The sequence below is a fragment of the Lithobates pipiens genome, unplaced genomic scaffold, assembly GCF_037356315.1.
Source record: "Lithobates pipiens isolate NorthernLeopardFrog02 unplaced genomic scaffold, aLitPip1_a1.2 Scaffold_28, whole genome shotgun sequence".
Taxonomy (NCBI): Eukaryota; Metazoa; Chordata; class Amphibia; order Anura; family Ranidae; genus Lithobates; species Lithobates pipiens.
The window spans coordinates 52,659,155-52,720,102 of NW_027507789.1; the positions used below are offsets into that span (position 1 = coordinate 52,659,155).

At 44.3% G+C, this 60,948-nt stretch overlaps 1 protein-coding gene across 1 annotated transcript; it reads left to right on the forward strand.

The window, feature by feature from the left end:
• Window positions 1–54,303: 54,303 nt before the first annotated feature.
• On the forward strand, window positions 54,304–58,084 carry LOC143935401 (E3 ubiquitin-protein ligase RNF182-like). Its single transcript, XM_077459236.1, has 2 exons — window positions 54,304–54,439; window positions 55,039–58,084. Exon 2 carries the CDS (start codon window positions 55,040–55,042, stop codon window positions 55,739–55,741), a length of 702 nt encoding a protein of 233 aa, XP_077315362.1. The 5' UTR covers window positions 54,304–54,439; window position 55,039; the 3' UTR covers window positions 55,742–58,084.
• Window positions 58,085–60,948: the final 2,864 nt, after the last annotated feature.

Below are 60,948 nucleotides of genomic sequence, written 5' to 3' on the forward strand. Positions count from 1 at the left end.
TTCTCCCTTCAGTTGATCGTGAAGGTCACTGCTGGACTCATTCATCTTGAAAAATAATCTGTGGCTGCTGCCCCTTTTTGCCAATCCATCAACTGCTTCCGCTGGTCCAAAGTATAATATGTAAAATCCTGACAACATACAATGCCAAAATTATTCACCAACCTACATCACCAACCTCATCTCATGAAATATCTCCCAAACTATCCACTCTACTGTTCTTTAACTGCAACCATGCTCACCTCCCAGGACTTCTCCAGAGCCTCTCTGTCTCTAGAACTCCCTACCCACATTTGCCCAGCTCCTATTCTGTCCACCTTTAGGTGATCCCTGAAAACTCAACTCTTCAAGGAAGCCTATTTTGCCTCCACCTAAAAACTGTACTTCTATCTTCTCCATCAGTTTGTCCCTCGAAGTTATTACCTTTTGTACCTCCTGTTAAACATATACGCTCTCATGAGCAGGCCCCTTCATCTTGTATCAAATTATATTGTAATTGTACCATCTCCCTTTATGTTGTGTAGCCAGGTGCTGGGTTACAGAAATATAGAGGAGACTTGAGGGTTGATTTACTAATGGCAATTTCACTATGCACTGCAAGTGCATTTGGAAGTGCAGTCGCTGTAGATCTGCTGATTTCTACCATCCAATCATGTGCAAGCAAAAATGCTGGTTTTTATTTTCCTTGCATGTCCCCTTCAGATCTACAGCGACTGGACTTCAGTGGATTTGCCTTTAGTAAATAAACCCTATTGGCTTTTATTCTTTTCTCCCTCTACTAAGATACATTTTTTTTTTTTTTTTTGCTGCAGCATTACTCTTCAGCCAGTAGGGGGACAGCTAAAGCCAAGAAAACCTCATAGACTTCTATGCAGAGCCCTGAGAATCCTGGGAGTTGTAGTTTGAGATGGCAGCAATAGAATGGGATGAATACACTCCTTAGACTACAGATCGCTATAGGCACTGTGGAGTAGGTAGGGTTGCCACCTTTTCTTCAAGTCAAACCCGAACAGTTTTGCGGCGCACAGCAATTTTTTTTTATAGTATAAAGTATACATATATTTTGCTACTAAATAACATTTCTAATCATATGAACTTAATAACAAGAGTCCCCCTTTACATCAGAGTTCACAGAGTTCCTCCTTTACATCTGAACTCGCAGAGTTCTCTTTCACTGTAAGGGGGGACCCTGATGTAAGGGAGAACTCTGGCGACTCTGACATAAGGGATGCTCTGGGAACCCTGATTTATGGGGGAACACTGAGAACTCTGAATTACGGAGAGGACTCTGCTGTAAGGGGAAACACTGTGGCCTCTGCTGTAAAGGGTAACTCTGATGTAAGGGATACTCTGAGAACCCTGATTTGCCTTAGTGTACTCACTCAGAGGCATGAGGGGGAAGGGGGGAGACTTCAGTCAGAAATAGGGATGGATGGTGAGCTCACTCATCCCTTGGCAGTCAGCACCTCTCATTCAGATGGATCTGAGGCTTCAAATTTCCGGCCCCCACTTTCCTTTTCTGAGGCACAGCGCCAGGGATTGGAGCGTGGGCAGAAACAGAGGGGTAGGGATGAGGGGAAGAGGTGCAGATCAGGCCCTCTCTCCTCTCTCACCTGTATGTGTTTGGGGGGGGGGGGGGGGGTATGGCTTGTTAGTGCTGGCTTTGGGAAGTGTGAAAGAGAGTGTAAAGCCCCATACACACTATCAGATTTTGCTGATGTTTCCTTCAGATTTACCAAAACCATATAATATGAGGTTAAACTTTAGGAGTTTCAATTTGTATGCAATGAGGCAGGCCCTTCTACTACATGGTTTTGGTAAATCTGAAGGAAAAAATCTGCAGAAAATCTGATAGTGTGTATGGGGCTTTACAGACACTCTCAGCTGCAACAACTGCAGCCAGCAACCCTGCTGGGAAGCCATAGTCCAGTCTAAATAATGTGTCCGGGTTTCAGACAGTCCAAAACCTGGACATATAATTTCAAACCCGAACTGTCCGGGTGAATCCTGGACAGGTGGCAACCCTAGGAGTAGGAGGTACGAGAGAGATTATTTTTTTTATTAAAATGTCCATGAAAGTTCAGTACTTCATCTGTCTGGGCTCCCTTTAACTTTCAATCCAGCCAGAATTTCTGTTGTAACTGGGCAGATGATACAAAATTATCTCCAAGAGTTGGAATAGTGTTGGCCAAGACAGGGAATGCATGTCATTTATGGTTTGTGTCCAGTATGGCTGCTAACCAGGAGAGTTCCGCATTTTAAAGCGTAATGGTAGAAGACCATTTTTTTTACTTCTGGTACGCTAAAGTGAAACTTTAGGAAACTTGAAAATTCTCCTTTTCCGTGTCAGGACAAGCCTGATCACTGGATGAGAGCAGACTGAGTTCTCAGTACATATAGAGAACGGACCACGCTGTATCCTTCTGCCTAGCATGGTTAGTTTTTAAAAGGAAAGCAGAGGAACTGTCAGATTCACCAGGGATTTCACAGAAAGGAAGCAATACAAAGAGAACAGCATAATTTTTCATAAAGTACATGGTACAGCAGGCACATATCAGTAATATGAAATGTTGGGTATACATATTTTTTAACCACTTAAGGACTGGAAGGATTTGCCCCCTTAATGACCTGGCCATTTATTCGATACAGGACTGCGTCACTTTAACTGACAATTGTGCAGTCATGCTACGTTGCACCCAAACAAAATTGATGGCCTTTTTCCCCACGAACAGAGCTTTCTTTTGGTGGTATGTGATCATCTCTGAGATTTTTTATTTTTTGCATTTATAAACAAAAAAAAGAGCGACAATTTTGAGAAAAAATATATTTTTTGCTTTAATAAATATCCAAAAAACAAATTTCTTCATCAGTTTAGACCAATATGTATTCTACATATTTTTGGTTAAAAAAAAATAAATAAAAAAATCGTAATAAGCGTATATTAATTGGTTTGCGCAAAATTTATAGGGACTACAAAATAGGGGATAGATTTATGGAATTTTTATTATTTATTTTTTACTAGTAATGGAGGCGATCTGCAATTTTTAGCTTGACAGCGACATTGAGGCAGGCAGACCGGACACTTTTTTTTTTGGGACCAGTGATATCTATACAACAATCAGAGCTAAAAATAGCCACTGATTACTGTATAAATGTCACTGGCAGAGAAGGGGTTAAAACTAGGGAGCGATCCAGGGGTTAAGTGTTCCCTAGGGAGGTGTTTCTAACTGTTGGGGGGGGGGGGGTGTACTGACTAGAGGAGGAGAGAGATCGCTGTTCCTGACCACTAGGAACAGCAGATCTCTCTACTCCCCTGTCAGAACAGAAGTCTGTCTGTTTACATTGACAACAGATCCCCGTTCTTGCTCTCTGAGGAGCAATCTCGTGTGGCCACCGGCCATGCACCTAATCTCTGTTGTCACGCTGTGGGCGTGCACGCACCCCCTATCACTCTTAAATCGGCCGACGCACACCTATGGAGATTCGCACAGCCGTGCCAATCTGCCATTGTATAATGATTGCGGCTGGTCGACAAGCAGTTTAGAAACATGCTGATTTAACCAAGAACTTGAAATGTTTCCTATTGTTGTCTCCAGACCCCACAGTCTTGAACCACTTCCTGCCTGACGCACGCCGATACTCGCCACGGGGATACCCGCAATCGTCTCACAGGGAGGAAGAACGGGGGGATGCTAAAGTAAACAAGCATCTCCCTGTTCTGCCTAGCAACAGTGATACTGATCTCTGCTTCCTGTGATTGGAGCAGAGATCAGTGATGTGTAAAACACAGCCAGGTCCCCCACAGTTAACAACACGCCCCTAGGACACACTTAACCCCTACACTGCCACTTAGTGGTTAACCCCTTCACTGCCAGTATAATTTACACAGGAATCGGTGCATTTGTATAGCACTGATTGCTGTATAAATGACAATGGTCCCAAAAATGTCCAATGTGTCCGCCATAATGTCGCAGTCACAATAAAATGCTGATCGCCACCATTACTAGTAAAAAAAAAAAATATTAATAAAAATGCCATAAAACTATCCCCTATTTTGTAAACGCTATAACTTTTGCGCAAACCAATCAATAATCGCTTATTGCGATAATTTTTTTTTTTTACCAAAAATACGTAGAAGAATACGTATCGGCCTAAAATGAGGAGAAAATTATTATTTTTTTTATACATTTTTGGGGGATATTTATTATAGCAAAAAGTAAAAATGTGTTTTTTTTTCAAAATTGTCTTTCTCTCCCTTTTTTTTTTTTTTTTTTTTTTGTTTATAGCACAAAAAATAAAAACCGCAGGGGTGATCAAATACCCCCAAAAGAAAGCTCTATTTGTGGAAAAAAAGGACGTCAATTTTGTTTGGGAGCCACGTCGCACGACCACGCAATTGTCACTTAAAGCGACCCAGTGCCTAATCGCAAAAAGTGGTCTGGTCTTTGGCCAGCAAAATGGTCTAAGTGGTTAAAAACGGCTGATGTTTCTCAAAAGTTAGAAAAAAGGAGAGAGTAAAGCCGGGATTTTGAATGAAGCCTGTTATTATAAATGAGGATACTAGTTTTTATGGGAATAGTATATGTAATTTTAAATACATTTATAGAAATCCATAATAATATATTTATTAGTAGTCAAAAAGACTTTCATATAAAATAAAGCTTACAACATGGGGTACTCCTAGTTAATAAACATGATTGCCATGTAGGATACAAACAAATCAGATATTACAAATCCACATATAGACATAATTAATAAATATAGACATGATTGATAAAAATAATTCATGAATTAGTCATGCATCAGATAGTACACGGCATGATATATAAATGCAGGATTGAAGCCATGTATGTCTTGGCACCTATTATTGAAACTCAATGCGTTTTGTGGCATTTCAGCCACTCATCAGGAGTATATTGCAAGATGGTACTATGGAACAAATAAATGAATGTCAATTATTATGTAATGCCCTCTGAAAGAGGGAATAGCAAGATGTCAATTACTTACAAACCAGCTCCTCCATGGGGGGATTTGGGGGCCCTCAGATAAGATGTCTGCAGCGTGGTGCGGGGAAGACTGCGTTTCATCTCACGCCCACCGCAGATGGGGTGGGTGTGGATCCACTGCCGGCTGAGGTGTTGCACCTGGCTGGGGGTGTACTTTCCTCACCTCCCACGTACTGCTATGGTGTGTCAGCATGACGTTTGGGCAGGGACACGCCCTGGACCTGGAACGAGCCCTGGACTGGGGGGGGGGGGGGGGGGTATATATGAGCCCGAGGTGGCCGGCAGACCACTTCCAATGTACCTATACATTGGAAGGGTATCTACTCATGATTCCATTCATGAACCTTTATTCACCATATAACATTTTGGTTTGGATTGATCGTCATCCAATCACAGTCTGTCACATGTAAACACGGAGATGCCAGTAATCGGCACTCCTCGCCTCACACTGATAATGTGGCGAGGAGAGCCGATCAACAGCATCTCCATGCAGGGGCACATCTACACATGTAATCAGGGCACTGATCATCAGTGCCCTGATTACAATAAAGCACCAACAGTGTCACCAATCAATGCCCACCAGTGGCACCAATTAGTGCCCATTAGCGATGCTAGTCACTGCTGGCTATCAGTGCTGCCCATCAATGTCCATCACTGCTGTCGATCAATGCCCATCAGTGTCGCCCATCAGTACTGCCTACATGGCTCTTTACAGAGATCGGGGTCGTGCCAAGTCCTAGCAAGAGGGCACGGCCTCGATCACCACGCCTGTTCTGGGATGCCATCATATGACGTTGCCCCAAAACGAGAGCCGCACTGCCCCACCGTCATTTGGCGGCTGGGCAGGTGGCAACTAATTAAAGTCCCAACTTTCCTCTCTTTTTTTTCTGCATTTATATTAGGGATGGAGGTCTGCCATTATTATTACATAAGGTTGTGCCAAGCCACACTTTCTCAAAAGTTAGGTTTGCTTTGTAAAGAAAGGGACCTCATCTGAGACCCAGGGAGTAAATGCAAAGGTATTCAAGTGACGTATCAAGGTAATTGGGGTGCTACTTGTAAATTCCGACCTCCAAGAATGCGGTGACGTACAACGCGTACGACGGGACTAGAAAAAGGAAGTTCAATACCTAATAGCCAATAGCTTCCATCTCGTAGTTGAATCTGAACATGCGTGAGTTTTTGCGCATCGGAATTGCATACACACAATTGGAATTTCCGACGAAAAGCTCTCGTCGGTCTTAAGCTGGCAGAAATTCTGATCGTGTGTAAACGGCATTAGAAGTCTTTGAGTGTGGACTGCTTAAATAATGAATAAAATTTATATAACTTGTTTATACCAGTCTGTCAGATTGAGATGAGATAAATGTCTACTGCCCAGAATGTTTGACATTTGGTAACATTAAATTGTGAAGGTAAAAACTTGGGATCTATATCTGACTTAAAATCCTTGTTATACCAACTAGTCTGGGTGATTTATATCTCGTGTAATTACATAAGTATTACTTTTTGACATTTTGCCCCCAAACTAAAAGAAGAATTTTGCAGAATCAGCTGGACGGACCAATTATCTATAATACATTCCTTGATGGGATGCCTTGAGCTAACTAGCAGACATTATAAAAGATGATAAATCTTCCAGGGCAAAATACATAGTTTTGGACAGGTGTCACATATGAGTGCATAGTTCTATATTTTTTATCCTTGGCTAATGCGCCATTTTTGCTGTTTTTCCATGAAAGATGCCACTTTGCCAACCAAGCATAATCAGTAGACTAGAAAGGGGCTGGTGTCCCTAGCTAGGTTTTACCAAACTCTTTGTTTGCATGCGTCAAATGGATATAATAAAAGGCTTTCAATGCTACATTTAGCAGACCAAAAAAGAGCAAGAAAGAAAAATATATTAGTTAGCGTGAGTTGGCATACACTTTAATTATTAGCTTCCATGCAAAGAGTTCCAATGCGAGCAAAGTCCATTCTTGTATTAAGAGAGGCGTGGACTCCAGAGAGAGAGATATAATTTTGCCCCTGTACAGAAGATCATTAATAATACCTCATCTGGAATATGCAGTTTAGTTTTGGGCACCAGTTTTCAAAAAAGGATACCGGGGAATTGGAGAAAGTACAGAAAAGGGCAACCAAATGGAAAAGAGGCATGGAGGAGCTCAACTATGAGGAAAGATTAGAGGAACTGAATTTATTCTCTCTTGAGAAGAGGAGATCAAGTCAGGGCCAACTTTAATATTGATTGGGGCCTGGGCATACATTTTCTTGCGCCCCCCCCTCCATTCTGGGAAATACAAAAAATAGCAGGTAGAATTAGCGATTGCATATCATTACCACTCACTGAGCAGTGGAGAAATCCCACATAACTGAGCAAGTAAAGCAGCACATTATTACACATACTACAGAAGAGGGTCAGAGAGCGCAGACATACTACAGGAGAGCATCCGAGTTGCTTTCCTGTAAGTTACAGGTCTGTGGGAGCTCACAGCCAGCAGTTAGTGGATACACAGTAGGAGGATATAAGCTAGGTAAGTAGGTAGGGCATAAGCTATGATTTTGAACACTCAAGAGATCTACCTATTGAAGAGAATCAAACGGTATTTCTGTATACCTGACAAGACAAGCTAGGTATAATCACAGCAATTGCCACACTCACAAGATCCTCTCAGTACTGAGGAGATGGCTTCTTGGTAAACACAAAAAGAGATGATACAGAGGTTATGTTCAAAGCTATCTGATTAAATTCTGGACGGGTATACAATTTATATACGTTATCATTAACCAATCATTATATGGAAAATGCATAATACAGGGGTGTACATTACATATCAAAAAAGGGGAGATACTAGAGAAGTTGCACACAAGGGCTCGCTGTACAAAATGTTTTATGTTTCTATGAATTTTAATTGTCTGAACACTGACTTTATTATGTATTTTTCTCAATAAATATTAATTTTGTTAATTCCTCATTGTTTCCATGCCTCTAAAGTCCGGTTTATGGCTACTTCTCGAGTATCCCCCCTTTTTTGCTTTCCCCTTACTTACGGATGTGGCATTGTGAGTGCTTCTTTCTCATTTTACATTTGATATCATTCCATATCATTAATGGTCAGATGAATAACCTTTCACAAAATGGACACTAGAGTAACTTATGCCATCTGCTTTCATGACTCATTGGGGGTTATTTACGAAAGGCAAATGCACTTTGCATTACAAGTGCAAACTAAAGTGCAAAGTCCACTTGAAATTGTACTGCAAGTGCACTTGGAAGTGCAGTCGCTGTAAATATGAGGGGTAGATCTGAAATGAGTGGAAGCTCTGCTGATTTTATCATTCAATCATTTTGCTTGCATGTCCCCCTTGGATCTGCAGCAACTGCACTTTCACGGTGAATAAAGTTCGCTTTATTGAGAATTGACACACAGGTTACAAACCAGAAAAACAGTATTAAACCGTACAATGAGAAAAAGGAATACAGTATACATCATGTAAAATAAAAGATTTTTGTTCAATCTTCTCCGACATTCTCAAGGTGAGACCAGTGGATATCCAGGTACAGTAAAACAGTCAATGTAGCAAGGTAACCACAGTACCCCCCATCAGACCCTCCCAAGGGGGAAGAAGGGGGGGGGGAGAGGGTGGGGCAGGAAAGGGGAAGACTAAGGGTGGAGGGGAAAAAAGAGGAGGAACATAAGGCAAAGGGGGGAAGAAAGGGGGGAGGGAGGGAGACCATCCCCTGCGGACCCAGCAGCAACAACGCTGGTTTCTTATGTATCATCTCTATCCCCTCCCGTCTAGGGCATCCATATGCCGTCAAATTTCTTAGGACACTTTCTGCTTATATATGTTATTTTGTATAACTGTAAGGCCTTACTTATGATGTCTTCCCACAAAGCCACTGGGGGGGGGGGGGGGGGGGGTGGCACAGAAGTCCAGCGAAGGAGAATGGCCTTCTTGGTATAATAAAACAAAAACGCTACCAGGAGTTTGGAGTAGCGAGACCACTGGTCCTCCTCCTGAATGCCAAGAAGAGCCAGCTCCGGGGACCGGGGTAGGGACAAGCCAAGACGCTCATTGATGACGTCGAACACTTCAGTCCAGAAGCCAGCCACAACCGGGCAGCTCCAGAACATATGGTAGAACGTTCCCATATCCTTTTTGCACCTGGTACAGGTAGGGTCTCTTTGCTGGTACAGTCTGTACAGCCGCTGTGGGGTATAATAAACTCTATGTAGAAACTTAGCCTGTATTACCATATCCCTAGATGAGATCACCAGGCCCAGGCTATCCTCAAAGCATTCATTCCAATCCTCTCTCTCCAGGGTAGGAATATCCCTCTTCCAGGCCTCCCACAATTTCTCCATCTTGGGAGAGTCCACACTAATTAGCGAGATGTATAAGGGCGAGAGAGGCTTGGAGAGCAGGTCCTGAGTCAACAGCTCCTCTATGGGGTCTACAGAGAGGCTCGTGATTTCTGGAAGCTGCGCCCTGGCTGCATGTCGTAATTGGTGGTAGCGGAAGTACATCCACCTGGGTAAATTAAATTTGGTGGCGAGTTCCCCATACGACCTCAATCTTCCAACTATTATAATGTCCCTTACCGTCTTCACTCCGTAGCGCACCCACACCATCGGGTCTGGTACAGTCCGAAGATGCGGGAACGCAGGGTTCCCCCACAGTGGCTGCTGGGGTGACCAGACACCTGGCCTAATAAACTGTCTCCTGGCCAACCCCCACACCCTAAGTGTCTTCCTAGTTGGCAGTGGAAGCCCGGGGCGTGCTCCAGGCCCTCTGTACACTAAGTTGCTAAGGTCGTCCAAAGAACCCACTCCAGCTGCCTCAAGGCAGACCGCGGCATTTGCCCTAGAATGGGCAAACCACCAACGGACCGACACGAGGATCGCTGCCCAGTAATATACCCTAAAGTTAGGTAGGGCCAGCCCTCCGCAACGCACGGGTAGACAGAGGGTGGTTCATGCAAGTCTAGGGGTGGAGCCCCCCCCCCCCAAATAAATGACCCAACACAACTATCTAGATCAGCAAAAAACACGCCCGGGATCAAACGGGGGAGTTCCTGAATAGATGGATAAATTTGGGAAGGAACGCCATTTTTAACAGGTTGATGCAACCCAACAAATTCAGGGGAAGCTTCCCCCAGGAAGCACATCTAGCCTTCAGCTGAATGAGGGCAGGCCTCAAGTTAAGATCATAGTAAGCCGATGGGTCTCTGCCAACCACCACTCCGAGATACTTAAATTCGGTGACCCACTGGAGCTGCAGCCGCTCTCGACCCCGGGTCCAGAGAAAACAGGACAGATTTGGTCCAATTTATTCTGACGCCAGAGAAACGACCAAACTCGTTAAAAATCTCCAGAGCCGCTCGCAAGGAGGAGTCTGCGTCTTTCAAGTAGAGCAGGACATCGTCGGCGTAGAGCGACACCTTCTCCTCAAGGGAGCCAATCCTCAATCCCTCCACCCTCGTGCACGCCCTCAAGGCTACCGCCAGAGGCACCAGCGCAAATAACGAGGGGGAGAGGGCAGCCCTGACTGGTACCCATCTCCAACTGAAACCCCTCCGACAGCCTGCCATTAATCCGCAACCGAGCTCTGGGTCGCCTATAAAGCAGCTGCAGCCAACTCAGGAAATGGGGACCAAACCCATATCTGTGCAATACCGCCCATAGGTATCCCCATTCCTTCCTTCCTTCCATATCCCCACACTGAGTCAAATGCCTTTTCGGCATCTAATGAGGCAATGACCCTGGTCCCTGCATTATCATGGGGGATAGACAAATTGAGAAACAAATGCCGTAGATTGATGTCGGTGCCCTTACCAGGCATAAACCCTGTCTGGTCAACATGGACAAGTTCCTCCAGGACCTGCGCCAGCCGATTCGCCAACACCTTTGCCAGAAATTTGGCGTCGACATTAATAAAGGATATTGGGCGATCGGACGCACAGTCCTTGGGGTCCTTACCTGGCTTGGGCACCAACACAATAATCGCTTCCGACATGGAATCGGGGAGCAACCCCCTATCCAGAGACTGGGCAAACAAGGACACTAGCTTAGGGGCAACCATCTCCTGATAGGTGGAATAAAATTCTACGGGGATACCATCCGCCCCCGGGGACTTCCCCACCTGCATTTGGGCCAATGCCACCTGAACCTCCTCCAACGAGATGTCCCGCTCCAGGTGGTCCACTGCCCCCTGGGACAGGGCAGGAAGTTCCACCCCGTCCAGGAAGGCCAGCAGAGCCGAGTCATCATAGTCCACCCTAGTGGAATATAAGGCGCTATAATAGCGCACAAACCTAGTCAGGATCTCTCCCGGATCCGTGATAGGGGTCCCCCCCTCGTCTCTGACCCTGCCAATATGAGCGCCGGTAAATTGTCCCCGGGCTAACCATAAGAGCATCCTCCCATTTTTATCCCCTATAGATTTTCTGAGCAGTGCCCAGCATAGACTTCTTGGTAATATCTATCCTGTGCAGCTCGACCGCCCTGAGTGCCATCTGCCATTCCTGATAACTGGGGGGTGTAGGGTCCACTATGTGTCTACTCTCCTTTTCTCTCAGCAACCACTCTAATTCCTCCAGCAACCGCACAGACTGTTTGCGACACCTGACACTTCGGGAAATGTATTCACCCCTCAGCCAGCCCTTGAACGCATCCCAGACCACCAAGGGTTCGGTAGAGTCTGCATTATCCAACCAGTAGCGACACAGGGCCTCCGGCATATCCTCCTGAACCTTAATGTCGCTATCCAATACCCCGACAGCCTCCACAGTCCCCCCCTCAAAGGGAGCCCAAGTGACACCCCAAGGAAAAGGGGAGCGTGATCAGACACCCCCCTGGGCAGAATCCGCACGTTCGCCACCCGCTGCAGCATAGCCTGTGAAACAAACCCCAGGTCTATACAGGAGAAAGTGCGAAACGTAGAGGAATGGCAAGTAAACTCTCTGCCCGAGGGGTGAAAGTGGCGCCAGACATCCATCAACCCAAAAGTATCGGCCTGGCGCGTCAGACCCGGCGCCCCACGGGAGGACCGGTGGAGCCTATCCAGCTCTGGGCACGGGGGCCATGTTATAATCCCGTATCAACAGAACATTCTCCACTCCATACCTTACAACCGAGTTCATAATGGCAAACAAAAGGTCAGTATCCTCAGGTGGAGGTAGATATATACCGATCAGGACATAGTCCACATTTGCAATGGTAACATGCAGAATAACAAACCTACCCCCTGGATCTGTTTTTAACTCATGAAGCTGGAATGCAAGGAATCTGTGAATGAGTACACTCACCTCCCTAGAATAATTTGAGTAGGTGGCATGATAGTGTTGGCCAACCCACGCTCTTCTGAGGCCAAGCACTCGAGAGCCCACCAAATGCATCTGAAGGATACAGATATTGGGAGAGTATCTTTGTAAAAAAATAAACACCAACAAGCGCTTGACCGCAGAGTTCAGACCCCTCGTGTTCCAGGAGAGAACAGAAAACTCAGCCATACCTGACAACAGAGTAAAATGTGTCCCAGGATATAGTCTCACAGCCCACTCCCACAGAGGGCAAACATCCCACCCCAGAGGGCACCTCATCTCTTACATACCCATAGGCCACAAGGCCCACATGATCCTTGAGACTAAACCATGCGCCCGGACCCAACCTCCCAAAATAAAATTGTACTTGTGTCAATAAACCGTGAAAAAAAACAAAAACTAAACCGAACCATAACTGATCAGCAACGGACGATCTCCCCCACACCCCACCCCGCAGACCCCCAACAGTGGAGTCCTGCATAGATCCCCAAACCAAGCAACAGAAAAAACCCCTAAGTCCTTTTGAGCAACTTACTCAGGGAGGCGTGCACCAGACCACCAGGAGGACGCAGCCCCCCCTCTCCTCAAACACACAGAGGGGGAGACCACTATCCCAACCTGTCGCAGGTGCATTTAGCCCCCCCATAAGAGTTGCTAGAGAACAGCAGTCATTGTATCATGGGTATACCCAACTACTGCACATGGCATATTCAGAGACTGCACAGCCAATTACTCAGGATGCGTAAGGTCAGGCAGGCACAAGCAAGCAGTTCACAGGTTCCCAGCCGATGGGGGAAAAAAAAAAAGACAATGGTGATGATGATGACGGGGGATGTAGTGCCAGCAATACCCCATGGCCAGGGCCACTCCATTGGAAAGTCTCCAAAACAGGAACAAAAAGGAAAGAAATAAAAACGGGGAAAAAAACCAAATAACCATTGAAGAACTAATTCTAGGGCCCCGCACCAAAGAGGGGGACCCCTCTGAATAGTCACCAGGCTGGGGATAATACCAAAGGATCCCTCACCATAATCAGTACTTAGCTTCCATGGCCCAAAAAAAAGGGCAAATTATCACTATCTGACCCACAAGCCAGGAGCAGGTTATCCAGCTATTCAGCCAGGTAGTGTCTCCAACCAAGAGGCAGCATCTCTGTGGTTAGTGAAAAATCTGACAGTCTCGCCATCGACCACACGAAGTTTCGCTGGAAAGAGGATATTGTACTTGATCCCTTTAGCCCTCATGGAGGCCTTGACCGCGTCGAAGTACCTGCACTGTTTCTGGGTCTCCATGGTGTAATCAGGAAAAAGTAGCAGCCTGGAGTTCTGGTACTTGACCTCCTTCATCAGCCTCGCCGCTCTGAGCACCTCATCGCGGTCTTTAAAGTTCAGCAAGCGCAGGATCAGGGTGCGCGGGGGGCTCCCAGCCGGGCCCCTCTGCGGAGGGACCTGGTGAGCTCTTTCCACCGTGAAGCATGGGGACAGCTGCGCCCCCGGGAACAGGGAACGAAGAAGATCTTACACAAACACCGTGGGATTTTGCCCTCCCCCCCCCTTCCCCCTCCGCCAGGCCAACTATCCACAGGTTGTTCCGCCTGCTGCGGTTCTCGGCGTCCTCTGCTCGAAATTCAAGGGTCCTCACCTTGTTCTGCAAGGTCCGGATCGCCACCGAGTGTTCCGCCATCACGTCCTCCGCCTGGCCTACTCGCTGCTCCACAACTCCCAGCCTTGCGCGGATCTTATCCAGGTCCTGTCTAATCAGGCCAACCTCCGTCTGCACAGCCTCCATCTTCCCCGTCGGCGCCGTCTGGCATGCTGCTATAGCAGCCATCACCTCAGGAATGCCCGGGAGAGGCGAGATGTCTGCCTCCGCCGGCACGGTCTGTGTAGCCATGTTGGAATGGCTGCATGGTCCTCCCGCTCAACACGTGTCTCCGGAGCGTCCAGCGCCGGCTCCCCGGGGGGAAACTGAATCCTCCTGCCTCCTTTGTGTCCCGCCGAGGAACGGGACGGCATTAGGGGGTGCCAGACAGGCAACCATAAGCTAATAGCACGGGTAGCATGATTAAGCAGGATCAGTCTCTAGCAGAGCTCCGGGAAGCATGTCTGCTCACGCCGACATCTTGGCCACGCCCCCCACAACTGCACTTTCAATGCAATTTTAAGTGCACTTGTAGTGCAAAATGAATTTGCCTTTGGTAAATAACCCCCATAGTCATGAGTCCTGCTTCCCTGTTTCATGTCTCATTACTGAACACAGGAAAGGTGGCCCAGACATATTGAGCCACAATTCTTTATTTAGACGGTACAAAATAAAACTGCTTACGCAAGCTATTTTTCTTATATGTGTGATTTATAGAAGAGCTGTTATAAAGCTGAAAAACCAGAACTAGTTGACTTTAACTAGAGTCTGAATATACAAGTTAAGATATGAATCCATTTGACTCTATGGCCGCACAAAATGGAGTCAACTCTGTTCTGTCATATTACTACACCCATCATTTGCCAGAAACGCACATGATAGAAGCGGGTCTCATTTAGGATGAGTGATTGCATTAAATTTCAATTGTCTCAACGATCAGACACTTTCTTTTAGCGATATTTAGAAACTCAAGGAAGAGGGGGTAGATGAATCTGTTAGGTAACATAAAAAGCCATTTGAAAATAATTGATTGGTAAGTGCTACAGAATTAGATATTTTTTAACATCTGCTGATGGAAGCAGCCATGATAATCCCTTTCAAACAAATGACAGATGCTGAGATCAAAGATGATTCAATTAAAATACATTTCTTGGCTCTCGAGGTGAAAACTTTGAGGTCAAATCGAAGTGACAATATCATAAAGCATATACTTGCTTACTGTTTGATGCTTTTTAAGATGTCTGTTTTACAATGAGATGCATAAAAGAGAAAAAGGATGAAGGAGATATAAAATATGAATAATTAATGGCACATTTTCAAACAAAGCGAGCCGCCTGTTTTGTCTTATTTAATTTAGTGTATTATAAAGGAATTAGTGAATACTCAAGGGAATCCATAAAGAGTGCCTCAGCCAAAGGCTGGATTACCAAATATGCACTGGCCTATGGGCCCCATGCCATTTAAAGGCCCGGTGACAGCTGATTAAAATAATATTGATTTGATCTTGAAAGAAAATTACAATGAACCTTTCTTAACCACTTGCCAACCGCACCATAGCAGATTTACTGCTACAGGGCGGCCATGCTGTGCAGGATCGCATATATAGGGGGCTCGCGTGCGAGTCGCCGGTGTGCTGCTTCTGCTGTGTCCTTTTTTGCCGTGTGGAAGAGACACAGAACGGAGCTCTACCTATGTAAACAAGACAGAGCTCTATTCTGACAGGGGGAAAGTGATAGATTTTCTTTCCCTGCGAGGCAAGGAATAAAATCCATCACTTCCCATAGTAAAAACACCACACACCGTACACAAAAACACTGGCTAGGCACAAATTTAACCCAGTGATTGCCCTAGATGTTTAACCCCTTCCCAGCCAGTGTCATAAGTACAGTGACAGTGCATAATTTTAGCACTGATCACTTTATTAGTGCATAATGCCCTGTACACGCAGTCGGACTTTCCGATGACAAAATCCGTCTGATTTTTTTTCTGACGGATTTTGGCCCAAACTTGTCTAGCATACACACGGTCGCACAAAGTTGTCGGAAAATCCAATCGTTCTGAACGCGGTGACGTAAAACAAATACGAAGGGATTATAAACAGGCCAGTAGCCAATAGCTTTCGTCTCGTAATTTATTGTGAGCACGCGTGGCACTTTGTCCATCAGATTTGTTTACACACGATCGGAATTTAAACGATCGGATTTTGTTGTCGGAAAATTTTAGATCCAGCTCTCAAACTTTGTGTGTCGGAAATTACAACGGAAAAAGTCAGATGGAGCCTACACACGATCGGATTTTCCGACAACACGATCCGATCGCACATTTTCAGTCAAAGTCCGATCGTGTGTACAGGGCATTGATCTCACTGGTTCCCACAAAGTGTCAGAGTGTCCGCCACAATATCACTAATTGCTGTCATTACTAGTATAAAAATCATAAAATAAAATTAAAATTTCAGTGTGTATATATACCATAGTTTGTAGACTCTATAACTTTTGCGCAAACCAATTAAAAAATAAAAAATATATATATATATATATATATATATATATATATATATATATGTGTGTGTATGTATGTATGTTATTCTGGTTGAAAAAAGTCTATCCAGTAGAATATATGCTTATTGGGATTTTTTTTACCAAAATATGTAGCACAATACATATTGGCCTAAATTTATGAAGAAATTCAATATTTTTCAATTTTTTTATTGGATACTTTTTAATAGCAGAAAGTAAAAAATATTTTTTTCAAAATTGTCCGTCCTTTTGTTTATAGCGCAAAAAATAAACAAACGCAGTGGTGATCAAAAACCACCAAAAAATATATATTTGTGGGAAAAAAAATTATATCAATTTAATTTGGGTACAGCATTGCATGGCCACACAATTGTCAGTTAAAGTAACATAGTGCTGTATAGCAAAAAATGGCCTGGTCTTGAAGGGGGTCAATCTTCTGGAGGTCAAGTGGTTCAATTGTTTACAAAAGATAGAAAAAACTTAATCAACTCAAAGAAACAACATTTACATTTAAAAACGTGAGAGAAAATACATTAACCACTTGACCACTGGGCACTTAAACCCCCTTCCTAACCAGACCAATTTTCAGCTTTCGGTGCTCTCACACTTTGAATGACAATTACTTAGTCATGCAACGCTGTACCTGTATGAAATTTTTGTCTTTTTTTCACACAAATAGAGCTTTCTTTTGGTGGTAATTTAATCACCGCTGGGTTTTTTATTTTTTGCGCTATAAATCAAAAAAGACTGAAAATTTGGTAAAAAATTAATAAAAATTCTTTGTTTCTGTTAAAATTGATGGCAGAGTATTGGCGAGTATTGGCAGAGTATTTCAGTGTTGCAGAGTATTTCAGTGTTGCAGAGTATTTCAGTGTTGCAGAGTATTTCAGTGTTGCAGAGTATTTCAGTGTTGCAGAGTATTTCAGTGTTGCAGAGATTGCAGAGTATTTTAGTGTTGCAGAGTATTTTAGTGTTGCAGAGTATTTTAGTGTTGCAGAGTATTTTAGTGTTGCAGAGTATTTCAGTGTTGCAGAGTATTTCAGTGTTGCAGAGTATTTCAGTGTTGCAGAGTATTTCAGTGTTGCAGAGTGTTGCAGAGTATTTTAGTGTTGCAGAGTGTTGCAGAGTATTTTAGTGTTGCAGAGTGTTGCAGAGTATTTTAGTGTTGCAGAGTGTTGCAGAGTATTTTAGTGTTGCAGAGTGTTGCAGAGTATTTTAGTGTTGCAGAGTATTTCAGTGTTGCAGAGTGTTGCAGAGTATTTCAGTGTTGCAGAGTGTTGCAGAGTATTTCAGTGTTGCAGAGTGTTGCAGAGTATTTCAGTGTTGCAGAGTATTGCACAGTATGTGGAGAGTATTGCACAGTATGTGGAGAATATTGGCACTGAGCAGCGCTGCGGGCACTACACATCCAGCCCACAGCGCTGCTGCCATCTCTCTGCCTCTCCCCACGCACTGTACCGATCGGTACAGAGAGGGAAGGGAGGGATGACTGTTCGTGATGCGGTAACGGATGGTCATGGATGTTTGCGGGAGCGCATCCCAGGGGGCACGCGAGAGCAACATTCAGGGAGGACATCCATGGACTCCCACACAGAAAAACACGACCACGCTGTAACCGTCTTTGGGCTATGGCGCGGTCAGCGAGTGGTTAAAGACTATGGGGAAATACTGTGGTAATGCCATGTATACAATAACAACTTTAATGTACATAAACCCATAGGCATCCGGTTCACATTGCAATTCGTCTCTTAAAAGTTCATCTTCTTTCAGCTGTCAGTTTGCAAACAAATATGGTGCAATCTATGTACGTGTAGTGATGGTCATCTTCATCTAGCAGCAAAAGTGCACACTACTTAGTTCAATGTTATCCTACTGGAGCACATGTGTCAAACACAAGACCCGCAAGCCAAATCTGGCATGCCAGGCCATTTCGTGGCACCCAAGGTTTTTTTTCAGCCAGAGCTTTGCCACCTCTGGCTTTCACCCTCCTATCCTCGCTCACCACTTTCACTTGTACACACGGAAGCCATCTGTGTTTACAAGGACAGCTTTTCTCTCAGCTGCTATCACAGATCCCTGCCTGCCCTTCACTCACTTTGGGGCAATGGGGATCCAGGGGTGTAGTGTGGGATGGGGCATCACATGGTCAGTAGCACTGTGATCCTCTTCCGTGTCCGGGTGCACAAATTCCGACCAATGATCTTCTTACAAGTGAGAGAGAGAGAGGCAGAGCTGCCTACACTGCCTTTAGGTGCTAGAGCCGAGCAGGGTAGGTGAGATGCAAAAAAGCTTTGGGGGGCATGAGGGTTGTGGAGGAAGATGTGTGAAGAGGTGGGGGGATGGTGCAGAGGTGAGAGATGGATGTGAGATTAGGGCAGCCTGTGAAAGACAGCTGAACCCTGTACACTGTGCATACCAAAACCCTAAACTTGGCACATTGTATGTAGCACACTCCTCAATTCTGCACTTGGTACATAGCACACTCCTGAACTCTGCACTATGTATATAGCACAGCCCTGAACTCCGTACTTAATGTACTCTTGGTATTTATTGCCCCTTTAAGGTCCTCCCACTGTGAAATTTGGCCACACCTATCATTCAATGTGGTTCGGTGGGGGGCGTGGTTGAGTTCCTGCACCTAGTCTCTGAGGAAAAAAAGCCCTGGATACATTTATATAGTTTTACAGATACAATCGACCTTTTGAGGGTAACCATAATGCTGATGTGACCCACAATGAAATGGAGTTTGACACCCCTGCTATAGAGCTTGCACACAAGAAACCTCCATAAACCTGCAAGGGGGGGGGGGGTCCCCAAGGTTTAGACTGCCTAGGGGCCCCTGCAGAGTTTAATCTAGCACTGGTCTCAGCACAATAAATGTGAGTGCTGTCGACAGATACATGTACAGTACCTGTTGCATGTAGAGGTGCACTGAGATTGGATTGTCCATACAGACACTTCATCCTGAGTGCACCTGATCTCCCACCCACCGCTGCAGCTGTCACAAAGACAGTACAGTAGCTGAGGACCTTTCAAGATGCATGGGTGAAACCTGCTGACGATTACAGATGTAAAATTTCTGGAAATTTTGAAGCCATGGGAAAAGAAAAAGTTTGCTTCTGGTGAAGAAACACTTTGATCCAAAAACAGGAAAAATAGTTTTTTCTGTAATGAGAACTGTGGAAGGAAAAGCCACTTGCACTTTCATTCTGGCCCTCTTCATTTAATTCTATTGACTGCGACTCTATAGGATCTTACTCAGCATGGGGGCTTATCATACCCTTCTCTGCAGCTTCTGGCAGCAAACCGGCTCTTCTACTCTGGCTGTGGGTACTTTAGACAGAAATGTACCTTTTTATGCCATGTACACACGACCGGACTTTCCGGCAGACTAGGTCAGACTGAATCAGTCCATCGGACAATCCGATCGTGTGTGGGCTAATCCGATCGTTTTTCATTAAAAAAAAATCAGACGGACCTAGAAATAGAACTTGTTTCAAATCTGTGCAAAGGGCTCAATTCCTATCGGCAAAACCGTTCGTCTGTATGCTGGTCCGACGGACCAAATACGACGCAAGGGAAGCTATTGGCAACTGGCTATTGAACTTCCATTTTTAGTCCCATCTTACGTCATCACGTTCAAAACGAACAGACTTTCGAACGGACTTAGTCCGTTCGTGTGTGGCCAAGTCCATTCGTTCGGGAGTCCGTCGGAACTCCACCGAAAAGTCAGTCGGACCTAGTCTGCTGGAAAGGTTCAGTCGTGTGTACGCGCCATTACTCTTACTCTTTACTCTGACTTTACTAGCTGTATGTTTTTTTCCAGGTAAGTGACTCAGGCCATAATTAGCCAGATGACCCCTATTTTTCAGCAGAGAGTCATCAAAGGTAGCCTCTGTATTTTCTAATGACAGTTTATCTTTAAAATGTTCAAAGAGATCCTTGTCAGCCTCAATACTGTATGTAGAGAAACCGCTTTGTTAATTCCAGTGATCTGGTATGAACGGGGCTGGTTTTGGTTGGTGGAAGATAAAAGGTTAAGTTATTTTTTGCTATGGTACTATTCTCCTTCACAAGTGTGCAGCCCACTCACACCTCCTCTGCAGCACCAGCAACGCTGAAGTATTCAATACCAAATAATCATAAAAATACTCCCACTCCAAGGTAGCAGAGTGGGGAACGTCAGAAGAAAGATGTCATAAAAATCTGCATTGTAGAAATACAAGCCTACAGATAACTTTTTTTTTTTTTTTTTTACTCTACATTTTCATTATCACGTTGGGATTAGTGGCTGTTTTAAAGAACTGTTTTTTTTTTTCTTTTTTCTATGTGCTTATTTTGTTCTTACTTATTGCCTTAGAAGAATTTTTTTTATTTTCTATTTTAACAATTGAAATGAAAGAGATAATAAAAAAAAATTGCACTATTTACTACTGACAAATATAGTACTATTTCAAACAAATGAATTATTAACTACTATACAACATTAGAAAATATATGCCCAAAGAGTAGAGAGTGGAATTTTGAGGTGCAGAAAAATCAGAAATAAATTATACAAAAATAGAAAATGTATTATTACATAAATGGTGTAAAAGTACTTATACAGTTAGGGCAAAAAACAGTCCAGTGGTTGCAATACAAAAGAATGGTTGCCTCTACATGTTTCACCACAAACGTGGCTTCTTCTGGAGCTTTTGTAGGACCTTCCTTCTTTTTTTTTTAAAACATTGCAACCTTTCAGAATGGTCACAGTTCCAGTGGGGAACGTCTGTGCCACAAAAGTGAGTGAAAAACAATTGCCCTACAGTCACACCTGTTATCTCAAGAAGGTCAAAGGTATGGGCAGAGGGCAGCTCCAAATTGCCAACATCCCTAGAATTTATGAAACAAGTTATCTCAAAAAGTTTAGCAAGTTGATCGATCAATATTCAAATCCTTTTCCATATGCAAACTTCATCTAGTGACGACAAATTTCAAGGTACTTGTTCCATCTGAGCTCTTCCTTCAATTTGCCACTGTTCCTTAGGTCAGTATCAAAAATGACACTGTGTTAAAAAGGAAAGATCAAAACCTGAATTGATCTATCCCAAGAGATTAACCCTTTTAAACAGGTATTAAGCCTCATTGGTAACAGGGTGAGTGGCCACAGCTACTATACAACACTACCACATCAAAAAATAATACTACCAATAAATATATAAATAAGTAAGCAAACAAGAACATATTCATGCTATGAATGGATTTTATTCCACATGTCACAATTATGCCATTTTCTCTTTCCTATAACAGAACAAAGAATGAGAGAGAAATAGATAAAAATAGCATTTTCTGACAGTTTCGTAAGCAAATCCAACTGCAATACGCAGTTATATGACTATGGTACTTAGAATTCTGGCTTAAGCCTCAAACACACAATCAGAAAACACTAACCATGAGTGAAAGAAATGTTTTTGTGTTATTCATATTCTCTGAAAAATGGCCAAGAAATCATAAATTCTGCTAGGGTATGTAAACTTAAGAGCGCAACCGTATATTTGCTTGCTGAGCAGAGCAGCAATACCTAGAACAGGCATTGCACAAACAAAGTAGGCATTAAAGTGGTGTTGCCACCAAAAAATAAAAAGTTGCTTAAAATTCTTAAAAAAAAAAAAAAAAAAAAAAATTGGCAAAAAAATTTTTTTTTACTCACCTCCTAAATACATGTTGCTAGGGGGGTCCCTCATAGTCTGCCTTCTTCCTTGCCCGGGCTTGTGACATCACTTCCTCTCGCGCCGCACATTCACCTGGGACCTGTCACGTGTCCCAGGTGACTGTACGGCATATCACAGCAGCCTGCGCCGCTCGTGCATGCGCAGTGGGTGCCCGGCTGTGAAGCCACAGCAGGGTGCCCACAGTACGCATGACGGCGCCGCCCCGCATCACTAGACCCTGGGACATGTAAGTGTCCAATTATTAAAAGTCAGCAGCTGCAGTGTTTGTAGCTGCTGACTTTTAATTATTTTTTTTTAGGGGGTACCCCACTTTAAGGCTCCATTCCCACCTATGCATGTTGCTTTTGAGTGTTTCTGCAGTGCTTTTTGCTGTGCTTTCCACGTTTTCGGACACGTCTTTGTGACGCATTTGCGTTTTTATGCTTTTTTTTTCTTTTTATTAGGCTAATTTGTTGTTTATTAGAGTAAATAATAAAAAATGTGTCAAAAGCACAAAAAAATGCTCTTAAAAACGCACTACATGCTTTTCTGCAGCGTCTCCATGGAAGTGTATTGAACCAAAAGAGCAAAAAAAGCACCATTTTGTGTTTAAAAAAGTCCCTGGCCCTTTCCAAAAATGCACAGGCACAAAAATGCACTCCATAGGAACCCAGGTTAAAAAACATGTCCTGCGTTTCTGCAAAAAGCATGAACAAACGCATTGGTGTGAATGGAGCTTTGACAGAATTTACTATCTCTGTAATGGTTTAATTGTCAGCCATGACAGTCTAAATATTTCTCTCCTATAATTCTCAGTTAGGGATGAGCCGAACACCCCCTGGTTCGGTTCGCACCAGAACTTTCGAACGGACCCCACGTTCGTTACGAACGTTAGAACCCCATTGAAGTCTATGGGACTCGAACGTTCGAAATGGAAAGTGCTAATTTTAACGGCTAATATGCAGGATACTGTCCTAAAAAGGGTTTAGAGACCTGGCTCCTGCCCCAGGGGACATGGGTCAATGCAAAAAAAAGTTTTAAAAACTGCCTTTTTGGCGGGAGCACTGATTTTAATGACGATTAAAGTGAAAAAAAAAAGTGAAATATTCCTTTAAATATGGTGCCTGTGGGGTGTCTGTAGTATGCCTGTGAAGTGCCACGTGTTTCCCGTGTCCCTGCACAAAATGACATTTAACGGAAATAACACCATTTAAAACTGCTTGCGGTTTTAATGTTATATCTGGTTCCTGCAATATGGTTGAAAATCATTCAGAAAAATGGCATGGGTAGCCCTCCCTGCCCATTACCAGCCTATTTGGGTCTTGTACGCATATTAAGGGGAACCCTGTACCCATATTAAAAAAAGGAAATGCGTGTGGCCCCCAGGCCCTATATACTCAGAACAGCAGTATACAGGCGGTGCAAACAAGACAGGGACTGTGTAGGTTTGTTGTGTTAAGTTGAATCTGTTTGTAATTTTCAACTGGTACATTTTTAAAGTGTAGCTCCAGTCAAAAAAGGGAAAGGGAAGGGTTATCACCCCTGTATAATTTGTTTTGTCGTCCATCTTTTTTCATCTCACTTGCTGCTGTCTCCTTGCGTTTGCAAGTAGGAGATGTTTGTAAGTTGGATGTTTGAAAGTAGGGGCCTGCCCTATATGCTCTGCAGAAATGGCGGAACAAGGTGTTGGTTTTGCCACAACATTGTAAGCCCTCAAAGTGACTCTCGGTGGGCGCTGGAGCGCCCTGCTGTGAACGATTATATCAAGAATTGTAATTACATGCCATTGTTGAACAGTGGTAGAAAAATTTACCTTTGGTGGTTGTGGTGCTGGTGCCACAACACTATAAGTCCTCACCGTTACTCTGGGTGGGCACAGGAAGGGGCCCTCCTGTGAAATATTATATCAAGAATTGTAATTACATGTCCCTGTTAAACAGGGGCAGAAAAATTGGGCCTTAGGCACTGGTGCTGGTGCCACCACACTGCAACCTCTGCCATATACTCTAGTTTTATTGCAGGAATTAGCCCTGCTGCAAAGCATTGCATCAAAAATTGTACTTAAACGCCCCTGTTAAACAGGGGCAGAAAAATTGGGCTGCTGGCATCACCCAGAACCAAAAATGTTCTTCCAACATATCAGCGGAGGAGGAAGAGGATAGACAATCAACATAACAGGACAGTCACTCAGCATCAGCATAGGCAGTCTTGAAGGGATGTGGTATTTCAAAAAAAATTATTCGGTTACATCAGCTTCAGGTGCTTGGTAGCTGTGGGTGATCCAAGACTGATTCATCGATCAACTGATTCGGTGGACAGGCGCACCCTGTGATCGGTAACAAAGCCACCAGCAGCACTGAAGGTGCGTTCCGAAAGAACGCTGGATGCAGGACAGGCCAGTAGCTCAATTGCATACTGTGCAAGCTCTGGCCAGTGATCCATCCTCAAGACCCAGTAAGCCAGAGGATTTTCGGTGGGAAAGGTGTCCAAGTCTGACCTTGCCCCTAGGTATTCCTGCACCATGTAAATCAGACGCTGGCGATGGGTGCTGGAACCAATCATACCTTGGGGCTGCGGACTAAAAAATTGTCTGAAAGCATCAGTCAGACGGCCACCTTCTCCACCGCTCCTTCTGACCGATGCCTCAGCAACACGTTGTCCAGGACCAGGAGTTTGTAACCTCCCAGTCTCTGGGAATGCGTTGCACAGAGCTTTCTGCAAGGCCTCCCAGAGATGTCTCATCCTCTGCTCCCTCTGCGATGGCAAGATAAGGTCGGCAACCTTACCCTTGTACCGTGGATCAAGGAGAGTGGCCAGCCAGTAATGGTCCCTCTCCTTGATCCGAAGAATACGAGGATCCTTCCGCAGGCTTTGCAGGATCAGGGAGGCCATGCAGCGTAGGTTAGCTGAGGCATTCGGTCCGGAGTCCTCTGGGTCACTAAGGACAACATGATCCGCAGCTACCTCCTCCCAGCCACGTACAAGTCCACGTGTTTCTTGGGACTGTAAATCATCCCTATAAGACTGCTGCTGCTGATGCTGAGTGCCAGCCTCCACCTCCATGCTGACACAATCATCCTCCTCCTCATCCTCTTCCTGTGTGATGGGTGGCACAGCAGGAACACTGTCTGGATAAAGGGGGCCTTGAGAGGCAAGGAAGTCCTCCTCTTCCTGCCTCTGTTCTGCCTCAAGTGCCCTGTCCATTATTCCACGCAGCGTATGCTCCAAGAGGTGGACAAGAGGTACAGTGTCACTGATGCATGCACTGTCACTGCTCACCATCCTTGTGGCCTCCTCAAACGGTGACAGGACAGTGCATGCATCCCTGATCATGCCCCACTGGCGTGGTGAGAAAAAACCAAGCTCCCCTGACCCTGTCCTGGTGCCGTAGTCGCACAGGTACTCATTGATGGCCCTCTGCTGCGTGTGCAGCCGCTGCAGCATGGCCAATGTTGAGTTCCATCTGGTGGGCATGTCACATATAAGGCGGTTCTTGGGCAGGTTCAACTCCTTTTGGAGCTCAGCCAGCCGAGCACAGGCATTAAATGATCGGCGGAAATGCACACAGACTTTCCTGGCCTGCTTCAGGACATCCTGTAAGCCGGGGTACCTGCCCAAGAACCGCTGCACCACCAGGTTAAGGACGTGAGCTACACAGGGCACATGGGTCAGTTGTCCCTGTCGGAGGGCGGAGAGGAGGTTGGTGCCATTGTCGCAAACCACCATTCCTGGCTTAAGCTGGCGTGGCGTCAACCACCTCTCGGCCTGCCCCTGCAGAGCTGACAAAACATCCACCCCAGTGTGGCTCCTGTCCCCCAAACAAACCAGCGCAAGCACGGCATGGCATCGTTTTGCCTGCGTACTTGCGTAGCCCCTGGAACGCCTACAGAGCACCGCTGGTTCTGAGGACAGAGCACTGGAAGAGGCCATGGAGGAAGAAGAAGAGGAGGGGGTGGAGGAGAGAGGTGTGTCACAACCAATAGTAGCATTTTGGAGGCGTGGTGGCGGAACAACCTCCAACACTACTGCACCTTGTCCTGCATCCTTCCCAGCAGCCAGAAGAGTGACCCAATGGGCCGTGAAAGACAGGTAACGTCCCTGTCCATGCCTGCTGGACCATGAGTCAGCGGTAATATGCACCTTACCGCTGACCGCCCTGTCCAGCGAGGCAAGGACATTGCCTTCCACATGCCGGTAGAGAGCCGGAATCGCCTTCCGTGAGAAAAAGTGGCGTTTGGGGACCTGCCATTGAGGAACCGCACATTGTACAAACTCACGGAAGGGGGCCGAGTCTACCAACTGAAAAGGCAGCAGTTGAAGTGCTAGCAATTTAGCCAAGCTAGCATTCAACCGCTGGGCATGTGGATGGCTGGGAGTAAACTTCTTCCGCCGGTCCAGCAGCTGGGGCAGGGACATTTGCCTGCTATAATCGGACGTGGGTGTACCGCTAGCAGAGTTCCCGGAAGCACTTGGCTGTGACACACCTAATTCTACACCTTCATTCCTCTCAGAGCAGGTTTCAGAGAGGACTGAAGGTCTAGTGGGGTTGGAGATGCCAGCTGTTGAGGAGCAAGGAGAGGTCCACTTTGTTCTTTGGTGTGGGTCTTTGAGGTACGCTTGCCAACGAGCTGCATGGCAGGTCAACATATGTCTGGTCAAGCATGTGGTGCCCAAGCGGCTGATGTTTTGGCCACGTGAGATACGCTTGAGACATATGTTGCAAATAGCAGCGGTGCGATCTGATGCACTCGTCTCAAAAAAGGCCCACACCAAAGAACTTTTAGAATAACGCGCAGAGGCAGCGCTCTGCACAGGCGGAGCTCTGCGATGTGATTCAGTCGGTGTGCTGCCCCTAAGCTGGCCCCCGGAGGGCATCCTGCCTCGTTGGACATGTGCCTCCTCCTCCTCCTCCTCCTCCTCCTCCCTCCTTCCAGGCACCCACGTGGAGTCAGTGCCCTCATCATCCCCTCCCTCTTCATCGCTGTAGCAAACCTGGCAGTATGCTGCAGCTTGTGGAACATGACTGCCAGATTGCTGTCCTTCTTGAGCATCCCCTCTCTCTGCGCTCACGCTACTGCCTTCCTCTAGCTGAGTGTCATCATCAGAGCCCACCAAACACTGGGCATCCTCCTGGAGCATGTACCCAACACTGTGCTCAAAGAGTTCAGGAGACTCCTCAGGAGGACGTGGTGGGTCTAGGGAAGGAGTCACTGATGATGACATTGAGAGGAGGAAAGACGATGCGTTGGCAGCTGCTTTGCGACTACCCTGAGACTGGGTGAGAGAGGATGAGGAGGATGAAGAGGGCTTGGTCATCCACTCTACCAAGTCGTTGGCATGTTGCGGTTCAACATGTCCAGCTGCCGAAAAGAAGGACAAGCATGTCCCATGGCCACGTGCTGATGACAATGCACCGCGTCCACGACCAGCACTGTTGTCTCTAGACACAGAGCCTGCTTGCCCTCTTTTATCGGCTCGCGCCTGTCTGCCTCTCCTTGCTGGCCTTCCAGACATGGTAATGGCCTGAAGGGAGTTGGGTAAAACAGCAGTTGGGTAGTTTATATTGTGCTGGAGGCACACACAACTTCCAATAACTCCTGCAGATGGCAATTGGGCTCAAATAGAGAACAGCTATGTAGGTGGATTATAGCGGTATGTACTGGGTACAGAGCACGCAGACAGCACGCACTATCTCCTAACACTACTGACTGCAAGCTCTATTATTAAAGATAGATCACTAGCTATATAGGTGAGGTGAATATAGTGGTGTATACTGCGGTCAGGGCACAGACAATAACCACTACACAACAGCAAGATAGGAAATCAGCCAAAAACGATCGGTGTGTACTCTGTTGAAGGTACACAGAACACCCACTGCTTCAGATGCCAACACACTACACGAGGCCGCCTTAACGGCGGCCTTATATAGTGTGGGGCGTGCACTACACAGCCTGAGCTATGATTGGCCTCACAGTGCATGCTTGGCCAATCATGAGCCAGCAATGCACTGCGCCATCGCAGTGCATTGTGGGCCGTGGGCGCCACGCGAATTTTGACGCAAACGGACCAAGTGTTCGGATTTCGCCGAACGGGCGAACAGCCAATGTTCGAGTCGAACGTACGTTCGACTCGAACACGAAGCTCATCCCTATTCTCAGTATTATATAATCCTCTCTCTGCATAATTTCATGTTATCAGCAAAAAGTGTCATCTTACTTTCTGCTCCATTCACCAGGGTATTAAAGAAAAGACTACACTGGGGGTTACAGGTAAGTGATGCTAACAGATACACTTGCTTGCAAATTACACACTTAATTAGATTTTACATAGTGATAATTTGCTGCAGCTCAGGTGTGATTGCCAGGGGAATAAAAAGAAAAATGACTCCCTCACACTGTCTTGTTAACCATGAGAAATGGGACAATCAGAGAACTTATGTTTTATACACTCAAAAAATAAATTATTAATAAAATATTATCACAACATCTTCCACATAAGTATGTTTTGTTAAAGTAGCTGTAAACCCCGACTAATGCCAGGTTCACACTGGTACGACATGACAGTCGTACCACTTTGGATTCGACTTTGCCCTGCGACTTGAAGGTGGACATGTGTCCGACTTCAATGAACAGGGATCCGACTTTGATCCTTGACAATACCGGGCACTGTGTCTGGTATGAATCTTTAGGGGGAACTCCATGCACAATGTAAAAGAAAAACGGCACGGGTTCCCCCTCGGGGAGCATACCAGGCTCTTCAGTCTGGTATGGATTTTCAGGGGAACCACCATGCCGAAAAAACAGCGTTGGGGTCCCCCAAAATCCATAGCAGACCCTTACCCAAGCACACAGCCCAGCAGCTCAGGAAAGGGGGTGAGGACAAGCTAGTGCCCCCCCCCCAGAACCGTACCAGGCCCCATGCCCTTAACATGGGGGGGTGGGTGCTTTGGGGCAGGGGGGCCCTGTGCCCCTTACCCCCAAAGCACCTTGTCCCCATATTGATGAGGACAAGGGCTTCTTCCTGACAACCCTGCCTGTTTGTTTTCGGGGTCTGCGGGTAGAGGGCTTATCAGAATTTGGAAGCCCCCTTTAACAAGGGGGCCCCCAGGTCCTGGCCCCCCACCCAATGTGAATGAGTATGGGGTACATTGTACCCCTACCCATTTACCAAAAAAATAAAATAAATCAAAAGTAAAACATTACACATATTTTTAAAGTAATTTATTAAGGGAGCTCCATCATCTTTTCTGATCTCTTTTCCCCTCTCTGGCTCTATGCCTCCTCTCCGGGTCTTATCCACTGATGTCTTCTAGCCCTCTCCGATTCTTCTCCCTCTGTCCACTGTCTTCTGCCTCTGCTGGGTCTTCTCCGCTATATTCTCGCTCTTTTGCTGGGTCTTCTCCGCTGTCTTTTTCCTCTGTTCTTCTTCCGATGTTGACTCTACACTCTCTCCCGCTCTAATGCTGGGTGCGTGGTGTGCCACTACTTATATTGGCATGGGGTGGGGTCACCGGTGATGTCATAAGGGATGGTTCGGGGGGGGCGCTCGTTCATCCCCACCCCCTTTCCTGACCTGCCGGGCTGTGTGCTCGGATAAGGGTCTGGTATGAATCTTGGGGGGGACCCTTATTTCGCCGTGGGGGTTCCCCTTAAAATCAATACCAGACCGAAGGGCCTGGTATGCTTTTGGAAAGGGAACCCATCCCCGACAAAAAATAAAAAATTAGGGAGGGTTTTCTAATGGTGAAAACAATGGATCATATTTGCATAATGTGTGTTGAAATGGTCACTCGTAGATTCCATTGAAAAGCCATGTATGACAAGGTGACAATGCAGGAATATGGATGGGAGATGGAGACAGAGCGTTGTCACCTTATAAGAGGAAATCCCTGATCAATAACAGGCAGAATCACCTGGTATTTAATTTTTTTTATGAAAGATGCTAATTTAGAAATAGTGATATACTGAAATAACATAAAAATGTATCAACCCCTTGGCGCCGACGTAACACAAATATGCGGCCGCACTGCACTGGGCTTTTAGGCATTGGGCCACATATTTGTGTACCACCCGTTGTGCTCCAGCACAGTGATTGGGGTCTCACCGAGGGCTCTGTTCTAATGATCGGAATGTCCGATAGCGGATCACCTGATCCCTGTGATAGCCTCTGATTGGCTATCAGTCCCTGAGAAGACACGGGGTGGGCTTCAGTCTCTGTGAATGGACGAGAAAGATGCATTGGGGTTTATTTACTAAAGGCAAATTCACTTTGCACTTGGAACCGCAGTCGCTTTAGATCTGAGGGGAAGAGCTGAAATGAGGGGAAGCTCTGCTGATTTTATCATCCAATCATGTACAAGCAAAAATGCTGTTTTTTGTATTTTGCCTGCATGTCCCCCTCAGATCTACAGTGATTGAACTTCCAAATGCACTGCAAAGTGGATTTACCTTTAGTAAATCTGCCCCATTGCAGCTATATCTATCTATATATAGGGTTGTTACTTTGTATGTGATTTTTCACAATTCACTATATTGAATGTATAATAACTCACTTTGCTACAATTTATTTATTGTTTTTTCACAGTGCACTAGTCAATGGGCACTGGTTATTTAGTGTTTTGCATATAACACTGTGTGGTATTTGCAGAGTTACACTATATTGAGCGCTGCTTTTTTCCCACAATTTAGAAAGGAAATATTTTACATATTGCTATCGCTGGGTTCATCAGGAGAAGGAGCATTTGCTTTGGTTTGTTCTTTGGTGGTAGGTTATGGTAGGAGCAAGTAATATACAGCTAAATTGCAAAAAAACATTTTTTTTTTTTTTACTATATTGGGCCACTTTTCCTTTGATAATAAAAAAAAAAGTCAGCCATTACCATTTACCACCAAATGAAACCCCAATTTTTCTTGAAAAAAATAAAGTATAATCCACCTGGATGCACAAAGTCATTGGTGGTGATATGTACAGTTTTAATAACGCATGTCAAAGTTGCGAAATTGGGCTTAGGCAGGGCTGGACTGGGACAAAAATTTGGCCCTGGACTTCATCCAGACCGGCCCACTTTAATTTTGCAAACACGCAAAAAACAGTACATAAACTGTACGCAATTGCGCAAAAAAGCTCCTAGAGAGCCCCCCTTACATCAGGGTCCCCAGAGAGCCCCTCCTTACACCAGGGTCCCCAGAGAGCCTCCCCTTACATCAGGGTCCCCATATAGCCTTCCCCTTACATCAGGGTTCCCAGAGAGCCCCTCTTACATCAGAGTCCCCAGAGATCATCTGCCTTACATCAGGGTCCCTAGAGAGCCAACCCCTTACATCTGGGTCCCCACAGAGCCCCCCCCCCTTACATCCGGGTCCACAGCGAGCCCCTCCTAGTATCAGGGTCACCAGAAAGAGGGCAGGTAGTGGGCCGGGACCTTGTGGTTGGGGACTCCTGCACTGACTGGGGGCTATGGGCCCCAGATTCGAGGCTATAGCCCCAAAAGTCCCCCCCAGCGATGGCACTGGCTGTCACTGAAACCGGCCCACTGAGCCATCGGCCCACCGGGAAACTCCCTATAGTCCCTATGGCCAGTACATGCCTGGGCTTAGGCATTAAAAAGGAAGTAAACTCTCCCCGTCCAATGCTGCTTTGTAAACAAGCCAGTATGAAAAGGTATTCTAATAAATTCTGCATTAGACATGTGCATTTGTTTTCGTCCAAATGCATTTTCGTCTGAATTTCAGGTATTTTCGTTATCGTTTTAACAAATGGTAACGAACACGCAGAATCTGAAAACCGAAAGATCTGACATAAACAAATGCTTTATTTTAGTTTTCGTTGCAACAGTTCGATATTGATAGGAGATTCGACATGACACTGACAATAGCAATCTGTGTCCATCGAACCTGTGGTCGAATGTGGCCAACCTTAGCTCTATTAGTTCAAGATTATTCTACACAGAGAGAAAAGATTTGACATATAGAGACAATGGCAAAAAAGGTTGAATGTGCCTAACCAAACTCTATTAGTCCCAGATTATTTGACATAGAGAGAAAATATTCGACATGAAGATTCGACGAAGCAGTCGACGCGAGCGGAATTTTATGGTCAAATGCTCCGCCCATAGTCTATAGAAGAATTCTAATGTTGGTTGACTAGTAATAATAATTAATAAATATAATTACTACTAGTGTCATACAACATTAGAATTCTACTATAGCTTGTAGGCGGAACATTCAACAGGAAATGTACGATTGCGGCGTCGTACAGTTTACCTGCTCCGTCGAATCTTCTAAGAACATTCGACAGACACCATAAGCTTTCAATGACAGATTCGACCTTAATTATTTCGGATTTTTGGACGAATGCATTTTTTAACGAAACAAAATAAATAAAAACGAATTTCGGGAGTAATTAAATACATTTATTTTTCGGACGAAAACGAAATTCCGAAACAAAATATATCAGTGTGCACATGTCTATTCTGCATTATATTTCAGCCTCAATTGCATATTCCTTACTTTATTCCAGCTGTTATAAAGTTTGTGCTTCCTGTGATAAGCCAGGGCCATCTTAACTACTGTCTTCCGAGTCCTTATTGCAATGTACTTCCACCTTTCAGCTGCAATCTCACGCATGCACATGGGGTGTATGAGGAAAGTCTGAATGAGACTGTAGTCTCACAATATCTTGGCACAGTGCCGCGGGGAGCCGATATAACAGACACTGCAAATTTCTTAATGGAAAGCGCATGTCATGAATCTGGGGGAGAGATGCGCATGTGCGGTGACGTCACTACAAAGAACAATACAAATTACAAGCCAATGGAGCAAGTAAGGTGACATCTACATACAGCGACTAGCAGTGCTTTTATTAATGATTTATATGTGCAAAAGTTATGGAGGAGAGTTTACAACCACTTTAAGATTTGTTTTACTCTTAGGCGTGAAGGGGTTAAAATACACACTTAGGCTCTTATCAAGTGTGTTTGGCGCTTACTCAGGTTCAAACACACATAGATTAATCAGGGCTGGTGACCCTTTGATTTGGAAGACCCAATACTTTGTGGCAAGCTGTCACACCAAGGTTGTTTTGGGCCCAACTAAAGACTTTCCATCAGTGGCGGCTGGTGAAGTTTTTGGATGGGGGGGCGCCAGACCCCGCCCATCATGACCCCGCCCACCATTTTGGCCCCTCCCACTTCTCATAAAACACGCCCCTTATGTAATCGGAAAAAAAATTTGACGTGGGTTCCCCCTCCGAGAGCATACCAGGCCCTTAGGTCTGGTATGGATTCCAAGGGGAACCCCCTACGCCGAAAAAACGGCGTGGGGGTCCCCCCCAGATCCACACCAGACCCTTATCCGAGCACGCTACCCGGCCGGCCAGGAAAGGGGGTGGGGACGAGCGGGCGGCCCCCCCCCTCCTGAGCCGTACCAGGCCGCGTGCCCTCAACATGGGGGGGGTGCCTTGGGGGAGGGGGGCGTGCGGCCCCCCCACCCCAAAGCACCTTGTCCCCATGTTGATGAGGACAAGGGCCTCTTCCCGACAACCCTGGCCGTTGGTTGTCGGGGTCTGCGGGCGGGGGGCTTATCGGAATCCGGGAGCCCCCTTTAATAAGGGGGCCCCCGGATACCGGCCCCCCACCCTATGTGAATGAGTATGGGGTACAATGTACCCCTACCCATTCACCTGTGAAAAAAAGTACAAAAAAAAAACACAACACAGGGTTAAAATATTTTATTGCACAGCTCCGGGGGTCTTCCGTCTTCGGGGGTCTTCTCGCCGGACTCCTCCGCTATCTTCTTGTAGCTCTTTTACTAGCGGAGGAGCCCGGCATTCTTCCTCGCCGCCGGCCTCTTCTCCCGACTTCGGGGGTCTTGTCCCCCTCTTCGGTTCTTCTGCCGGGCCACCGCGCCTTCTTATAGCTCTTTTACAGGCGGTGGCCCGGTCTTCTGCTGCCGCCGCCGCCGCCCGTTCTTCTTCTTCTTCTTCTTCTTCTTCTTCTTCTTCTTCTTCTTCTTCTTCTTCTTCTCCTTCTTCTCCAGGAGATGTTGCCTCGACGATCTCCCTGGCCGGAATGCCAGGGACGCGCTGTGCTGCCACTTATATAGGGACAATGGGGCGGTGTCACATGGGTTGATGTCACATGGGTTGGTCACATGGGTTGATGTCACATGGCGACTGTGACATCAACCCATGTGACCAACCCATGTGACATCAACCCATGTGACACCGCCCCATTGTCCCTATATAAGTGGCAGCACAGCGCGTCCCTGGCATTCCGGCCAGGGAGATCGTCGAGGCAACATCTCCTGGAGAAGAAGAAGAAGAAGAAGAAGAAGAAGAACGGGCGGCGGCGGCGGCAGCAGAAGACCGGGCCACCGCCTGTAAAAGAGCTATAAGAAGGCGCGGTGGCCCGGCAGAAGAACCGAAGAGGGGGACAAGACCCCCGAAGTCGGGAGAAGAGGCCGGCGGCGAGGAAGAAAGCCGGACTCCTCCGCTAGTAAAAGAGCTACAAGAAGATAGCGGAGGAGTCCGGCGAGAAGACCCCCGAAGACGGAAGACCCCCGGAGCTGTGCAATAAAATATTTTAACCCTGTGTTGTGTTTTTTTTTTTGTACTTTTTTTCACAGGTGAATGGGTAGGGGTACATTGTACCCCATACTCATTCACATAGGGTGGGGGGCCGGTATCCGGGGGCCCCCTTATTAAAGGGGGCTCCCGGATTCCGATAAGCCCCCCGCCCGCAGACCCCGACAACCAACGGCCAGGGTTGTCGGGAAGAGGCCCTTGTCCTCATCAACACGGGGACAAGGTGCTTTGGGGTGGGGGGGCCGCACGCCCCCCCTCCCCCAAGGCACCCCCCCATGTTGAGGGCACGCGGCCTGGTACGGCTCAGGAGGGGGGGGGGGGCGCCCGCTCGTCCCCACCCCCTTTCCTGGCCGGCCGGGTAGCGTGCTCGGATAAGGGTCTGGTGTGGATCTGGGGGGGACCCCCACGCCGTTTTTTCGGCGTAGGGGGTTTCCCTTGGAATCCATACCAGACCTAAGGGCCTGGTATGCTCTCGGAGGGGGAACCCACGTCAAATTTTTTTTCAGAAATTTGGCGTGGAGTTCCCCCTTCAGAGCTCATTCTCTGATTGGCCACGGCAAAAGTCGCCTGGCCTGGGTAAACCTTTCTGGCTGTGAAAGCTTTTTGCATTCATTCAGCTAAATGCACGAACATTCTCCACAAAGTAGAGGCTAGAAAGCCTTTATGCGGTGACTCACCTCTCACTGTCTGGCAGCTCCGCTCGGGCTAAGGAACGGAGCTGCCTACGTCACTTCCGGGTTTCGTGAAGCAGCCGAAAGCCGGAAGTGACTGCCTGTCTAAGAGTGACAATGCTCCCGCCCGTAGAATCACAGTGATTTTACGGGCGGAAGCTAGTCGGCGTTCTGCTGTGCGCCGCAAGGCGGGTTTTTAACCCGCAAATGAAGCGCCATGAATGCAATCTTGTGATTGCATGGACGTGGCGCTTCTCATAGTGCACTGTGACCGGCGCCACAGTACACTATGTTAAATTGTTAAATGACATTTTTTTTTTTTTTTTTTAATGTCTTAAAGGGCCCGTTTTTTTTTTTTTTACTTTTTTTTTTTTTTTTTTTACTTTATTTTTTTTACACCTAGGGAGAGGGGGGGCGGCGCCCGGGCGCCCCCTATGGGCGGGCCGCCACTGCTTTCCATTATCTACAAAATAACTTGTGTCTAGTGTCTCACAGCTATCCCCAGTTGGAGTTAATCTTTTTGTCACTCTGCTTTCTCCTCATATCAGCATGCTTCTTGCACTGCAACATGTGTTGCTTTTAGTTACCACTCACTAAGCTCTGCTACACAGTGACTGCAATAGCCTGATACCCAATGGCGTACCTAGCACATTTGGCACCCGGGGCTGAATATCTTTATCCCCCCCCCCCCCTCATAACATGGTGATGCTGCTCAGCTGCAATTAAGGAAGTTTGCTATATGATAGACCTAATGTTTATATAACACGAATGCAAGTAAATACTAATACTTTTGGTAATGAAATGGGAATATATAGTTAGTAATTAGTTGTAGATTGCTTCAGTCCATATTCTCCTGAGCAAATAAATCTCATGAAACGCATAGAGAAAAAAGTCCCAGTGCTGTACATGTTGCATCAAGTTACATAGTTATAACCAAATGGTGAGTATAGCCTCAGGTTCAAATTGGACATACATCAAACTTATAAAAGTACCATCATCCAAGTTACATAGTTACATAGTAGGTGAGGTTGAAAAAAGACACAAGTCCTTCAAGTCCAACCTATGGTGGTTATTTTCGAAAGGCAAATCCACTTTACACTGTAAGTGCACTTGGAAGTCGCTCTAAACCTAAGGGGTAGATCTGAAATGAGTGGAAGCTCTGCTGATTTTATAATCCAATCATGTGCTAAAATGCTGTTGTTTATTTTCCCTGCATGTCCCCCTCGGATATACAGCGACTGCACTTCCAAGTGCACTTGCAGTGCAAAATGGATTTTCCTTTAGTAAATAACCCCCTATGTGTGTGATTATATGTCAGTATTACATTGTATATTCTTGTATGTTGTGGTCTTTCAGGTGCTTAACCACTACAATACAGGGCACTTTCACCCCCTTCCTTCCCAGCCCAATTTTCAGCTTTCAGCGCTCTAGCGCTTTCAGTGACAATTGCGCGGTCATGCTACGCTGTACCCAAATGAAATTGTTATCATTTTGTTCGCACAAATGGAGCTTTATTTTGGTGTTATTTATTCACGACTCCGTTTTTTTTTTTTTTGCGATATAAGCGCAAAAAAAGCGGAAATTTGGAAAAAAAACAATATTTTCTTTTTTCTATTTGAAAAGAAATCCAATAAAATCAAATTTTGTCATAAATTTAAGCCAAAATGTATTCTGCTACATGTTTTTGGTAAAAAAAATTCCGTTAAGTGTATAATAATTGGTTTGTGTGATCACGGACATATGTACGCAAATGATCATGTACATATGTGTGCAGGTGATCACGTACATATGTGTGCAGATAATCATTGGGACATGTGATTTTAGTGGGACATATGTGGGGGACATGTTTTTATTATTAGGGACATGTGTTTTTATTATTTGGGGACATGTATGTTTTGGGGACATGTGTGTTTTGGGGACATATGTGGGGACTGTGTTTGTACTGTGTGGTGTGTTGCGTGTGTACACTACACTGATGATCAGTGAGTAAAAAGCTGTAAAAAGCAGCCCATACTCACTGATCATCAGCCGGCTGCAGCAATCTGCTCTCCTCTCCTCAGCGGTGACTTCCGTGTGAGGAGAGGAGAGCCGATTGCCTAGCAACCGGCTGTTTGTTTACATCACATGACGGCCGTGATTGGACACGGCTGTCATGTGATCAGGAGGGCCAATCACAGAGCCCTCCTGCCGATCTGAGATGTGCCGTGTCCGGGTGACACGAGCACATCGGGATCGCGCCGCTGCGCGGGCACGCGTGCGCGCGATCCCGCTACTCCTGAAGGACGTTCCTGAACGTCCTATCAGGAGTAGACGGCTCCCACCCGGCCGTATATATGCATTGGCCGGGTGGGAAGTGGTTATGTAATAGTTTCCACATCCTCGTCGCTCTTACAGTAAAGAATCTCTTTTCTTCTAATTTTAATGTGTGGCCACGAGTCTTGTTAAACTCCCTTCTGTGAAAAAGTTTTATCCCTATTGTGGGGTCACCAGTATGGTATTTGTATATTGAAATCATATCCCCTCTCAATTGTCTCTTTTCCAGAGAGAATAAGTTCAGTGCTCGCAACCTTTCCTCATAACTAATATCCTCCAGACCCTTTATTAGCTTTGTTGCCCTTCTTTGTACTAGCTCCATTTCCAGTACATCCTTCCTGAGGACTGATGCCCAGAACTGGACAGCATACTCTAGGTGCAGCCGGACCAGAGTCTTGTAGAGCGGGAGAATTATTGTTTTATCTCTGGAATTAATCCCCTTTTTAATGCATGCCAATATTCTGTTTGCTTTGTTAGCAGCAGCTTGGCATTACATGCCATTGCTGAGCCTATCGTCTACTAGGACCCCCAGGTCCTTTTCCATCCTAAATTCCCCCAGAGGTTCTCCCCCCAGTGTATAGCTTTCATTCCTATTTTTGCCACCCAAATGCATTATTTTTACATTTTTCTACTTTGAACCTCATTTGCCAAGCAGTTGCCCACCCCATTAATTTGTTCCACATCCTGCGGAGAAGTTATTGCCCTGCTTGGCTTAATATCATCCACAAATACAGAGATTGAGCTATTTACCCCATCCTCCAGGTCGTTTATGAACAAATTAAATAGGATTGGTCCCAGCACAGAACCCTCGGGGACCCCACTACCCACGCCTGACCATTCCCAGTACTCATTTATCACCACCCTCTGAACTCACCCTTGTAGCCAGTTTTCAATCCATGTACTCACCCTATGGTTCATGCCAACGGAACTTATTTTGTACAGTAAACGTTTTCGGGGGAACTGTGTGGTTTGGCAAGAACGATTCTTCATGAATCCATGCTGATTACTGCTAATGATACTGTTCTCATTACTAAAATCTTGTATATAGTCCCTTATCATTCCCTCCAAGAGTTTACATACTATTGATGTTAGGCTAACTGGTCTGTAATTCCCAGGGATGTATTTTGGGCCCTTTTTAAATATTAGTGCTACATTGACTTTTCTCCAATCAGCTGGTACCATTCCAATCAGCAGACTGTCAGTAAAAATTAGGAACAATGGTATGGCAATTACTTGACTGAGTTCCCTAAGTACCCTCGGGTGCAAGCCATCTGGTCCCGGTGATTTATAAATGTTAAGTTTCCCAAGTCTAATTTTAATTCTGTCCTCTGTTAAGCATGGCGGGGCTTCCTGTGATGTGTCATGAGGATAAACACTGCAGTTTTGGTTACTGAAGCCCCCTGATTCCCTCGTGAAGACTGAGGAGAAGAATAAATTCAATACCTTCGCCATCTCTCCATACTTTGTAACCAGATGTCCTTCCTCATTCTTTATGGGGCCAATATGGTCTGTCCTCCCTTTTTTACTGTTTACATACTTAAAGAATTTCTTGGAATTTTTTTGCTCTCCTCTGCTATGTGTCTTTCATGTTCTATCTTAACCATCCTTATTGCACCCTTACATTTCTTGTTGCATTCTTTATAAAGTCTGAATGCTGATAATGATCCCTCAACCTTGTATTTTTTGAAGGGCTTCTTCTTTGCTTTTATATGCATTTTTACATTGGCGTTAAGCCATCCAGGACTTTTGATCGCTCTTTTAAATTTATTACCCAATGGGATGCATTGGCTAATGCCCTTATTTAATATGCTCTTAAAGCAAACCAATCTCTCCTCCGTGTTCTTTGTTTCTAAGATTTTATCCCAATTCATGCCTTCTTGCAAGGTTTGTAGTTTAGGGAAGTTGGCTCTTTTGAAATGCAGTGTCTTTGTATTCCCCTTATGTTTCCTATTTGTGTGATTTATACTGAAGCCAATTGACCTGTGATCGCTGTTACCTAAATTGCCCCATATTTCCACAATCGCGTCTAGTCTATTTAGTTAAATACAATAACAGGAGGGACTCGAAATTGTTTTTCACTTTTTGTACGTTACAATATACACCAATAAGCCATAACTTTATGACCATTAACAGGTTAAAGCAGTAGTAACCCACCAAAAAATAAATAAATAAATTAGGTGCTCCACTAGTTTATCCCACAATGTGCTAGTATGCACTGCATACTAGCAGATTATAACACACTTATTTGCACATGACCCCCCCCCCCCCCCCAGAGCAGAGCTGTCACGGCTCCCCCAGCTCTTCCATCTTTACCTGATCTTCCTTCTGAGTTTGTGAACTCTGGCTGTTTTTAATGGCTGGGGCCACAATGCCATCACTACTACGGGGCTCTGCATTTAATGCGTACCGTGTGCCCTCAATGCAGAGCATCACTGCCACTATTGCCGATGTTAACATCTCCTAAGCGGTGTGTGTGTGTAGGAGATAAACATTGAATGCAGAGCATCACTGCTGCTATTGCCAATGTTAAAGTAGAAGTTCAGCCTAAATCTACTTGCAGCAACATTCTAAGACTAGCCTATCTAGCCCTGTAAAAAAGAAATCACTATATATACCTTTCCCTGAAGCTGCTCTGATCTGGTCCCAGGCTGAGCTGTCAGTGGCGGCCTCTGTGTGTGGGAGTGTGCAGAAGAGGCAAGCCTCATAGTAACTCTATGTTTGACGTCACTTCCCAGGCACTTCCTAGCCATTTCGGCTGTCTCTTCTACACAGCATCCGCCGCTAGAGATCGGACCAGATCGGCTTCAGAAAAGGTATGTACAGCGATTTTTGCTTTACAGGGTTAGATAGATTAAACTTAAAATGTGGCTGGGTGTAGCTTTAGAGATGGTTTTGAAGATATTCCTTGTAGCTATAGGTAAGCTTGACTGTAAGCATACCTGTATTTTCAAATTAATAAAGTGACTTCACTACCACTTTAAAAGAATAACATTGATTATCTCATTACAATGACATCTTAGGCTGCATTCACACCTGAGCATATTTTTTTCAGGAAGAAAGTCGCATGTTTTTTTCCCGCGATTTTTGTGGCATTTTTTTTTGCCGCAATATTGTACAGGTCAAAAGGTCACCAATGTAAAAAGCAGAAAAATGCCTGTAACCTGGCTATGGAAATTGCAGTTTGTTGTGTATGGGGCTATGTAGCCAAAGACCATTCAGGATGCTTTTACGGACCCGTGCTCACAGCCAGATGTGGCTACAATGGGCATGTGAGCATCAGAACCGGACCAAGGAGCCATTAAAAAATGTGGACTGTTCTGATGAATTACATTTTTTTTTACATCATGTGGATGTCTGGGTGCATCACTTAGCTGGGAAAGAGATGACATGCCTGACGGAGGCAGTGTGATGCTTTGGTTACTTTTGTGCTAGGAAACCTTGGGTCCTGCCATTCCATTCATGTGGATGTTACTTTGACACGTACAACTTACCTAAACAATATTGGTGACCACGTACCGTACACTCCTTCATGGAAACAGTATTTGCCCATAGCAATGACCTCTTTTCAGAGGGATAATGTCTCTGCCACACTGCAAAAAATGGTTCAAGCATGGTTTGAAGAACATAACCAGTGTAGTGCATTACCAGAGATAATTTAATAATAAGACATTTTTGTATACACTTTTATACAAAAATTTCTTGTTATTAATGTCTTATTATTATTTTATCTCTGGTAATGCACTAAGTGTGCGTGCCTTCCATTTCTGTTTTTCTTCTAGTTCCTTTCTGATTACCCCATCTGAGGAAGGCAGCATCCACCTAGTTTTGGGATACCATATATACTTTTCACACCACCATTTTATCTGACATCTGTTCCTCCACACCTTGGAAGACCTATTAGCGCTGGGAATGACTGTGTTTTTCGAGGTGTAACTAGAACTTTCAGGGCCCCGGTGCAAAAAGACATGAAGGACCCCCCTGACCCTCACGCTCCCGACCCATGGCTGGGCACTTCAAGAGCCACGTACAGGTACGTGATTGTGCCCAGCCATGCCATTCTGCCGACTTATATGTGCAGGAGGCGGTCCTTAAGCAGTTAATGACCCAATATAAGGAACAGGGAAAAAAACAAGCTTCCAAGACTGAAATGGTCTCCTACTTTTTCCCAACTTCGTAAATTAATTGAAAAGAAAACATTGATGTTCTGGCACATAGAGAGCTTTGAACATTATATACATGAAGAAATCAACCCTTTTTGCCTACGCATCCAAATATTTCCCTTATTGGAGAATATTGATGAGCCATTTAAGAAAAAATGGGAAAACAATTTACATCAATGCACAAAGACAATGATAAAATTGTTGATCGAAGAATGCAAAAAGCGTATTCTAACCTTTAGACAAGGAAATTGATACAATCTATACGATATTAGAACCCTTTTAAGGAATTTCCCAACTTCAAACAACAAGAAGATGGCATCAAATCCCATATGGACCAAATGGTCAAAGAAACTATTAATGTGAAAAAGGATGGAAAAAAGACCAAAAAACATAAACTTGTATCACCTGGAAATGAGATGAAGGATCACAACAAAAAACAAATCACGGAATCAAATGAATTAGCACAAATGTCTTCTTTTTCTCCTATAGGGCCCTCTGCAATTGGAAATAATCAATCTGTCCAACTACACATTATCTACTGAAGAAATTAATTTACTCACTAAAGGGTTTAGTTTCTGTCCCACTTCAATTTTGGATACATTTGAAGTCATTAAAGATCTGCAAATGTTTGCCAGAAAGCTTATTCTAAAAAGTCTGTATGCCAAAAAGATTCAACCTAATCGCCCTAAACCCACAGTTGATAAGGCCCGAGATCAGTGGTTCTCAACTCCTGCCCACTGTACCCACTAACAGGCCAGATTTTAACCAGTTCCCGACCGTCGCACGCCGATGTACATTGCTAGAATGGCACGGGCAGGCATATTGGCGTACAGGTACGTCCATCTTTATATGCTGCCCTGCCATCGCGTGCGCACCGCCGGCAGCGTGCTTGCGTGCCGGTTGGGACCCCTGTGAGTCCGGTTGCGGGTCCCGCGGACTCGATCGCCACGGGGATACCTGCGATCGTCTCACGGGACGGCTGAACGCGGAGATGCCGTTGTAAATGGCATCTCCCCGTTCTGCCTAGCAACAAGTGACGCTGATCTCTGCTCCATGTCATTGGAGCAGAGATCAGTGTTCACTAACACAAAGCCCAGCTCCCCACAGTTAGTAACACGCCCCTAGGAACACTTAACCCCTACACTGCCACCCCCTGGTTAACCCCTTCACTGCCAGTGTCATTTACACAGGAATCAGCGCATTTGTATAGCACTGATTGCTGTATAAATGACAATGGTCCCAAAAATGTGTCAAAAATGTCCGATGTGTCCTCCATAATGTCGCAGTCACAATAAAAATTACTGATTGCCGCCATTACTAGTAAAAAAAATATGATTAATAAAAATGCCATAAAACTATCCCTATTTTGTAAACGCTATAACTTTTGCGCAAACCAATCAATAATCGCTTATTGCAATTTTTTACCAAAAATATGTAGAAGAATACGTATCCGCCTAAACTGAGGGAAAAAATGTTTTTTTATATATTTTTTGGGGATATTTGTTATAACAAAAAGTAAAAAAGAATGTGTTTTTTTTTTTAATTGTCGCTCTATTTTTGTTTATAGCGCAAAAAATAAAAACCGCAGGGGTGATCAAATACCACCAAAAGAAAGCTCTATTTGTGGGAAAAAAAAGGACGTCAATTTTGTTTGGGAGCCACGTCGTACGACCACGCAATTGTCAGTTAAAGCGGCGCAGTGCCGAATTGCAAAAAGTGGTCTGGTCTTAAGCCTGCAAAATGGTCTGGTCTGAAAGTGGTTAAAGGGTAAATACAGCGTATACAATTGCAACACAAGTCATATTGTAATTGAATGTTATTAAAAATTACCTTTCCTTTTCGATCTGCAGCTACTCTCATTTTCTGAGAATGCAATATGGCTACCTGGAGTTGTTCTGTGCAGAGTGTGTACTGACCACACCCCAGAAACATAATTTCCTGTTTGTGTGATTGGCTCACCAATTTTCCCAGAAGTCTGCCTAAGGCACAAGTTAGATTTTGGGCATCCCCTGCAACAAAAAATTCTTTTTTGGTGAGATACTCCCTATAGGAACACATCTAAAGGGATGCAGGCCCAGCAGATTTCCTCATTAGTGCTGTGCAAGCGCATACCTGATAATTATGAACCACTCCCATTAGACACACTTGGCACAGAGGCAGAGAGGAACATACATGGATTTATTCAGAATAACAAAAGGTAGGAATCTGCAACAAAGGTTGTTCTAATCCTTGCAATGTACATAGATCACCCGAGGGGAATGTTTTTTTTTTCTCAACAAAAGTGTAGTTTTTAAGTATTACCTTGGGGAGATGCAGACTAGAATACTGCAATCACTGAGCAGTAAATGATATCACTTGTGATGTATTTCTGTTATTTTGCAAACGTGGCCTGTTAGTGGATCCTGAGGACAGGGGTTGAGAACCACCGCCCTAGATGATCTAATAGCCCTACTGGAGGAACAAAAAAACACAAACTTAATTGATAAAATAGACATAGTATTCAAAAGGCAGGATTGAACATACACACTGGGTCTAAGAAAGCTGCACACCCCCAGAAAGTGAATAGAAAAAAGGATAAGAGAGCAATTCCCCATGGGGGTTTTTTAGCAGCTAATTGAGAGACCCCAATTTTTATTAAAAAAAAATATTTTTTTTTTCTATTTTTTTAGCTCTGAATGATGAATACATCACAAAAAATTAACATAATTAAAATATGAGCTCTGGTGTGTAAAGACCTGCAAACCTTCATATAATAATATATATTCAATTTCTCATAACAAATATCTCAGTTTGATCAAGGATCTCAACTTGATGGTTCCCATATTTATATTTCGACTCTGAGGGAGATTGATGTTTTTATGAACGTCTCTGGTTTGCATGTATGTATCTGATGGAAAGAGTAAATATATGGAGACATCTGTATAGATACCTGTAAAGTAATGTTTCAATGGAATTTAATGTTTTAATTATCCATTTGCTGTATTAATAGAAATAAAAGAACCCCCTGAATAAGACCGTTACCAGTTCCAGGTTGAAATGCATTGGGGTATTTCCATACACCAAATGGTTCTTTGAAATATAAATATGGGAGCCATCAAGTTGAGATCCTTGATCAAACAGAGATATTTGTTATGAGAAATTGTTTATTATAAAAATTGGTGTCTCTCAATTAGCTGCTAAAAAACCCCATGGGAAATTGCTCTCCTTTTTTCTATAGACATAGTATTCATACCCATTGAAATTTGCCACATTTTTTTCATGTTACAACCATAAAGGTAAATTTAATTTTTTTGTGAATTTATGTGATAGACCAACACAAAGGGGCACATAATAATTGTGAAGTAGAAAGAAAATGATAAATGGTTATCAAAATATTTTACAAATAAATATGTGAATATTATGGTGTGCATTTGTCTGTTTTTTTTGGGGATGTCTCTACTAGCTTTGGTTTCACTAGAGAGTGAAGTTTTTGCCCATTCTTCTTTGCAAAATAGCTCAAGCTCTGTCAGATTAGATGGAGAGCATCTGTGAACAGCAATTTTCAAGTCTTTCCGCAGAATCTCAATTGGATTTAGGTCTGGACTTTGATTGGGCCATTCTAACACATGAATATGCTTTGATCTAAACCATTCCATTGTAGCTCTGGCTGTATCTTTAGGGTTGTTGCTGCTGAAATGTGAACCTCTGCCCCAGTCTCATGTCTTTTGCAGACTCCTACGGGTTTTCTTCTAGGATTGCCCTGTATTTCGCTTCATCCATCTTCCCATCAACTCTGACCAAACTTCCCTGTCCCTGCTGAAGAAAAGCATCCCCACAACATGATGCTGTCACCACCATGTTTCACGGTGGGGATGGTGTGTTCAGGGTGATGTGTAGTGATAGTTTTCAGCCACACCTAGCGTTTTGCTTTTAGGCCAAAACTTTCAATTTTGGTCTCATCTGACCAGAGCACCTTCTTCCACAAGTTTTCTGTGTCCCCCCACATGGCTTCTCGCAAACTGCAAACCGGACTTCTTATGGTTTTCTTTCATCGTTGTTTTTTTTTCTTGCCACTCTTCCATAAAGGGCAGATTTGTGGAGTGCACAATTAATAGTTGTCCTGTGGACAGATTCTCCCACCTGAGCTGTGGATCTCTGCAGCTTCTCTAGAGTTACCATGGGCCTCTTGGCTGCTTCTCTGATTAATGCTCTCCTTGCCCGGCCTGTCCGTTTAGGTGGACGCCCATGTCTTGGTAGGTTTGCAGTTGTGCCATACTCTTTCCATTTTGGGATGATAGATTGAACAGTGTTCTGTGAGATGTTCAAAGCTTAGGATTTTTAATTTTTTATAACCTAACCCTGCTTTAAAATTCTCCCCAACTTTATCCCTGACCTGTCTGATGTGTTTCTTGGCCTTCATGGTGCTGTTTGTTCACTAAGGTTCTCTAGCAAACCTCTGAGGGCTTCACATAACAACTCTATTTATATTGAGATTAAATTACACAGGCAAACTCTCATTACTAAAGGGGGCTGAATACAAATGCACACCACACTTTTCAAATATTTATTTATAAAAAATTCTGAAAACCACACGGCATAGATATATAAAAAAAATCGAAGAGGGGCATTTATTGAATGCTGCTAAATCGTACATCCCCCTCTTGTGGAAGAAAAACACACCCCCATCTGCCGGGATGTGGTTGCGTAGAGTAGAGGAAATAAAAAAAATTGGAAGACCTAGTCCATACTGCACAAGGGAAACAAGAAAAGCATTCCAAGACATGGAGGCTATGGAATATATTCATCTTATCTGATGAGGGATTACTCCTACTTCTCCTAACTCCTAACTGAGACATGACCAGAAGCAGTGAAACACCCGAAATGACAGCATACCTATCGCCTCCATGTCTACCTGGCAACATACAAGACAAGATCTTCTTTTCAAACTACACAAAATTCTTGTACATTCAGATACCTTTAAATCCAACCCAGTACGGATTATTACGAAATATACTAAACAACATTTAGAATTTAAAAAAATTCTAGCTAAACATTGGCACCTATAACATATTGATCCTACTTTGAGCCCCTTCATAGCTGAACACCCACTGATCACATATCGCAGATCAAAATCTCTTAAAGACTGTCACGGTAAATTTACAAGCCACTTTAGAATGGACCCCTGTAAATGCCCTGGAACCAATCAAGCAGTCAGCCGTCTCCAAGGGATGAGAAGACCATTGTAGGGATAAGCTCAGACCTGCCATACGGAGGTGTATAACCAGCAGTGTCTCCAGCTCTCACACCTGCTCTCACAGAGCTAGCAAGAGACCAAATCAGGATGGGGCGGGCCGCAACGTGTTTCCGAGGTGCCGCCTCCTTCTTCAGGCAAACCTGCCCCCTCTAGAGGGGAAAAATGATACTGTCAGGACAGAATAAAAAAAAAACACCCAATCGGTACAGAGACTGGGTGTGGCCAGTCCTCCAATCAACAGGGCTATATTGGCCAACTTTTTTAGCTGTAATCGAATCTCCAACATGTATAGCTGTCATAACATGGCACAAGTGTACATATGAGCTAAAAAGTATATTAGCCACTTTCAGACCAGGCCATTTTGCTGGCTTAAGACCAGACCACTTTTTGCGATTCGGCACTGCGTCGCTTTAACTGACAATTGCGCGGTCGTGTGACGTGGCTCCCAAACAAAATTGACGTCCTTTTTTCCCACAAATAGAGCTTTCTTTTGGTGGCATTTGATCACCCCTGCGTTTTTAATTTTTTGCGCTATAAACAAAAAGAGAGCGACAATTTTGAAAAAAAAACGCATTCTTTTTTACTTTTTGTTCTAATAAATATCCCCCAAAAATATCTAAAAAAAAACTAAACATTTTTTTCCCTCAATTTAGGCCGATACGTATTCTTCTACATATTTTTGGTAAAAAAAATCGCAATAAGCGATTATTGATTGGTTTGCGCAAAAGTTATAGTGTTTACAAAATAGGAGATAGTTTTATGGCATTTTTATTAATAATCTTTTTTTACTAGTAATGGCGGCGATCAGCGATTTTTTTTATTGTGACTGCGACATTAGGGCGGACACATCGGACATTTTTGACACATTTTTGGGACCATTGTCATTTATACAGCAATCACTGCTATACAAATGCAGTGATTCCTGTGTAAATGACACTGGCAGTGAAGGGGTTAACCAGTGAGTGGCAGTGTAGGGGAAAAGTGTTCCTAGGGGCGTGTTACTAACTGTGGGGGGCTGGGCTTTGTTTTAGTGAACACTGATCTCTGCTCCAATCACATGAAGCAGAGATCAGCGTCACTTGTTGCTAGGCAGAACGGGGAGATACTGTTTACAACGGCATCTCCTCGTTCAGCCGCCCCGTGAGACGATCACGGGTATGCCCGCGGCGATCGAGTCCGCGGGACCCGTGACCGGATTTACAGGGGTCCCGACCAGCACCCAGCTCCCGACCAGCCCGCGGCACGCTCGCGATGGCAGGGCGGCATTTAAAATTGGACGTACCTGTACACCAATATGCCTGCCCGTGCCATTCTGCCGACGTACATTGGCGTGCGCCAGTCGGGAAGTGGTTAAATAGAATAAAGGAAAATGGGCATGATTATAAAAAATCCTAAAAAAAATATAACAAATGTCATCTGATCCAAATGAATGGCTGCATAGTAGCATCTATGATAGTATTTTATAATAAATGGTAAAAAATCTAATAACTATATAAAAGGTGACTTCAAATAAAATAACCTATTGTTATCACTACATAATTAATTACACAAAAAAATACAAAATTATAAATTTATCGAGATACACACCAGGTAATAATTCCTATCAGCATATCTAAAGGGCTATGGATATATACACACAGACTATGAGGAGGGGGCGGTAAATATATCCACTAGGCAGACATGTTAGGGATGCACATTTCAGCAAGTTCCGGAATATCAAATATTTGGTGCTAGACTGTGTGCATCCAAATTCCAGGGGAGGTGATTGGAATAAGACGCTTCTCCAGTGCGAGACACGATGGATAGTTATTCTCGGTCGGTTATTGACCCTTCCTGGAAGGCTTTACTTCAGGGGGGTGTGAAAATGTAGCTCTTTCAACTCCTCCTAGCAATCTCTCTCTGGCAAATGCAGTTCAAAAGCCCTTGAATACGGTAGTCTTATTCCTCTGGACTACAGTTCCCACAGTGCAATGCTGCTTGACTCAGTCTATTGAACTCTTCCTGCTCTGCAGCTTCCTCCTCTTCCTGATATACCAGTGTTACCAGTTACCAGTTCAGCACTGCAGGGCAGCAGCTACAGAGAGCAGCTGCCGGCAGTGCTTCTCTCATTCCCCTTTCTTAACCACTTCAATACCGGGTCATAGTCAAATGACACCCACAGATGGAATCTCCCATCCTGGGTGGGTGTCATATGACGTCCTCGGTATTTCGCCGCTCCTGTGCGGCGATCGTGGATGAGGTGTGGCCCTCGAACACAGCCCATCCCGATCCACCCCGACACACATGACCGGCCGTGTCCAATGACAGCCGGTCACATGTACTGTGCACATTCACGGTGCTCGTGCACGCCCCTAGGGTGCGTGCAGAGCGGCGATCAGCGACGCGGCTTGTCACCCTGACACAGCCCAACCCCAATCGCAGTAAAGAGCCAATGAAATTGGCTCTTTACCACGTGACCGGCTGTGTCCAATCACAGCCGGTCACAGAATGTAAACAAACCGCGGGAACAAGATCATGTGTGAGAAGGAGATTGCGGTAACATCTCATTACTGCTTAGTATACACCAACACACACTGATTACCCCCCTAATACTGAGTACCTGTCACAGCCCATCTGAGTACCCGAGTACCTGTCACAGCCCATCTGAGTACCCGAGTACCTGTCGCACTTCATCTGAGTACCCAAGTACCTGTCACAGTTCATCTGAATACCTGAATACCTGTCACCAGCCCATCGGAGTACCCAAGTACCTGTCACCAGCCTATCAGAGTACCCGAGTACCTATTTGCAGCCCATGCCTCATAGAATACACGTTGGGGTGTTTGCTTTCCAAAATGGGATCATTTTGTGGGTAATTCCACTGTCCTGGTGCTCCAGGACCTTCATAAGTGTGAAAGGTAGGAATGAAATGAGATGCTCATTTTTGCTATGTACATTCTTTGAGTTAGAAATATCTTATAAACTGACTACTTTGTGTAAAAAAGAAAATGTTTTCAATTTCTTTCCACGTTTTCTGAAGACTTGTGGAAAAAAATTAACTTTTCAAAAGACTCATTATGCCTCATAGAATAGACATTGGGGTGTTTGCTTTCCAAAATGGGGTAATTTTGTGGGTAATTCCATTGTCCTGGTGCTCCAGGGCCTTCACAAATGTAATAGGTCATTAGGAAATTAGAGGTGTCATTTATGCTCCTAGAACACCTGATGGTGCCCCTGCATGTTGGACCTCTCTGTGTGGCCAGGCTGTGTAAAAGTCCCACACATGTGGTATCGCCATACTCGGAAAGAGTTGCAGAATGTATTTTGGGGTGTAATTGGAATTATGCATATGCTGTGTGTGAGAAATAACTTGTTATTATGACAATTTTGTAAAAAACAAAACAAAAAAAAAACATTCTTCTTTTTCCCAAGAATTGTGGGAAAAAATTACAACTTCAAAAACTCACCATGCCTCTTACTAAATACCTTGGACTGTCTACTTTTCAAAAAGGGTTAATTTGGGGGGTATTTGTACTTTTCTGACAAGAAATGAAATAGGCCATCAGTGCATCAGGTGTGATCAGATGTGATACATTTTCAATGATTTGCACCATAGCTTGTAGATATCCACTAATTTGGGTTATTTTTATCAAAGAGATGTAGCAGTATACATTTTGGCCCAAATTTATGAACAAAAATGACTTATTTGCAAAATTTTATCATAGAAACTAAAAAAAAGTGTTTTTTTTTTCAAAATTTTCGCTCTTTTTTCACTTATGTCGCAAAAAATAAAAAACCCAGTGCTGATTAAATACCACCAAAGAAAGCTCTATTTGTATGAAAAAAATTATAAAAATTTTGTTTGGGTACAGTGTTGCATGACTGAGTAATTGCCATTCAAAGTGTGAGAGCGCTGAAAGCTAAAAATTGGTCTGGCAAGGAAGGGTGTATAAATGCCCTGTATTGAAGTGGTTAACCAAGCACCTGACTGCATAAAGAATAGAGATAGACCCATGATGCTGTCACATACTGTATTTCATACACTGATATCTGACTATTTGTGTACATGGAGATTCACTGCATTGTATAATACACCATATCAAATTTCAAACTATGTGGGTCTGCATTTGAAAATTTTAAAGTACCGTTTATAAAGCCAAAAACTTTTTGTTGTAGTTTAGGAAAGAAAGGTTAGAACCCTAATATATATTTATATCGTTATCTATCTATCTATCTCTGCCTAGTAACATCCATCTACTGTCTATTGATCCATTATACACTAGATTGCTAAAAGTATTGGGAAGCCTGCCTATAATGAACTATGACACCCTACTAATTATCTGTCTGTCTTCAATACATAGATTAGTAGTTTTGAATTTGATAAATGGATAGCCCAAGTTTTTATATTAGATGGACAGACATACACTATATTGCCAAAAGTATTGGGGCACCTGCCTTTACACGCACAAGAACTTTAATGTCGCCTTAGTCTGTAGGGTTCGATATTGAGTTGGCCCACCCTTTGCAGCTATTGCAGCTTTAACTCCTCTGGGAAGACTTACACAAGGTTTAGGAGTGTGTCTATGGAAATGTTTGACCATTCTTCCAGAAATGCATTTGTGAGGTCAGGTGCTGATGTTGAAAAAAAGGCCTGGCTCGCAGCTTCTGCTCTAATATATCCCAAACATGTTCTATGGGGTTGAGGTCAGGGCTCTGTGCAGGTCAGTCAAGTTCCTCCATCCAAAACTCGCTCATCCACACTATATTGCCAAAAGTATTAGGCCATCCCTCCAAATCATTTGGTGGAGGGGGGATTATGGTGTAGGATTTTTTTTTAGGGGTTGGGCTTGGCCCCTTAGTTCCAGTGAAGGGTACTCTTAAGGTGCCAGCATACCAAGACATTTTGGACAATTTCATGCTCCCAACTTTGTGGGAATAGTTTGGGGATGGCCCCTTCCTGTTCCAACATGACTGCGACCCAGTGCACAAAGCAAGATAAAGACATGGATGAGCGAGTTTGGGGTGGAGGAACTTGACTGGCCTGCACAGAGTCTTGACCTGACAGAACACCTCTGGGATGAATTATAGCGGACACTGTGAGCCAGGCCTTTTTGTCCATATCAGTGCCTAACATCACAAATGCTCTTCTGGAAGAGTGGTCCAACAATCCCATTGACACACTCCTAAACCTTGTGGACAGCCTTCCCAGAAGAGCTGAAGCTGTTATAGTTGCAAAGGGTGGGCTAACTGAATATTGAACCCTATGGACTAAGACTAGGATGCCATTAAAGTTCATGTGCGTGTAAAGGCAGGTGTCTCAATACTTTTGGCAATATAGTGTATGTCTGTCCATCTAATATAAAAACTTGGGCTATGCATTTATCAAATTCAAAACTACTAATCTATCTATCTATCTATCTACTGAAGACAGACAGACAGATAATTAGTAGGGTGTCATAGTTCATTATATTTTGTCCATTATAGTACCCATGCTTCTTGCCCTTGATGAAGTGCCTTATTTACGAATAACCTGCTCCCGGATGGAATAAATTGACAAAACACTGCATTGAATTTAACCTTCAATAAGACATATGTAAAACCCAATTTATATAACACGTTGTGATGTGAAGTCCTCCCTTGGGAGCTTTCAGTGTTTATGAGCCTTGTCATCAATCAGCTTGATGTAATTAAAGGAAAACTCCACTTTCATCAAAAATTTATATAACACATATACTTAGCAACCAAACCATTTTATATTGAATTATTATTTCAAATGGTATTTCCATTTCATTATGCAACCACTATCATTTTCTGAAACTGGAACGATTCAAACGTCAGTTATATCTGCGGCGGTTTATTTCTGGGAATATTCTGCGTGCAGTGTGGCAGGCAGACCCTCCCACTTAGAGATGAGATTGAGAACATTATTGAAATTACTTGTCTGAGTATAAGCAGAGCCGAGACAGGTAGCGATCTGCATTATCGGCTAATATTCCTATGGTGGCTATATACACTTTGTTAAATAATTGATTTCTTTTCCAATCGCTCCTGATAGGAATAATCAATCTATGGTTGACAACCCAATCGATCAATAGGACACAGATCTGAAAGTGGACTTGCCAATAGTTGGAAGATATGATCATACGTTCTCAATCACATCTCTGTTTTCACTATGCAATCCATTCATTAAGGCAGGGGTCTCAAACTGGTGGCCCTCCAGCTGTTGCAAAACTACAAGTCCCATCATGCCTCTGCCTGTGGGAGTCATGCTTGTAACTGTCAGCCTTGCAATGCCTCATGGGACTTGTAGTTTTGCAACAGCTGGAGGGCCGCCTGTTTGAGACCCCTGCATTAAGGCAATCGCATTCATGAACAAAGCATCTCGGTGTTGTCATGATGCAACACAATCAATAGTTTTTCATCTTGGCTGATCAACTCAGTTTGATTAAATCCAAACTAAAATCAAGTCTACTGTTAGTCAATCAGAAGGGTAATTATGCCTTTTCAATTGTTTGGCAGATCGAATCACACATTGATGGGATTATAAAGTCAAAGTATGGCCACCACATTTTCACTTTAGGAACTGGTCATTGACACAAAGTTTGTTAGGATGTTGGGTTCTAGATTTAGCTATTGTTCTTTCACTGTAAGAACAGTAAAGAGCAATGTTTATTGATTATATTTTTTATGGCTGTATTGATTATATTTACCTTTTTTTTAGCAGCTGCTTATTTTCATACAAAATCTCCATTTTGAGTTGGTGCTAAGTTGTTTAATAAGCATGCGGCACAAATTCTGAATCGCATTATACTGAAAGCTCTGCATCTAAATTGGACTTATTTATGAAAGCTGGTATTTGTTCGGGCACATGAGCAGGACTAGGGAGAAGAACCCCCCCACTCAAGAGAAGGAATATAGAAAGCTTATACTATCTCTGTGCACAGCATATAACATTCTGCAAGTTAGATTCCACATGCATCTCATGGTGTAATATCCGCGTCTATGATTATAGATGAGTGTATATAGGTCAGTGTGTATGTCCTCTGTTCCTGGCCACAGATACCGCAGTATGAAGAGATGGCTGGGTCCCTTCTCTGTTTCCATGACAACCACTGGGCTTATTCCATGTTGGCTTGATATAGAGCTGAGCTGCATCGTTCTACGTAAGACTCTCCATCCTCCCTCACTACCTATTACTCTCGCTCCAGCCCACTTCTTCTCACTGTCGCCTTCTATCCATTCCTGCATTTCTCTGTCCCCTGTTCTTCAAGCCTCTTCTTCTCTCCCTCTATGAAAAAGGATTTTGCTGACAACTCAGGAGGTAGGTGGCAGCTCCCTCCCTCGCTCTAGCAGAACCGTCATTTGGATCCGCAGCAGTAGGTGGATCAGGGTTAGAGTCAAGCCTGCATGAGTTGGCTTGCTAAATGTGGGGGGTGTATGTCTCTAACAGTATAGTAATAAGGGCTGTCCGGCATGGGTCTCGTTTATAAAGGGACTTTTATGTTTGCTTACAGCCACCAGTAAGATTCTTTCTTTTTTGCTGATTGATTGTGAAAGTTTTAATCTGATTGGTGGCCATGAGTATTTGTTGAGGACACTTTTTAAACAAGGTTTATGATGTGTTGTGCCTCATTATCAAAAGTAAAAACTGTTCTTGTTGGCTGTTTCAACCAATTTGAATCAAACTTTCTTTCCACAACTCTGTGCTAGACATGAAAGGAAGTACCTGATTGGTTGCCAAGACCATTCCTTCTTTCATGAATTCTGTTGTTTTTTTCTGTCTTTTACTTTTAAATACCCTCTAATAAGTCAGCTGTGTTGTCTTATAGTCTAATTTTATTTCTACTCTGACTTAATTTCTTTGATCCCTAAGGTCCGTCCTTCTATTAACCTTTGTCATTCCTCCTCTTTAACCCTCAGAATGGCCAGTGGAGATGGAGAGTCACTGGAGCCACTTCTGGGTCCCCTGGAGCTAGAGTGCAAGATCTGCTATAATGGTTTTGACATGAAGCAGCATCGGCCTAAAGTATTGGGCTGTGATCATCGAATGTGTGCCCGCTGCCTCAGGAAGATGGTATCCAACTGGGGTCAAAGCCCACCAGCAACACTGTGCTGCCCATTTTGCCGACAGGAGACACCGCTTCCTGAGGACTTGCAACTTCTGCCAGATGACAGCGGCCTGTTGTCCAAACTGAGCTGCCATGAATGGATCCACAGGCGTGGTTGTACAGTGGCGCCAGAGGTGCTTTTGAGTCCCGGGGGTCTCTGCCCCAACTCGTCCGAGTGCCTAGTCATCACCATTATGGAGATGTCAGATGAGCCTTCAGGGCCTGGTGAACAAATGCCGGTACTAGACATCTTGAGAGTAAAGATCTCATCTAGTCTAGCATGGCTACCTGGTTCCTGTGTTCCTCACCGCTGCGGCCCATGCAGGCCCGTGCCAAGAATTCTGCTGGGTTTTTTGTGCCTCGTGTATATTAGTTCTTTGCCCCTTGGTGTCTACCTTATGATGACTGGGCATCTACTAGGCATCATTCTGGTTAGTCTAGTGCCATGTACACTTATACTCAGTCTCTTGTGCTATTGTTTTTGTCATGAGCTCTCTACTTGCCTTGCTGACTAACACAAACTTTAACTCTGTTATCAACACTGATTGTGTAAGAACTGTGTCACCAGCATCACTTCACCTCCACTAACCGTGGTGAATCCACGACTCTTAGACACTCCGGGTGTGCCAAGTCTGTGCCCTGCTTAATTCTATATTTCTTCTACATATTAAACTGCACCACCAGCCATAACCACAACAATCTGTGTCTGCACAGTCTGGATGTGACCCATGACCCTCCCTTCAATATGTATTCCAGACAATATCAGACTTTACAGATGAAATTGCAAAGTTTTGTTTTGGCCAACCCCATAGCTTCTGGACTCTTCTTTTACACTTTTTTTTACAGTGTAACTGCAACATTCATTTTAATTCAGCTTCTTTAAAAAGAGTCCAACCAAACCTAGAATTTGCATATTTGGTGGATATCAAAAATATCAAAGGCATGAGTTACAATCAATCTTATCACATTTCTCATAGACCTTAAATCCCAACTAAAAATCAAAGAAATTAATATTCAATTAGATGGATATTGTACTCCAACAGCCTCCAATTTCTCACAATGGCCTTCGCTTCCCTGTACTAGTAGTTGCACACTGTGCAGTCCAGTAGGAACAAAAGTTTGGCCTAGTGCCTTGGTGATCTAACACACTTGCTTAGACATAACCTTTCCAGTCCCGATGCGCAATCAAGTAGACACGTGCCCCATGGTCATACATGCTCTCCCCCAGTCAACCAGACCCCCTTTTTTCCTCAACACCAAAAAACTGTGTGATGACACTTTTTATGAGGGTGGTGGTCGCTTCTCGCCTATGCCAGCAGAAACCACTGAAGTAGGAGATCAGAAGGTATATTTCTACAAACAGAAAAAAAAGCAATTTAAGGTATTTTAAAGCAGCAATGGTTTAAAACTCATATAAGTGAGGAGGATACTTGATCATAAAAAAAAAGTTAGATGTCAGTTGGGCTTTAAGCATAAGACTGCCCTGCTCTGCCCATCTGCTCTGATCATTTCCAAGTGAGAGGGCCTCACTCCACTAGCAGTATTTGATGCCATTTAAACAAAATCGATACAACAGAAAATCCAGTTAGAACAGTGTGATCAATGACCTTAATTGTCATAGTGGTCGGGCACATGTGTAGAGGCCTCAATGCCAGAACACCAATTTCTTCTGATCCAAGACCAAGTGCATGCAACAACTGATGGTCACTATTTAAATACGACCTTTCATTCTAAACTGCTTAACTCTGATTTCTGATTAGTGTTTTCAGTTAATGCATACAACCGCTGTTTAAAGTATGTCATCAAATAAGTCCATACGTGGCCTAACATTCATAGAGGTGCTTTGAAAAGGTACAAATAGTAGCATATAGTCACAACTTCAAATGCATAAATAATAGAAAAGAAAACTTGTGATGCTGTGGGTATAGTCAACGCAGTTACCTTGCCTCAAATTTTTAATACACATACTTTAATTCCAGGAGGACACGCAATCTGGTGGTCAGATTTTCTCTTTGGATTGCATTTTGCCTCCCAGAAGTTGTTGAGTATGGCTGCTATTTGTATACTCTGCAATATTTTTCATAAAAGCAAAACTGAATCATTCCAACCAGCAATAGTGTAACTGCCGGCCCTTGAGTTTACCACTCAATTGCTTCTGACACACTATGTATACCTTTCCTTATGGCAGTTCCAATAATGGTGACATTGTCTGCTTCCATCATACTTAAGACAGGCATGTTGCATGTCAACTTTGATAAAGTAGGTGATACCATATTGATTTCCTCTGCATGGACTGCCTGTTGTTGGTACGGTATAAAACAGTGCAGCGGAGTTGAACCTTGGGTCATACAATTTTATAAATAACATGACATAGTAAATGTGTATCTACCCATTTTACTGCATATTGGTGCAACTACATGGACCTGTCTCATCAGCTATTTACTGCAGGAAATGTACTGTATATACGTAACTTTTCTGAAATTGCTGCTCTGTTTGAGGCTTATGGGTAGGATAGTAGAGCTACATATGCATATGGGGACCTCTTCTAAGTATGGGTCACCAAAAACCTCCCCAGCATTGCTGATCATAGGCCCCAAGGCACTAATTATCAATTCAAAGAGAGACAGGAGATTGGGTATGCAAATTTACCAAATAAAAGTCTGGAAGAATGTGTCCCAATCCCCTTCCCATTTGCTTTCTTCATTATCCTACATGCAAAATAACAAATCTGGGGATAAATACATACATATCCCATTCATTCGACTTTTGTAATTCTTCAAAAGGCAATTTTTTTATATACATGGTTCAAAGTTATATATACACTATATTAACCAACATATTGGGACGCCTGCCTTTACACGCACATGAATTTTAATGGCATCCCAGTCTTAGTCCGTAGGGTTCAATATTGAGTTGGCCGACCCTTTGCAGCTATAACAGCTTCAACTCTTCTGGGAAGACTGTCCACAAGGTTTAGGAGTGTGTTTATGGGAATGTTTGACTATTCTTCCAGAAGCGCATTTGTGAGGTCATGCACTGATGTTGGACAAGAAGGCCTGGCTCACAGTCTCTGCTCGAATTCACCCCAGAGATGTTCTTTCAGGTTGAGGTCAGGACTCTGCTCTGTGCAGGCCAGTCGAGTTCCTCCACCCCAAACTCGCTCATACATTTCTTTATGGACCTTACTTTGTGCACGGGTCCAAATCATTTGGGGGGGGGGGGTAGGGTGTGGGGTTGTATTTCAGGGGTTCGGCTTGGCCCCTTAGTTCCAGTGAAGGGAACTCCTAAGGGGTCAGCATACCAAGACATTTTGGACAATTTCATGCTCCCATCTTTGTGGGAACAGTTTTTTTCCTGTTCCAACATGACTACGCACCAGTGCACAAAGCAAGGTCCATAAAGACATGGATGAGTGAGTTTGGGGTGGAGGAACTTGACTGGCCTGCACAGAGTCCTGAACTCAATTTGATAGAACACCTTTGGGATAAATTAGAGGGGAGATTTGAGCCAAGCCTTCCCGTCAACATCAGTGCCTGACCTCACAAATGCGCTTCTAGAAGAATGGTCAAACATTCCCATAGACACATTCCTAAACCTTGTGGATGGCCTTCCCAGAAGAGTAGAAACTGTTATAGCTGCAAAGGGTGGGCCAACTCAATATTGAACCCTACAGGCTAAGACTGGGATGCCATTAAAGTTCATGTGCGTGTAAAGGCAGGTGTCACAATACTTTTGACAATATAGTGTATATATCTAGGCAAACTAACTTACCAGCCAAAAGATGTGTATTCCCGTACATTCAGTCCTAAGATTTACACAGCCCTGCCAGACAGCAGAGCCAGGTTTGTGACCTGAATTTTCTCTATTGCATTTAATGCTGATCTCCAAGCAGATATAAAAAATAAACAGAATTCAGTTCCATAATCATAATTAGATCATTAAATGTATTTTTTGCAAATGCAAGCAGTTTAACTACTTGCTTTTGATTTGGTATCAGCCTCTTGTACTCTACTGTACAGTCTGCATGGCAGAAATCAAAGGACAGGGGGGAAAGCAGCACAAAGAGCCAGTTGGGTATGCTGTACTGCAAAGAACCATGCGGATAGGAGGAGAGAGCAGAGGGGTAGAGAGATAAGTGCCTTAGTGTGCTGCTTCTTTTTTATTCAATCACAGGGTGGAAGAGGGGATAGGGAGTAGGCCTGTAAGTGAAAGCGAAACAGTGAAAGAGAAAGATTAGGTCCCTGTGCCTGCTAGACAGAGCTATGCTATGAGACAGAGCTGTGTAAATCTAAAAAAAAAAAGCGGATTGGAAAGAAATAAAAATCCTTTGGCAGGTAAACCAGCTCTCAAATATGTAGTTTATCTGTATACTCAGATGTGTAGTGGGATTTCAGCTTCAAGCAATACAGCTGGGTTGGACAGTGAAGGAGAAGCAGCACAGTGATACACCCGCCCTTCTGCTCACTTTGCTATTTCCTATGTTGAGTATTGCAGCACAATCCTTAAGGTGCAATGGTGGTAAGAAAAGTGCTCATCCTTTTAGCCAGAGTAAAGTGCTGTGTCTTCTACAAAAAAAAAAAAATGCATTCTTCATGCTCAATCACAAGGGCCCTCCTAGGACCGAACTCGCCAAATGTTGTTGACCTCCTGAGTTTACACTGAGGCAGGTCAAAACACGCTTAATGCAGCTGATCAGTCTCTCATGTTGTTCACCATCCGTATCATGATTGTACATACAAAGAACCCAGGGAGGGTATAATCGCATAACACTGTTTATTAACCACTTGCCGCCCGCCCTATAGGCAATTGACGGAGGCAAAGTGGTTTCATAATCCTGACTGGACGTCATATGACGTCTTCAGGATTATGAGCCGCTGCGCGCCCCCGGGGGCGCGCATCACGGCGATCGTTGTTGCAGGGGGTCAGTCTGTGCCGCCTATGAGTGCCCACCTGTGCCGCCTATCAGTGCCCACCCATGCCCATCTGTGCCGCCTATCCATGCCCATCTGTACCGCCCATCCATGCCAATCCGTGCCAGCTAGCAGTGCCAATTTGTGCCACCTATCAGTGTCCACCCGTGTCGCCCATCAGTGCCGCCTATCAGTGCCGCCTATCAGTGTCCATCAATGCCACCTCATCAGTGCCACTTCATTGGTGCCCATCAGTGCCGCCTTATCAGTGCCCATCAGTGTAGCCCCATCAGTGCCCATCAGTGAAGGAGAAAACGTACTTATTTACAAAGTTTTGAAACTGAAACAAAAAAAAACTTTTTTTTTTTCAAAATTTTTGGTATTTTTTTATTTGTAGCGCAAAAAATAAAAACTGTAGAGGTAATCAAATACCACCAAAAGAAAGCTCTATTTGTGGGAAAAAAATGATAAAAATTTCATTTGGGTACAGTGTAGCATGACCACGCAATTGTCATTCAAAGTGCGACAGCGCTGAAAGCTCAAAATTGGTCTGGGCAGGAAGGTGTTTAAGTGCCCTGTATTGAAGTGGTTAATATAACCCCCCCCATAAAAACCGTAGGATTGCACACTCACATATTTGAGTGCCTTCCCGTAACCAGGAATTATCTGTCGTTACTGTAAACCAAGCCGTAGTCGCTCCATGTCTCCAATAGTGTGTAACCCTACGCATTTCGTCATCGGTTAGCATTCTGATGATGTCCTGGTGACAAAATGCGTAGGGGCACACACGCACATCACTACGTCACTTCCGC

Bases quoted from the DNA above. Each gene is read 5' to 3' on its own strand.
- LOC143935401 (XM_077459236.1), top strand. From the start codon at position 55,040: ATGGCCAGTGGAGATGGAGAGTCACTGGAGCCACTTCTGGGTCCCCTG.